The sequence below is a fragment of the Mycena indigotica genome (genome assembly GCF_014461135.1).
Source record: "Mycena indigotica strain 171206Taipei chromosome Unknown Mind.scaff0007, whole genome shotgun sequence".
In the NCBI taxonomy this organism is placed as follows: domain Eukaryota; kingdom Fungi; phylum Basidiomycota; class Agaricomycetes; order Agaricales; family Mycenaceae; genus Mycena; species Mycena indigotica.
The window spans coordinates 4,282,940-4,342,717 of record NW_023503006.1 but is presented as its reverse complement, the minus strand read 5'-3'; the positions used below and the strand labels follow the sequence as shown (position 1 = coordinate 4,342,717).

The window sequence follows — 59,778 nt, the reverse complement described above, 5'->3', positions numbered from 1 at the left end:
GAACCCACCAGTACGTCTCCCATCTTTGCTATTCTTAGTCTCCGTCTCCTTTTCCTTCTCCTTGTCGTCCATGGTTACGTCTTCTCCGCCCTCGGTCTTCACCTTTTCATCGCCCTCTACAGTTGGTTCATCGGTTTTAGGGACAGCTTTCGTCAACGGCCGGCGATCGTGATGAATACATTTCCGCTGGAGCTCCTCCAGATGATCAGTGACAACAGCGCAATAATAGCACTGCTATAGGCGCTATTAGCGCTTATCTGTCCAAGTGATGTTCGCACCACTGGACGCACAGCCATATCCCTCCTCGCAGCACCTATGACCTCCACCTGCCCCACGCGTGCGATGTCGTGATGCTTCTGCTCGCCGGCAGTGTCCCGCAGAGCTGCTCGCCCGCGCCATGGAGGAGTTTGTGGCGGGCGGCTTTCGAGACGAGCGAAGGAGACTGGCGCCAAGTGACGTGACAGCTGATGATATGTAGCTGATCGTTAGGGAAGTTGAAGACGTGAAGAGCACTGGTAAATGGCTTGGGGCAGGGGGATGAAAACGGCGCCAGATCTCGATGGTTGTGCTGGCCGTCCCGCTCGCTCAGACCTTGCCAGGGTCCGCCGTCCGCCCGGTTGCCCGGTGTCGGCCGGAGTCCCTACTTCCTTATATAATCAGTGTTCCAAGACAGTGTAACACTGTCACATACATGTTTCCGCCGCAACAGCTTGTGATAAGACAGGCCTGCAAAGCAAGTTGACACTTTGGTATGCGCGAGGTGAATTATCGCTGCAGCGGTACAGTTTCAAGCTGCTCATCTACTTACTTACTATCTGTGCAGACTTGGCCCCTGCTAGTGGTGCGTGCGGGCTGGTGATTTCGAGCAGGGTTCTCAGACTAGTCAGTCCAAAGTTAGTCCGCTAACGCTGACTGGCAAAGAACGAGACGACTCACAATACTTCCAGAATCCAGAGTCAACCTCACGGTCGTCTTCTTCGATGGGTGCCGCCCGGGCCGTGCCGGGGCCCGGAAGAGCAAGAGAGAATTGAGTTTTCAAATTTGTGCGTGTGCATTGTTCAAGGGTTTGCGGCTGACGGGACTGTCATGCCAGCCTGAGTGCGCCGTTGTAGTTTGATCCTGGCGGGGTCAACGGCTTGCATTTCCTTGGGTGCATCACTAACACGCGCTCGCATTTGACGGTGCCGCCACTCAGTGGGTGAACAAGATTGACCACATGAGACAAGACTAGTAAGCTGAAGAAGAGTGAGAGCGGAGGCAAACAGTGCGTGCCGTCACATCGCTCTCTCTTTTTCAATCAGTCTCCTAGGTCGCAACTCTTGCGACTCGCAAGTGCCGCTTTTACTCGAGTCAAAGTCGGCCGAGCAATCGACACTGCTTCTCAGAATGCCCAAACCTTGCCGGCGGCCTGAACTCGACAGCACTTGTTGGCTCAAACTCAGCCCTGCGAATCAAGAAACGGCCAACACCAAGACCCGGGCCTAACTGCTGGGCGACGCCGGCCAGGCCAGCACAAACCCTATAAGGTATGTTATTATTTTGCAGCTTTTCCAATTTTGATGAGGAAACTCACCATTCATTCAGCTTGCGAATGGTGCCTGGCTCCCTCAACAGCCAGCGAAAGCTCACAAAGCATGGGTCACACCCGGCCGGCTTGGCCTTTACTCGTGCACGCGCAACTCAAGACTACCGCCTGCCGCGCTACGAGTGTTTTCAGGGCAACTGTTAACTGGGCGGTATGTTATGCTGTCGTTTTGAAGGAAACTCATCCTTAATTGAGCAGCATTCTCTGCAGATTGTTGGACTGACCCCGAGCACTGTGTTCAAGCCGTCAAGCATTTCCCACTGCTGCGGCTCTAGTCTGAGTGGGTGGAGCTCTGTCTGGCCTCTCAAACAACCACTTTTCCTCGGCCTTTTAGCGACAAGTGCATTCCGCTCCCGAGAAAAACCACAAAGATATACCTTTTTGTGGAACTGGCTACGTTCAATGCTGCGCTGTGCATAGTTCCAGCGATGCTTGACATCTGGAATCAGCATGAGCGATGCAACCGGACGGCCCTGCTTCCCATCCACGAGGATATGGCGCTGATTTCCGTACACCTCTTATTGAATGACGCGAAATCGTTCTCGCTGCTGAGGAGAGGAACATATCTTGATTTGCATCATGCGAAGCTGTGAGGAGGGAATCAGCACTTGCGGCTGAGCCAAGCTCTGCAGACATACCTTCTCTAGTGTACTTGAATTTACGCAACCCGCTCACCTTCAAGTTTTGAAGTTTTGACAGACTTCACGCTCATCGTGTTCCAACTTCCGCGTCGTTGAAGCAAGCTTGGCATTCATCACTATCAACCCCGTTGGTCGTGCATTGCAGGAGATAGCATTGCTGAGCTCTGTCCGTATTGAGTTGGTCTTGACGGTTGCGGGCATTGTGTGTGCATGAAGGAAGCGGAGATGGGTGGCGACTACACACTCCTAACGCGACCACACACTCCTAACGCGACTCTCTTCCCCAACTGCTCGACCACCTACGCAGCGCCTGTGCAGCTCCGTCGTCCGGGCCCAGCGCGCCGGTGGGTGGCGTGGTTGCGACGCGGATCTGAAACCAGCCAATAGAAAGGTCGAACAGTGTACATGGGAGGGAGGTGGGGGCCGGATGAGTGTAGAAATATGCGAGGAGATCTATCGCGATTTGCTGTTGGTTCACCCTGTATTCGTAGTTGAGGAGGGACTTGAGGAAGGAGCGGTCATTCCGTGTGAGGTCCAGCAGGCTAGGCGGTGGTGCGGCTTTTGAGAGACAAATGGCTTTGTGGGTGAGCCAGTCGCCACGCTGGCATTCGCCGGGAGCAGTAGACAGCTGAACGGCACCCTCCACAGCTGCCCATCGACGCTCGATCAACAAATTTTCCACACTGCAGAAGCTTACCAATTAGATGGCTACAAAACTCAAACAAACATACCGCAGTGTTGCAACACATCTTCAATCGCTTTTCGTTCATCCCCTCGTACCTGTCGAGGAAGTCTTTCCTCTGGGTAGCTATCGCGCCAAACCCAGTCCACGCAACCCGCATGTCCTCCGTCCAGGTGCCCTTCTCGCCCCGCTCGCGCTCGATTATCTCCCCCGACGCCGTACGCAACACCTTTACCACAGAGCGGTACACGGTGAGTTGCGGAAGTACCTGCTGCAACTGGTTTCGCAGCATAATTGCCGGGGCCCATTGTCCGCCGCGCGCGACTGAGGATGACATGGAGATATCCTGCACGCAAGGCCTCGATGAATATTTCCCTCCCTCGCAGGCCCACGAATCTGAGAGCCAGCCGGCCAAAGTAATAGTTTGAGAGCATCAACGCGGTGTCGCGGGTGGCAGGCACCCAACACGACTCCAAAGAGCGCATAGCATATGTCAACCGGCGGCCAAACTTGAGGGCCCACATCGCATCCCCCAGTTCGACATAGGATTCGTTGTGCTTGCCCGTGGGGAAGACACCCCTTCGCGATCAGCCGCGAAAGGCCGGCAATGCCCTCGACCGTCGTCTGGGTGACGGGGGGTATCCGGCGCGGGGAACACATGCGCAAACTGGCCCACAATAAGCGCAGCCAGGTCAGAGTGGCTGCCGCCCGCACCGCGCCACCATGTCGCGCATATGCCCGAGCCGGTCATAGCGGTCGAGCCGGTTCATGATGATGACCACCTTCCAATCGAGCCAACGAGCGACTCCGAACTCGTTGTGTGGTCGCTTTTCGCGCAAAGCAAACCGAGCATGATCAATGGCCGCAAATGTTGTTCGGAAATGGTTTTGGTTGAGAGCAAAGCGGCCGAGACTGCTGTGGCAGCGAATATGGGTTCTCGCCATCTTCAAGTTGCGCGACATCAGGTCCAAATCGACAGCGATAACCGCCGACATTGTCCCCCCCGAATGGCCATGGTCCCGCCTGAACTCATGTTGAGCTCCAGTAGGGAAAACGGGGCACAAGATGCGGACAGTGTGAAGGTGCTGAGGAAAGGGACGATGAGATCGCGAACGGAGCCGTTGAAGGGCCGGACAGCATATGCGGGAGATGAATTGTCGTTGCACTTTGTACCCTCGAAATGGGTGTGGAGAGTCGGACCAAAGCGTACGCCCTCGTTGAAGGTGTATAAACCTCTTGCGCCAAACGTGCTGGTCTTGTAGTCGTGGTCATCCAAGCCAAAACGATGGAGGCCCAGGCCGCCTTTGCATGGTTGCATCACCTGCATCGGGCATTTGTGAGGCCGAAGGCGGAGGGGATATCTGCTGCTTTTTGAGTGAGTGAGTAAGCGGACAACACACTGTTACTAGTAAGGAGCACAAACAGCTCAAGATAGCGTCCCATGCGCTCCAGTGCAGCACCCTCCGACACATCCCTTCCCCCAGCCAGCCCCACCGACCCGCCTCCCGTCGTCGTCCTTCGCAGAGGTGCCACGGCTGTGGCAGCGCCCATTCATGAGCTCGTCTAAGGGCAGTGCGACGGTGAGAGGTCATCCGCATGCTGCGCGCTGCATGTCGATGACCGCGCGGTGGACATGGATGAAGAGAAGAAGAAACTGAGTTCCTTTTTCAGCCAGACGATGGTTGTTCCTGAGCGCAACCGTCCACGGCGCGCGGACACCAACCGCGGTGTATGCTATGGGGAATAAATACCTCGTCTTTGTTGTGCTTCCTTTCATTCTAACAACGAATGCCTCTCTGGATCGTATGCTGGTGAAGCTTCTTCCCGCTGCAGCTCAAATAACAATCTTTATTTGGACTCGAAAGTGCATACTCCGCAGAAATGACATGGTAATTTCTTCGGCACCAGAAGACTCCGCTGGGTACCGCAAAACATCCTTTGGGTCCGCAACAGCCCGATTATTTGGTTGAGAGCTGGCTCAGATTCGAAGGTACCAACTTGCGTGTCATATGAGGGTTTGTGTTCTATTTCACGAGTTGCGGGGAATGAGGACGGGGGAGTGGAAGACATCAGGGAGAAATTGGGCTGCGTTTGCGATTGACGAGTGTGTGGGTCGAATGTGAGGCTCAATCTCTCCGACGAATGTCAAGTTTCCTTGAGGGCTGTCACTACTATAGGTTTATGCAGGGGCAGGAGTAGGAGAACCATCACGTCCGACTACTGAGTGTACTGCTGCCAGTAGCTATTCTTGAGGCGCACTCCAGTCATTGTATCGATAACAGCTTTTGTGTAGCTCAAGTTGTTTTTGGATTTGATGGTAGAGAGCGAGGTAGACAGAACATATCGCAGAAGAGCCGCGAGCCTCTGGGTTAGTGGCTAAGAGGGAGAGTGACCTGACTGATTGCCTTGATAGCCAATTGGTATGCCGGAAAAAAATGTCATTGGCCGGATCACAGATCCGAGTGCTACATTTTCTGAAAACTTTCTGTGACAGAATATTGGAAATCTTCTGACCCGGAAGATTTCCAGAAGATTCTCAGAAGATTGATGGAAAATTCCAAATTTTCCGTGACAGAAAATCCTCGGAAAATCTTCAGAAGATCTTCAGAAAATTTCAAATTTTCTGTGCATTTTCTGGGGCGGAAAATACATTAATGCCCGTAGTGTATACCTGAGAGTAACTAGATAAAGATAAGAAGTTTTATCTATTGTGATATTGTCAACAGTCTTTGAGACACTATGCAACTCAGGACTATAAATTAGAAGTAGAACTGATAATGCTGGATACACAAAAATATATTAATAGACCAAAGAAGAATAATTTAAGTCTAGCACACAATCAAAGCTCAGCAGAAGGTAACTACCACTAGCCCAAGAAGCAGAATAATTATATTCACCATATAGATATATAGTGGTCATATTTTAATCTTATGGCTGCCAAGATAGTCTCAGAATAATTTATCTGTTTCCCACAGTATGTATAATCAAACCAATACTCACACTAATTTAATTTAATTACAGTTTTGACTGTTTTTTCTCAAATTATCAAAGCAATTTTCTCTCTGTTGATTCAAGAAAGAATTATATATATATATATATATTATAGAACATAGATATAATAGTTTGACAGCATTCCTGTTTTTAGCCAGCTAGGGCAGTGAGTTGTAGACACCTGTGGGAAACTACACAAATGCCCTATGCATTGTATTGAATGTGCCTTGAGGTTGCTCCATATTCTCCCAGGGATGTATGTCTTAACCCCCTGGGCATTTATATTATTCTCCCAAGGTAGCAATACCCTTCCACCTATGCATATTTTAACTACCCCCCATGCAAAACCCCAGTCTGCCTCCATGCAAATCTCATATTTCACCCTGTGCATACCATGGTGTGTACATGCGACATGTCCCATGTCTCATGTCCCATCACCAGATCAAGCGACGGTCTCGGACCGTCGAGAATGAGAATGATTGTCACGACCCCTGTAACACTGATGGCTCTCACGTCAAACCGGATATGTCGGGCCGGCCTCTTTTCTGGCGATAATGCTGTAGTACCAGGAGTATGTACATTAGAGATTATCAGCACTTGGTTTTCTACAATATTTGAGGGAGATTGATCTACTGATGAGGCAAATTTGAGAACAGGTTCAAATATTTTGCAGTGAAAATGAATGGCTTGCACCACCCAGTTATAGCTGTACAGCTAGAAAACTCACAATCTTTTTACAGAAAAGCCTTGGCATCCTCAAAAATGATTTCTGAAATTCAGAGGTCAGCTCAAAATTTCTGAAGGCCATTTTTTGCGGCTGCTGATAATCTCTATTCCATGATTGATTTATGCTAGGTAGATAAAATATACCTAGTCTATCTTGAAGTCAGGGTTAAAACCTGTGCTATCTACATCTGATTCAGAGTATTTAGGCAGCCCAAGCCTGGTCAACAATTCTAGAAATTTGTAATTTTTGTCTTTGGAAAATTAGTGAGCAAGTGGGCTCAAAGTGGGCTTGCAGCCTTGAGGTTGTTCTCCAAAACCTCTGAGTTTGACTTGAGTGTACAATCAGTTTGTGCTACGCCGCTTGTCGGCTTACCTCCAATCATACTAGTTGTTGTGAGCAACTTGTGAGTAAGTACGTGACTCGGGAACGAGTCACGGCCCAAAAGGCCTAAAAAGGCCCAACAGACCAGGCTCATACCCAGCCGTCGTCACAGCGCTAGTCCTAGATGTATTTACAAGCTAAATCCGAAAACTTGATATAATACCGAATACCGCCGAGCTGTGACAAGAGTGACGGGGGAATTTGGGTTGCGCGCTGTGAGACGGCTGGCGCAAGTAACCCGGACCGAGCACCGAAGCAGTGCAGTTATCCCCGGTTGCTCTCGCCGGTCGACCAAATTGACGCGCGTCGAGTACCGCGTCGTCCGCTCGTTTACATTCCCTCCCAGCCCACTCTCTACTGTAATATCTTATTAATCGCCATCTCGACACCCCCCGGCATGGATGCTGTGAGCGGCAGCACGGCATCTGTCACCACAGAAGCACCATTAACAAACCTGTCCACCCACCCATTCACTGAGTCTCCCGCGTCCGTCAATGCGTCTGAACCCACCACTCCAGTCTCTGCACCCTCCGAGCACACTGCCCCGTGCCCTAGTCTATCCCCACTGCCCCCCAAACCGACTCCGCCGCCGCCCAAACCCACCCACACATGGACCATCGAGGAAGCCCGTGCCCTGGGCCAGAAGACGTTCGAAAAGCGTCTCTGCGTCAGCCAAATCAAACCCGCGCTGTCGCTGCAGGCGGGGAAGGACGTCGTCAATATTGCGCCAACGGGATCGGGCAAGACCATCTCGTTTCTCTTGCGGCTGCTTATGGCGCTCGAGGATGGGGAGGACAAGATGATTTTTGGAGTAACACCGCTGATTATGATTGGGAAACAGATGGAGGAGGACCTGGGGAAGCGGGGCATAAAGTGCGTGAACCTGCACGCTGAGAACAATTCACCCGAGCTTTACAAAGTGTGTTGTGTGCTCCTCTTGTTTGTGCAGAGCTGACGCGTGTTTCTAGGCAATTATTCGTGGCGAATACCGTGTCGTCACTGCCAGTCCAGAGATTATGGAGTCCGACGCGTTCCGTGAGCTCTGGAAGAGCCAGAAGATCAAGGATCGGCTCTTGTACATCGTCTTTGACGAGGCGCATTGCATCGCCGCCTGGGGCAAGTCCTTTCGCCCCCAGTACCTCAATGTTGGCAATATTCGACACCTCCTCCCTCCCACCGTGCATTTCTATGTCACATCCGCGACGTTGCCATCGTACATGCTTGACGACATCAAGCAGATACTGCGCCTGCGTCCCGCGGACGGGACAGCATACCACATTCGACCCTCTGCTCGCCCAAACATCCACATCGTTGTCCGTGGCATGCGATACGGGGTCGGTAGCTTCAGGGACCTCGCGTTACTCATCCCGGATGGCACAACGGCCGACAAACCCCCGCCAAAATTTCTTGTTTTCTTCGACAGCACTGCAGATTGTGAGGAGGCCGTCGAGTTCCTGCGGACGCGTTTACCGCCAAACTTGGGTAACAAAGTGCGATACTTCCATTCGACAATGACGGTGCACTACCGCTCGGAAAAATTCGAGGGCTTCCAGACTGGTGCCATCTGGGGAATGGCTGTTACGGATGCGTTTGGGATGGTGCGTTGACCCAGCTCGATATTCAGCCGCTCTAACACAACTCATACAGGGCCTTGACATTCCGAATATTGAGATTGTCGTGCAGTATCGCGTGCCGCGCGGAGGTGATGTCTGCACGTCCCCGCTCTTTCTCGTTTCTCCGCAGTCTTGCGCGCACGGAGAGCCAACACCTCTGCAGGTGTCTCCAGCAGCATCCCAACAGCACTCCACAAGTGCGGCGCCTTGCCCTCCATCCGGCTCCCGATCGCGTCGATCTCAATCTCCTCGAGCTGCTTGATAAGCGCATGCGATGCATTGAATCGCATCTCTGGGTCACGAATGAGTGTGTCGAGCTCGGCGGAGAAGATCTGAGAGGTCGTGGCCATGACCCAGTGAAGGGTATCGCCGTGGGTGTGAGTTGCAGCGAGCAGTTGGGCCGGGACTGCATACAGACTCTCTACGAGTGGCGGGACTCGAGAGTCAATGACAAGCGCGGGGGCATTCTCCAGAATGAAGCCCGTGAATTGGGCAAGGGAGAGGTTGGCGCGGGCAAGAGCATCGTGCAGCGCGTCAAGTACACCGAGAGCAGCCCGGGCGTCAAGAGCCATGGCGGTCGTCGTCGGCGTCTGCGTCACAGGAGCATCCGGGGATAAATGCACCGCTTCGGTGCTCGGTCCGGGCTACCTGCTCCAGCCCTCTTGCAGAGCGCAACCAGGACCCCTGATTATCCCCCAAGAGGTAGGATTCTGAAATTGGTGAAATGAAAAATTTGTCCGCGTTTTTTGGACGCCAAACGCATATTGTTTTGTCCGGATTTTGATCCGACCTACCCCGAAGGTGCAAAATTTGTCCGGATTCGCATCCGACCTTGACAAAAAGCGCTAAATTAGCGAAAGTTAGCCGAGAAAAGGTGGAATTATAGCTAAAGAACAGTTTTTCAGGCTCTGATAGCCGTTATGTGCCACCTGATTTTTTCTTAAATGTGGTCTATTTCAATGTGAATTGCCCACCAAACTGACCCAACTGAGGAAAATTTGTCCGGACTTGGTTCCGACCTGTCTAAGGGTAAAATCTCTTGTCCGGACTTTGGTTCTAACTTTTTTGGCTCCAACCCGATTTTTGTCCGGATTCTGGTCAAACCTAGGTTGAAATTTTCCAAAATCTGTCCGGATTTTGGTATCCTACCTCTTGGGGGCATAATCAGGGGTCCTGCGCAACCCCCCCAAAACCGTCACATTTGTCACACATTTTGATTTTACCCTAAAACTGATACTATTTTAGATTGAAATACCGCCTCTCGGATTAGCTCTGCAACGAGGGCTGGGTATGAGCCTGCCAACAGACCAGCATGGGTAACTAGCCACAATTCCCGACTTCCGGCGTCGACATTTGTCGAGACTGAATTCCTCGCCATGGCCAACGCCCGATATTGTTGATCCAAGGTTTAAGGTGATTACGCTGCTGAGGCTCTGAACTAAACCGTCAGAGGCCGACCACATTCCCTCCATACACAATGAAGGCCCCGTGAAGCTCCACCAAAGGGTTGTCCGAAAATTTGGGTTTTTGAGGCCCCAAAATGACAATTTCCTTGTCCAAAATTTGGGTTTTTCAGGCCGAAAATCCGCCAGCCTTGTCCAAAATATGGGTATTTGAGGGCTTGGATTGCGACGGTTGCCGCCAAGACTCAAGTGAAGTGCAGGTACGGTCGCATATAGCCGCTATTGGTGTAAATATTAATACTCAACGATTCGACCAAATAGCTCAGCGTTTGAGCAAAATTTCCTTGACAGACCAGCAAAGCTGCCTGTTTTTGGCGAATGTCACGCGTGACATCTAATGAACCTTGTCCGAAAATGGGTTTTTGAGGCCAGAAATTTTGGGTTTTTGAGGCCCAAATCCGGATTTTTTTTTGGACAACCCTTTGGTGGAGCTTCACGGGGCCTCACAATGAACTGTGCAAACCTCAGCTCACAAACCAAGATGCGAATCCCACATCATCGGCATATGTATCCCGAGTATGACTATGACTGAGCACCTCAACGTCACGACGATTACCAACGACTCGACTCTGCCCCACTCATCGCTGTCGTTGGTGCAACTGGCCTTCATGAAAGGCGGCAGTGTTGTCAATGCTTTGACGGAACCCAAACTTGCCTACCATATCCGAGCGTTCACACGCAATGCTACCAAACCAGCGGCGGAAGTCCTAAAAACCAAAGGAGTTGAGGTTGTACAAGTTGATCTGACGGTCGAGAACAAGGACCAAGTTTTCAAGGCCTTTGTTGGGACAAACTACGCCTTTGTATGTGGTCCTGTCACCTCGCAGATGTGTCTAATATGCATCAGCTGGTCACTAACTTCTGGGAACATCTCAACATGGAGAGGGTATGTCAAGGTTTACAACTGTTCGCTCAACGATGTTTCAGGAAGTTGCCGAAGGCAAGCTCCTTATCGACGCTGCTAAAGCTGCCGAAGCTCGGGGCATCGTTTGGTCTGGCCTCCCCTCCTCTCCCCTCTGTTTCCAAGGCCAGCAACGGAAAGTACCGATGGCACAGCTCTTGTGACCGAGTATGGCCGCCAGTCGGGCGTGCCCTTCGTCAACTTCCCAGCTGGCTTATACGCTCAGAACTTCTTTGGTCCTTTTGGGTTGATTTCGAAGCGACCTGACGGCACATTCGAAATTGCCTGGAACATGGGTCCCGGGAGTAAAATTCCTCTCATCGACATCGTGAAGGATTATGGCCTTTTCGTTCTCAAAGCAATCAAATCAGAGCTGTTCCCAGATGGACAAGATATCAACACCGTCAGCGAAGATTCTCTCCTACCTCCATTGCTGAGCAGTTGTCCGAAGGTACTCCCTGAGTTTGATTTCTTGGACATCGAATCTGATTCTGACCAGTCACCGGCAAGACTGTTGTCTACACGACGGAAGAATGGGTGAAGAGGTTGATCGGTGCCGGTCAGCCTGAGGCTATCGCCGTTGAATTAGCGCAAAGCTTCACTTTTTTCGATAAGATAGGATGTATGCCTCTTTCGTTGCATATAGGCGCCTTCTCATTTCATAGACTATGCTGGACAGCCGAGCGCAAGTACTGAAGGTCTGGGGACACCGACACAAACGTGGAAACAATTTGCTCGAAGTGCCGATTGGAGCAAAGTTTTGATTTGACTGCTAGCTAGCGAGAAGGGAAGGGAACAACTTGAAAGAATGGATAGACCCGGTGGAATATGCTGCATAGGCTCTAAGCGCGTTCTGTACTTGGATTAATTTCATGAATGATGTCACGTGGACGTGCACCTCATGAACCCTCTTCTCCCAAACCTCCATTGACTAAATGTGGGGCCCCACCACTAGACTCTACATCCTCAGAGGTTTCGTACCTCAGCAATCGAGTCGCCAAATATATTCTTCGGCTCCGCGCCAGATCCAGTACAACTTGCCCCCCCTAACTAACAACCGTTGCTTACTTACGACAAATTTTCAGACGTCAGAATCACGCCCAAGGCATCGAGAGCAAGGTCGCAGAGTTCTACGAGCGACATCGCGGTCGAAGGATTGGAAAATGGATAGTTCCCGAGTTGATTGACCTGGTGAGTCAAGTACAGTTCTCGTCAGCGAACAAGAATGTAACAAAATTCAGGTAAAATCCACACACGAAAGCGATCAGCGTTTGGGACTCGAGGAAAAGCTCGCCATTACCAACAAAAGGCTTGATGCTCTCACCATAGCCGACACCGAAATCAGTAAAAAGCTTGAGGCTCTGGCCATGATGATTGAAGACATGCTTACTGCCGATGCGAGAAGAGACCAACACATTGCAACATTGAACACGGAGATCGCGACGTTGACCTCAAAGATTGCGACGTTGGCTGATATCGTCGTCTCAATCGCAGAGCCGCTTGTTGTCAAAGCAGCGCTCACAACATTCAATGTTGCGAGCATCATACAGGCAGCGGCAAAAGACCCAACGACATTCCATTCGAATCTTGTCTTCCTCCATTCATCGGGACTGATCACTCGTGGAATTTTGCAACAAGATCAAGTCCCCCAGACTGTCGAGGGATGCATAAAACTTGCAAGCGATTTGTTGCTCCCACCTGCGATCATAAAGGAACCAACACGAGTTTTATCCAACCAGCAGATGTGGGGCTGTCGATTCTCTTTGGCAGTGCGGAGGTGCAAGATAGGTTGGATGTGTTCAAACTGGTCACTCCTCTTCTTTTTCTATTATTCGAGTGCTCACTCATAATTAGATTGTGCGAGAGGGAAGCCTGAAGCAAATCCGGGATACTTCCGCGCACCAACAGCAGCTCAGCACTTTCTGCAACCTAGTCCGACTGCGTCATGAGAGTGGTCCCAAGGTAATCAGCAGTGTTATGAATGCTCATTGGGACCGAGCGGAATGGCTCTGGTTGGGGTTGTGGGGCAAGGCCTCTCACACATTTTCTGCACATCAGCAGCAGTATTCGGAGGAAGATTATGATCTGACACAGCTTGGGCTGCTGTCACCAATAATCCTCAATATTAGTGAGATTTCTTAACTTGCCAGAGACCCTACTAACATGTTTAGACAACTCTGAAATGGACTAAACAGAGTAAACATTGGACCATAGATATTGCATTAATCAGGGTAGAGTTGCATTAATACATCACCATTGTACTCAATATTAATTGTATGCTTGAAACATAAATAAGCAGACTTGAAGCCTGGCAGTAGACTTGATTGTTTATCGTTCATCGCGAAATAACTAAACATCAAACACTACATCACCGGGCTTGAAAGCTGTGTTCCCCGGCCAAACTCTGAGTGGGACGACACACTCGACCATCTCGGCCCTTACATCAGTCCAGCCGTCCTCCCTGCCGCCATATCGTACACCAACTCCGACGCCGCCCGCCGAGTGTGTCTTTATCCCGTCAAAGTCCTCCTCCTCCTCGTCTCCAAAGTCGTCTCCGTCGTGATAGCCGCCCTCACTGGCTCCGAGAAAGCTTGCGGCGAGGAAAGATGTCCAGCCTGCGGACTTCTCGGGCTGCGGTATTGGCGTTGACGGCAGTCGTTGTAGCACACCCAGTTTTTCTGGCGCACGCCATGCGCTGCCCCAGGCCCCCCTGCCTTCGTCAAGAGTCGTGTCACGTATGAGCCCTTTTATTCGCACCCCTTCAGTCCCTTCATCAGCCCCTTCGTCCGCTACACCCACGAGAAGACACAGTCGCACTTTCCACTCCAGCCCTCCGGGAGAATCCGAGGAAACGATCGTAAATGCGGGACTGCCATCGCTGGGAATGTCAAGCGAGAAACCAAGTCGGAGTGTCCCCAGCACAAAGCGCGCGTGATGCTCAGCGTGGACACGTCTTAAATATCGGGCTGAGCCAGCATTGCTGGGAGGAGACGCGAGACAGCTCGGCAGCGATTCGTGGGCCTCGAGTAACGCTGTTAACTGCAACACCCGTCCTCGGCCTTCCCGCCAGTTGATCTCTACAACTCCGTTCACCGTTTCACCCAGTCGGAACGCGCTTTTCGGGAATGTTAATACTGCAACGGTCACCCCGTCTTTGGTTATGTCATAGGACACTAAAGGGAAATTAAAAGGAGAGACGAGCAAAACATTCTGGCGCACCCTTCTTCAGATTGCGTGTCAATACCTCTACTGCTTCCCGACACCCAGTTAACACACCTCCTGAGATGGCACCAGGCGCCCCAACATCATCATCCAAATCCACTTCCCTCCGTAATCCATTGACATATTGTTCAAGGTCGGCCACAGTCGCAGACGATCTCAATGGCGAACGGTTCATGTTTTCAGCGACTATAGGCTTGGGCAGCTCATCCGTTATCCTCCGTGCGACAGGCCACAGAAGGTCGTATGGCCTTGGAGGGCGGTTGACTACAGTAGTCAGAATCAATGCCATAAGACAGAGCTCGTTACTCACTGGACACGTTGTTGTATATCCGTATCGGGACCTTCATTATTCGCGTCACGCTGGCATTATCGCGGCTACCAGATGCCCTGCAAACCCCCACGACAAGTTCGTATGAGAACTTGATTGTCCGGCCCCGGAATGTGGGCGGGAGATGTCCCGGCAAGGGCAGTGTGTAAGTGACTGTCGGGACCGAATGAGTGAGGGAGAAAAAGAGCATGGGAACTCACAGCTTCGTTCTTCCCCCGGCACAAGTCTAACATCAACACCAAGCATCTCAGGCGGAACCTCCAATGTCGGTAAAGGTGTATCGGAATCGTCGTTCCCATTGGCTGGTCCGGATATTTCGCTGTCAGAGCTAGTGCTCCGTAATAGGCCAATGCCCGCCCCAAGCGCACGCAATCCAGAAGAAAAAGACGACGCGCGTTGATGTCTTCGTGTGACTGTCGCAGGAGATGGAGAAACCGATGAAGAAGCTTGGATTGTCAAGCTACCGCCGCCATGCGTCCTAGGTCGTAGCAAAGCACTGCGAAGGGCAGGCAATGCTGGCTCGCTTCTTCCCAGAGGTGAAAGAACCGCACGGCCCGAGAGGGCGACGTATGCATAGAGTATTAGCTCTGAGTTGGGTTGAATGTTGAATGCTTCTGCTGACCGCGGAGAAATAGGCGACTTATGTGAACCGGGATGACCCAAGCCGATTCCGGTGCTGGGACTGTGTGGGAACGATACTGAGCGGCTGCTTGCGTGAGTTCTACGAGGAGACGAAGGCGCTACGGTTGCAGGAGTTGGAGGGTAAGCAGAGTGATGATTGGGAGATGATGACGATTCGGCTATGGATTCAAGCGCCAGTGCGAATGACGCTGTCGAAGGAGTACTTGAACTGGGGCTAAGCGGAGATGGTCCGTTGACAAGTTCAACTTGTGGTGCCGACCCATCGAGAACAGAGTGTTTGCGAGCGTGTGGATGAGACGCCGCCAATGCAAGATCAGCCCTCCGAGAAATTGCAACGGGAATTTGAGAAGATTGAGCAGGAGGAGATGTTGGCGCTTCAGGTAGCCTAAGCAGTGCATTTTGGGAGACAATAACGACGCACATTTCTCCGAATGCCGAGCAGGTAAGATATCGAGATCTAGCGGTGCGATGTTGACGGAAAGGGACTTGGCGAGCATTTTCTTGCGTCTTTGCTCGACCAGGGCAGGTAGACTGTCCGGTGGAGAGGTTTGCAGGGGAGATGATTGGGATGTCCGTCCAATAAGTCCTTTTCGAGTGGGGTGGGCATCACGAATGGTTGGAGGTGGAGGAGGCAAAGCGGTACGAGGTGTTCGTGGTGTACCTGGCGAGGTTGGAGGGCGAGCAATGGGCGCAGAGCTTATCGAATGAGCGTTGCGTTTATGTTGTTGCTTCTGTGAAGTGGGGGAGAAAGGTTGATCTAAAGAGCGGGTATTGGTGAATGTAACCGTCACCGAGAAAGGCTCTCCCGCAAAATAAGAAGACTGGTTAGGCCGAACGACCACCCGGACGCCAGTGTCGAGGTCAGTGCTTGCCATCCGCAGGGTCAGCAGGGGATTTTAGCCCTGCTTGTTTTAAGACAGGGTTGCTCGGGAGCCCAATGCGTGGAGAGCCGGTCTCGGGTCGTTCAGGGAGGCAATACCCGGCTGCTAGTCGATTTGTAGAGCCCGCCAACGTGGCGTAGTGGGAGAGTTAAGGCATGTGACGGCGCCGAAATATCTTTGATTTTGCCTCCACCATGTCAGCGTTTGGTCAGCGTCTGGCACAAATTGCACACACGATGCACACCGAAGTTCTCTCTAGTGATTCAATCGTTGCACAAGATCATTGCCGACAGAGTCGCTCACTTAACGTCGCTCACTAAACTGATCACGACCCTCCCAAGACCTCAGCGAACTTTCTGGCTTGTCTTGTGCCTCCAGCGCCGATACTATAGACATAGCTTTTGGTTGACTCTCTTATTTGCCTCCTCTCGATCGCACAAAGTCGTTGAAGAACATGATCTCTGGCACCAAATCGTTTGTGAATCATGTCATGGACATCTTGGCCAGCAAACGGAAACTTTCTGAGTCTCAGTCTCTGTTCTAGACGTTGCCGTGTATTTTGCGTCATCCTGGGTCATGAGTACTGAAAGCCTCATTTCCTTCAAGACGAAGTTTAGCGTCGGGGAGAGAAAGCTTGAATTAAATGTTGTTGGAAACGGGTAGGTTCAGCAGCCTTGTGGGAACTTTTGGGGAGGAGAGCCGGGCGATTGACCAAACGTCATATGGACGGTAAATTACCGAGTCCGACGGATTCAATTTCAGAAAGGCTATGTTTACTTCGGAACGCGGGCAATGGCCTGAGATAGTCGGGCCAAAGAACCTCTGCTTTTTGCCACGCAACTTTTTGCAAGAGAATGGCGTCAGAACGCGCCCACGTGGAGCCGACTTGTTGGCGGAATCTACACATCAGAGTGCGGGGAAGAAGCCATAATTGAGGGTACTCGTGGCCTAAAAGTGACCAACACGCGCGACCCCAGAGAATTGCAAGCAACAAGATCCGTATGCTGCCAGTCCGATGCCAGTCTGTGTGTTTCGTCTGTAAATTGTTTTGCGAGATCCGGGGTTATGCTATAAAAAAGCGGACGCCGACTGACAAGTCACACTCTCCCTCCCAGCCACCATGTCCCTTAACATACCGCCTCGACCACCCCTGACCAACGCTAGTAGCGACAACCTCGTAAAGGACTTGCCAGGATACACCACTCCGGTCTTCGCGGGCAAAGATGCACAACGCAAACAAGTAGAGGCTGAAGTTGGCAACACGGGATTCATTCCTGGGCCACTCGTTGCCGGCGAGGTTTCGTGGTTCTACACTAGCCTTGGTATCGATGACACGTACTTCGCGAACGAGTCGGCTGCCGTCATCTCCGACCACATCATTGCGCTCTATGCTGCCAAGATTCAGGCTTATACGAAGCACAACGCGGACAGCCTCGTCATCGACTTGGAGAAAATCACAGAGGGAAAGGGCGCGACATTCATCCATACGAGCCCACCAGGAGTAACGACGACCGATGGCCCAGGCTCCATCTGCGAGACTCGTATCGATGATCTCTTCCTTGATACCGACACCCCATATCGACTGGAAACATATCGTTCCCTTGGTTCTGTCAGTGCCACTGCCTCCCAACAGCTTCGCTGCTACTTTGTTTCCAAATGCAACTTCCCCCCATTGCCCAAGGAAGAGACGGACGACATTCGTGCTTATTCCGACCCCATCTTCCTTGAAAAGGCGTCAGAAAACACGCTCCAGATTTACCAGAACGCCATGAAGACCGTGAAAGCGCGTCGTTACGGCCCAGTACTCAATCACTTCCAAGTTGAAGGCACTCGCCAACATCGTCTGGTCATCGCCTACGACTCTCACAAGGGGAAAACACGCCACTTCTTCTCCGCCCTGTCCAATCTCTACCACTACTACGCGCTCTATTCCGTCCGGAAATACGTTGAGCAGTTCAGCAACGGGATTACCATCATATCGCTATATCTCAACCCTCTTCCTGGCGCTCATGGTGCCCCTCCCATCGAGCATTCGATCTATCAAGTGATGAAGGAGGCCAGCTTACTCTTTTGCCTTCCAGATAACCCTTTCTTCCTTCCGAAGGCGCCGGGCAGTCACGCAGTTCAGGAGGCAACATATGCATGTGCGTTATTCTTTTACCACAGTTTCGTTCCATTATGTTGACACGTAATGTTATAGATTGTGGTTGGATCTTCGCACAACACTTCTGCAATCGCCTCGGCCCTGCTTATCTTGCGCTTCTTAATGTCCTCAATGCTGACGACCCCGCTCACGCTGAGGTGCTCGCCGCCGTCCAACGTCGATTCCGTGAAGAGACTTTCACGCGTGAAAGTATTGCCAACGTCATCACGGCTTACCCAGACCTTATTCGTCTGCTCTATGTTAACTTTGCGATGGCTCACTACCCCGAGAGTGTTGGCCAGGGACTGGGTGGTCCGACACTGAGCTATCAACGCCTACAAACGGTTCAGCCGCTGACCGACGAAGAGCTACACGACAAGTTAAGGAGATCTGTACCCAACAAGCATGAACTGCAAGTCTTGGAGAGCTTCCTTATCTTCAACAAGTGCGTCGCTTGTTATTTTTCTCGACATTTGACCTAATATCCATTAGACATGTTCTCAAGACGAACTTTTATCAGCCAACCAAGGTCGCACTGTCCTTCCGTCTTGCGCCAGACTTCCTACCAGAGGTTGAATACCCCAGGAAGCCATTTGGGATGTTTTTCGTAATCGGTAGGTGCAGTTTCCAGGATCGAACGTTCTTGTTGACACGTGTCTAGGCAATGAATTCCGTGGTTTCCACATTCGTTTCCGAGACGTTGCTCGCGGTGGCATCCGGATTGTCATGTCCAGGAACAAGGAGAATTACTCCATCAACCAGCGGCAACTGTACGTCTTTAAATCCATGTTGCTTTCGTACCATTGAGTTATCGGGGGCAGCTTCGACGAAAACTACGGTCTGGCTTCAACACAATCGCTGAAGAATAAGGATATTCCTGAAGGAGGCGCAAAGGGAACCATTCTTCCCTCCCTCGGTGCCAACCCACGTGCCTGCTTCGAAAAATATGTTGATGTCAGTCGCGTCTTTATCCTCTGCAACCCATTTTCTTATGACCGCAGTCTATCATCGATCTCCTGATTCCTGGTCAATCCCCTGGCATTAAAGAGCCTATTGTCGATCTCTATGGGAAGCCTGAGTTGCTGTTCTTTGGACCTGACGAAGGGACGGCAGACATGATGGACTGGGCAGCGAGTACGTTGATTTTTTGCGTTGCTTGAGCCTGTGGCCTGACTCACGTAGTCCATGCCCGCGATCGGGGAGCGGAAACATGGTGGAAGTCATTCACAACTGGCAAGTCTGCCGAAACATTAGGTGGTGTGCCGCACGACCGATACGGCATGACGAGTTTGTCCATTCGACAATACGTTCTCGGAATTTACAAACAACTTGGGTTGCGGGAGAAGGATATCACTAAAGTTCAGACTGGTGGTCCAGATGGCGACTTGGGCTCCAGTAAGTCCGTGTCATTGGATGCTTCTCAGCTTCTGACTCTTCCACAGACGAAATCCTCCTCTCCTCGGATAAGACTGTGGCTGTCATTGACGGCTCTGGTGTGCTTGCTGACCCGGCGGGTATCAATCGCGAAGAGCTTATCCGTCTGGCGAAGCTGCGCATCCCGGTTGGCAACTTCGACAAGAGCAAGCTCGGGAAGGATGGCTACCTTGTCAAGGTCGAGGAGCACGATGTCAAGTTGCCATGTAAGTTTCAGGCTTTCTTCTCTCGTCCTGTCAACTAATCTTCCCTCCAGCTGGCGAGGTTGTTTTGGACGGTACTGATTTCCGGAATGCCGCCCACCTTCGGTTCAAGGCGGATCTTCTTGTTCCTTGCGGTGGTCGACCGGAAGCGGTCAATATCTCGAATATGGCTGCTCTTGTGGACAGCGAGGGCAAACCACACTTCAAGTATATTGTTGAGGGTGCCAACCTGTTCGTGACACAACAAGCACGTCTGTACTTGGAGAAGCGCAAGGTTGTGCTATTCAAGGATTCCAGTGCCAACAAGGGTACGTTCCTCACCTCTGCTCGGACTGTAGTTAAAGCAGATCAGGTGGTGTCACTAGCTCCTCGTTGGAAGTCCTCGCGGGACTTGCACTGTCAACAGAGGAGTATGTTGACCTTATGATCTTTAAGGATGGCAAGCCCACCGAGTTCTACGAAAACTACGTGAAAGATGTCCAGACGAAGATCACGGAAAATGCTGCTGCCGAATTCACCTGTATCTGGCGAGAACATGCAAGACTGGGAGGCTCCAAGCCACGCACAGTCATCTCGGACGAGTTGAGCTCAACGTTGAACAACCTCCAGGCCGAATTGGAAAGCTCAGATTTGTTCGACGATGTTCCGAGTCGGGAGGGCGTTATCCGCCGAGCCGTGCCGAAAACATTGGTCGACAAGATTGGGCTGGAAACGTTGTTGAAGCGCTTACCGGAGCCATATCAAAGAGCGTTGTTTTCCAGCTGGGTGGCCTCCCATTTCGTGAGTATTTTGTCTTGCTTGCTCGTTTGTTGTCTGAAACGGACTAGATCTACAAATATGGTGTGAACGCCTCGAGTGTCGATTTCTTCCATTTCGCGCGGAACTTGGCCCAGAAAAATTAGACGAGAGGGATAATTGGGTTTAGAAGTACATCAGTAACCAAGTGTAATATCTATAATATCACGAACTTAGAGTGCTCGGATTGGCACCTTTGCTCCTGGTGCTGGCACGTGATACGGCCTACGGCCTAACATTGCAACACGGCCGGATTTGTCCGTCATATAGGCCAAATTTGGTGAACAGCATTTCGGGAGGGACATGGCTTGATTTAGTTGGATTTGGCCCCAAAAAGACACTTCATGGAGCAGGAAATGATCATTTTTGTCAGTGGGCCTCAAGAAGCCACTTTTCCAGAGGACCCTTGAGCTTCCCAGTGGCTCTGTTGGCTTGGCTCATAGAACACTTTGAGTCTTTCAATGAGAGTGTCATCACGCGCAATCAGTTTAACTTGTGTTTTCACCACCATCATGGACTCGCCGCAACTACCAGAACTTCCCATATTACACAATCAACACCATTTGATCGTACGCTTTCCTTATATGTCCAATGACTATAACTTAAATCATTTGTTGACGTCAGAATGACTTACATATACCAGCGTTTACATCCCGATTCAATCTAATTGAACTATCTATAATTGATCTCGTGCTTGCCAATACTGCCATCAACTTGAAATGAAATGTATCCCTATGATAACAAACTTAAAACTAAACATTTTGTTCTTTCTAGGGTAAGCCACAATGTTTTTAGGTAACAAAAAGATAGAAAAAACATCCACACCTGAACCTGAATTTCATGTTCATTTCATGTTTATTTCATGTTCATTTCATGTTCATGAAATTACAACAGGAAAGAAATCGAAAGCTTTCAGGTTTGATTTTAGAGAGAATATAAGAATCCTAGATGATTTCGTTCTAGAAAGAAGAGACCTAAACTTGGACTTAAACACACACATAATAATGATACATGAAGCTGATTCAAAGCATAAACATAATAACATAGCCATTCTCTTCCTTCTACATAATTCACGGCCACGACCTTAATCTTCTTCTGCCCTTCACGTCGGTGATGCTCACAAGCGAATCGTTCCACTCAACGCGACCTTTGCTCGCTACTATTCTTAATAACGGCAGTAGGGACTACCAAATGGGCGTGCTTGTTGCCCGTTTTTTTTTGAAGAGCAAAAGATGTGTTGTGACTCACTCCCGCCGCCAACATCTTTCTCATTCTCAATTTAGGCACGTTCAAGGTGTCAACTTTCATTCCAGTCCTTGCTGGCTAGCGGTGGTGACGATGACAATGAAAGTCTGGGGTGTGTCCGGTCCTGTCCTCAGAACCGACGTTGCCAGGCTCTTCGCTCTTCACGGCCACCTCGACTTCGTACGTTCCGACTCTCCGATTCTACCACGAACTGCCATGGATCATAAGCTTTCTCTCAATAAATTAATGTGTCTTTGATTGTTCTTTCAGATCTCTGCTTCTGGAGACCAGACGCGTCTAAAACAAGACGTCCCGAAGCTGCAGTACATTTTTCGCCGGTCGTTCTCACTATATCATGTCTGCCTATTTCCATCCGCCTGGTCGTTTTTGCCTCTGTTGACCGTGTATGGGACATTTTAGTGCCTTCGTAAAATACTGTACTTAGAATTTAAGATTATAGTTATGTTTTCATATTATAGATAGTTTTATATTTCATGTTTATAACCTTAAATCACTTCTAAACTATCTCACTATTTATCATAAACCTAAACCTAAACATAAGCCTAATCCTAATATAAATTCCAGAAAACAACTGTAATCTACTTTTTTTACTCAAATCATCTCAATTATTGCTATTTTCAATAATGATGGCATTTCAATAACAAGATCCTAATATGATAACCAAAACATACACATAAAAATATTTTGGCTTATTCTCATACAAACAAAATGCTACCCTATTGACTTCTTCTTAACGTCAAATCAGTCTACATCAGCACCAACAAACGCTACTGATCCCAAAATATTGTATGATCTCGCAACTACCAACACCTCAACCTGGGCTTCTTGTCGCCAAGGCTCGCACGGACAGTACATTCGAGCAAATTCCAATCATGTCTGTCTCCCTGACACACTTCCCAACCCTGGTGGGTCTGAGGACCAAAATTGACAGTGACTTCACGGATGCCACCAGCGCCGACTTCGCCAAGCGCCGTGCTCTAGCAGATCGAATACGCGATGCTAGTATCAATGGTGTGTTCATTTCACTGTTCCCCCCATACCTATTCAATCCGTTAGTCGGCTTTTTCTATCTCAAGAACCACACCATCCAAGAGGCCGTCATTGCTGATACGATAACTGCCGCCGGCGACTTTTTCGCTCTGCCTATCAATGCCAAGCTTGCTGTCCGTGTACTACGTTGCTCTGCATTGCGTTGTCCCCGATGCTTCATTTCACTAGCTTGATATTCACAAGAGCACCAACTTCAAAGGCTACACAGCGCTTCTAGGTGTGGATGTTGGTAATATCTGGCGGTTAACTGTTGCCCATCATCTGGCTTAGGGGAGAACACGAATCCCGAGGGAAGGGGTGATTTACACGAAGGATTTGACCTTGGCTGGGAGGAACCAGGTAACAACGCCATGTCTGGCGTGAATGTGTGGCCAGCGGAGACGCTGCTCCCCGGTTTCCGCGAGTGTGTTTTAGCATATTAGTTGGTGGTCTTCTCTTCGAAAGCGTTATGGAATCCAACAAAAGGCGATATAGCCGTGCAGCAGTCTCGTTAGGACAACTTCTCTTCCCGCTATTTGCGCTTGCGCTAGATCTCCCCGAGGCCTTCTTCAACGACAAGGTCTCTGTTTCTTTTCTTCAGTGAACATTGGTGCTGAAATTTGCATAGACAACCAAGCCCGCCGCGATAATGCGACTCTTACATTACCCGCCGCAGAAACCTGCCATTGACGACGATGGTAGGGTGATTGGAATCGGGGCACACACGGAGTAAGAACGCTTCTGTCTTAGTCGCTACTCAATCCTTGAGTTCAGTTATGAGGTAGGCAGACTCTGGCCTTCCTCCGAGTTCGCGTTTGCTCATGGCTAGATGACTAGTGCTTTACAATTCTCTGGCAGGACGCTGTCGGCGGTCTGCAGGTGCAAAACGCTGACGGTAAATGGATCGACGCGGTACCCGTTCCGGGAACCTTCGTCATCAAGTAAAGTCTAGCCCTTGCGCGACGCTAATCCCTCACATCTTGCCAGTCTCGGAGACCAGTTTGCCCGTTGGACAAGTATGTTCTTTATTATTCGCATCTTCTTCCTCCTTCTTGCGCCTCATCGAAAGCTAGACGACGTCTTCAAGTCGACCGTGCACCGTGTCACCAATCGGTCGGGACTGGAGCGATACTCGATCCCGCTCTTCTTTGGAACGGATTATGATGTGCTTCTAGAGGTAACCATACTCTTTCAATGACGGTAGAAAGCTAACTGATATATAAGCCGCTTCCAAGCTGCATTTCGGAAGATTACCCCCCTCAATATGAGGTTGTCACCGCAGGGGACTACGTGAAACGTCGCTTGGAGGAGACCTATGCGCATTCAAAGAGCAACGGCGACTGAGCGAATTACATATAGGCTTGGAAGTTACAACACGACTCCCGTGAGTGTTATCTAGCCATCCAAGAGCCAATTTGTGGCGTCGAGTGACTTGAAATGTCACCTAGGCTACTAGCCGGGTTTCATTGCACCCCACACATGCGGAGATTCTTGCTTGTGGTCGTTGAGCTATCACTTCAACTTGGGTGATGTGTTTCCGAGTCTCGTCGGCTCAAGAAACGAAGAGAGCACACGACTGACTTGCGACTGACAATGGGGCTTTTTCAGGCATGGTCTTTACTTACTTTCTCGGAACGTGAAATTTGATGGCATATCTTCGCCGATCTGATCGCTTCTCTCGATCCGTGCTTTCTCTTGAGTAAAAACGCTGCTCTCTCGATACCCTGCAGTGCTTCGCGCTAAGCCAAGTCCATTGACCTTCTAAGGAGCCTACAACAAAAATTGAGTCATTTCGCTTCATGTTTCCAACTCTCCAACGGGTTTAGAGTCCAACGCGGTCCGGTGATTGTCAGAGGGATCAGCATGATTACTTATCCCCATCTGCGTCTGCTACTTTCCTATAAGAGATGACGGAAGGAAGGCGTCTGAGACATACACCACCGCCCGTCTTCGGTTTATAACCTAGCTTGGGTCAGACTTTGCGCCAACAACTGCACGCATGACCCCATTTTCTCCGTCCCTTGCCAATAGCTTTCAAGTCCCGCCACAAATAGCGGAAAGTCAACCCCTCCATCGCTCGGACTCGGGCTCTGAACTATCTCCACATCGTCTTTTCGATGTACAAGGTCTGGTTGCAGTGATAACGGGTGGCGGGAGTGGTGCGTCGTCGATTTTCCCGGGTGCTTGTGTGTCAACAAACCTTGGTGTAGGCATCGGGAGAATGATGGCCGCCGCACTTGAAAACAATGGTGCAACGGTTTACATTATTGGGAGGAGACTTGATGTCCTTCAAAGCACTGTTGAAGAAATAAGTGTATGGCCTACCCTCCACCTCTTCCCCAGTCTTGCTCACGCAATCAAAGAAACATGGTAATATCATTGCCGTAGAGGGAGATGTCACCGACCGCGAGTCACTGCTCGCGATCGCGGAGACCGTGAAAGAGAGACACGGTTATATAGACCTGTTGGTGAACAACGCTGGTCCGTGCGCGTGAATTTCCATTTTTACACACCCCCAACTGTTGACAGGTATAGCGCGAGATCTCTATAGCCACCCCTTGCCCAGGCCAGAGAGCTCTTTGTCCGGATCGGAACCTCTAATTCCGTCGATAAAGGCATTCCAAGCCTCGCTATGGGAAAGCAGCTCCCCAGAGGTTGTCTCTTCTCAGAAATAATCCTCAGGCTGCTTACTTTGAAGATTGCAGGGGTTTACGGAAACATTTCTGACGAATGTTACTTCCGTGTATTACACCACCATCGCATTCTTGGACCTCCTTCACCAGGGAAATCTGCGGAAGCGACGGCCAGATGACGGCCACTCGCACCAGCCGCCTTTATTTTCGTCGCAGGTCCTGTCCATATCGTCTTCAGGCGGTTTTCGTCTTGACGCGAACATCCTTTCGCTTTCGTATACCCTGTCCAAAGCGGCCTGCACGCACCTTGGCAAGCTGCTAGCTAATCTTCTAGCTCCCTGGGGCATTCGCAGTAACGTGCTTGCCCCGGGGGTCTTCCCCAGTGGTGAGTTATCGTTTCGCAGTAGAGTTGGATTAACGGTGGCTCAGAGATGACAGCGGGCGTCATTCCTGGGGTCTCCATCAATGGACACGGCCCTCTCCCGATAGTCGAGAGCGTACCGCTCAAGCGGGCGGGCACGGAAGAGGTTCGACAGACCACAATAATGCTTATTTCTGACACAATGGTTTCCAGGAAATCGCCGGCGTCATTCTGTTCCTCGCCAGCCCCGCTGGGGCATACGTCAATGGTGCTGTTTGGCTTGTGGATGGTGGACGGATTGGAAGTGTTCCAAGCAGTCACTAACCTTTTCAAATCAGCCTACCCCGATAGTCTTCACTGCATTCGATCAAGCAACCTGTATTATGTGTATTCTATCCAGCATTATATTCGCTTTTCCTGGAAGGAGCAGTTGTCACGGACGATTCTTCTTGAGAGTCAACGCTCGTGGCTTCGACTGACCCGAACGGAGATCTAACTGAGCAACTTGTTGTTGGATGTTTTGCTCTATGAAGCATCAGTTTGAGAAACCTCTTCCACTTAGGATCAGAACACACTCTCTAAGTAGGTGGTAGGCTTTCTGACAATGGTCACCATGTCATATTTGCGATAGTGTGAAATCAAGTCTGTGGCGAAGATGAATCTCGCAACATGAAAATGGGCAGCACGCACGACAGGCAATCCTTTTCTCCACGACACCATTGCGACCAGGAACAAGTGCGATCCACTCTCCGACATTGACTTCTCGCTCGGATTCGAGTAGCGGCAACAAGTTTTGATTCCAATAGGCGAATAAAGCGCGAGCAATCACATCCTCGACCGTGGAATTCACAGGGACATGCAGTTCCATTAGCCATGCGGCTGATGACTGTGCATGAGGAAAGCGAACCCGAACTGTGTACGGGCCCTCAGCATCACCGCCGGCTGCAACCGCTTCGTTGAACGGGTTTGGACGAGAGGCGGCATTTTCAAGAGCTGCAGTGAGGGTGGACTGGCGGGGCTCAATACTGCTGACTCGACGACGGGAAAAATCGAGCAATGAATAGACAGGTTCGTCGTCGTCGATGCGGACGGGGGCTTCGAGCATTGCGTCAGGACTGGCTGCGGCATGTAGAGGGTCTTCAGGAATATCGCAACCGAAAGTTGGTGCAGAAAAAGTATTTCTTCGATATGCTCTATGGGAAGCTAAGTAAGAAGCTCTCACAAGGGCAACTTCAAGCGGCGCTGAGAAGTCGGTGGACTTATCGCTGAGCCAGCCGGCTCAGAGCCCCACTCACCTGGTCTTGCCCAGAGCCAACGTGTGAGGCCTTGAAGCTGAGTAGTTTGTCATTGTGAAAATAATCACGAGAGTCAGGCATTCCTCGCCCGTTTGACTTTAGTATATAGTCGAGTAGCGCTGGTGCCATGAACCAGCACAGCATGAGTAGAGGTTGCGCATTCAACTCGTCCGGAATAGGCTAAACGCGTGGAGGTAACCACCTTCAGGAGAATCGGCTATAACCATTTACTGCCGTGATCCATGAGGTTTCGGGACTGGTAACAGGTCATGACGCCGTTTGAAAGGAATGTTTCAAGCCGGACAGGACAGGATTAGAGAGCATGAATAACGATAGTCAACTAGGCGCACTCGGGAGTCGAGGTGGGACAGAAAGTTGATCACATGTCAGCGTGATGCAATTTTCGATCTTCACGACCAAGCGCAACGTACAAACAAACAAACAAAACGTTTGAACTAAGGCGCAGTGTAAGTAAGCAACGGTTGTTGGTCAGGGGGCAAGTTGTACTAGATCTGGCGCGGAGTCGAAGAATATATTTGGCGACTCGATCGCTGAGGTACGAAACCTCTGAGGATGTAGAGTCTAGTGGTGGGCCCCGCATTCAGTCAATGGAGGTTTGGGAGAAGAGGGTTCATGAGGTGCACGTCCACGTGATATCATTCATGAAATTAATCCAAGTGCTTAGAGCCTATGCAGCATATTCCACCGTGTCTATCCATTCTTTCAAGTTGTTCCCTTCCCTTCTCGCTAGCTAGCAGTCAAATCAAAACTTTACTCCAATCGGCACTTCGAGCAAATTGTTTCCACGTTTGTGTCGGTGTCCCCAGACCTTCAGTACTTGCGCTCGGCTGTCCAGCATAGTCTATGAAAATGAGAAGGCGTCGAGATGCAACGAAAGAGACATACATCCTATCTCATCGAAAAAAGTGAAGCTTTGCACTAATTCAATGGCGATAGCCTCAGGCTGACCGGCACCGATCAACCTCTTCACCCATTCTTCCGTCGTGAGATGAGTGTAGACAACAGTCTTGCCGGTGACTGGTCGGAATCAGACTCGATGTTCAAGAGATCAAGCTCGGAAAGTACCTTCGGACAACTGCTCAGCAATGAGGGTAGGAGCGATATCTTCGCTGACGGTGTTGATATCTTGTCCATCTGGGAACAGCTCTGATTCGATTGCTTTGCGAACGAAAAGGCCATAATCCTTCACGATGTCGATGAGAGGAATTTTACTCCCGGGACGCATGTTCCAAGCAATCTCGAATGTGCCGTCAGGTCTCTTCAAAATCAACCCAAAGGGACCAAAGAAGTTCTGAGCGTACAACCCAGCTGGGACGTTGACGAAGGGCACGCCCGACTGGCGGCCATACTCGGTCACAATAGCCTTGCCATCGAAGTGCACAACGTGGGTGTACTTCCCGTTGCTGGCCTTGGAAACGGAGGGGAGGCCAGACCAAACGATGCCCCGAGCTCCGACAGCTTTAGCAGCGTCAATAAGGAGCTTGCCTTCGGCAACTTCCTGGATCATCGTTGAGCGAACAGTTGTAAACCAAATCTTGACACACCCTCTCCATGTTGAGATGTTCCCAGAAGTTAGTGACCAGCTTGTGCATATGTATCAGACAGTCCGAGTCGTCTGCGAGGTGACAGGACCACATACAAAGGCGTAGTTTGTCCCAACAAAGGCCTTGAAGACTTGGTCCTTGTTCTCGACCGTCAGATCGACTTGCACAACCTCAACTCCTTTGGCTTTTAGGACTTCCGCCGCTGGTTTGGTAGCATTGCGTGTGAACGCTCGGATACGGTAGGCAAGTTTGGATTCCGCCAAAGCATTGACAACACTGCCGCCTTGAAGGCCAGTTGCACCAACGACAGCGATGAGTGGGGCAGAGTCGTCCTTGGTAATCGTCATGGTGTTTGAGTGTTAGCGGAGATGTTCAGTTATTAATACTATATATATGCCGATGATTCGGGATTCGCGTGGCTTCTGAACTTAGGAGTCGTCACGTTTACTGTTGAGTCTTTGTGAAAGCGGCCATGTCGACGTGGTTCGGGATCATGAAAAACATTGGCGCTGGAATCGACAGACACGACACCATGGCCGCCCTTGAAGCATTGATTGCCTTTGGTCTCCCTAGTGCACTGGCTGAATCCAAGTATTCGATGTTTCACTCGTAACTTGGATGTAGTCGGTTGAGCACTTGATTTTTCAGTTATTCTGCGTGGCATTCTTGTTGACCTGCTGACATGTTTCTGGAAGCGCGAGCAGAAGAGGAAGATTGGACGTGTTGGGTGGGATATTATAAGCACCTGCGATAGGTCAATGACAGGAATGTGAGAAGAGAGTGTCACAAATGCAATGCAACCGACACGACGCTTATGTAAACCTGCTTGTTTACAGACATCCCGACACTCTTATCGTCCTATTCTCATGCGGCTTGCCTTTCTGTCTGCTGCACTTGCACTTCCTGCTCTTTCTCGCCAACTGGCAGACTCGGGCAAATGCGTGGCTGAACATTATACGGGGGACTTCAATTCCGAACCCCAAACCACTCTTCGGCTACCCTCCGCCTCAGAATCTGTGCCGAGTCCACCGCTCGAACTTTTACCTCTCGTCGTCTCCGGGCCCCCGTCAAATAGAGTTGATCTTGTATTTTTCTCGGACGGATGTCCGTAACCCGAATGAAAATCCATCTAGCTGAAACCACACAGATCTTGTGGAGGAACGCGACAAGTTCATTCGAGACGCTACGCGTCTCGCAAATGACATCTCCGGGAACCAAACTTTCAACACTGTTAAGCCTCTGATGAACTTCTGGGGCGCATTTACTCCCAGCAGAGAAGTAAAGTTATTCTACATACCTGAACGTCCCTAATATGTATATTTGCCCAGAGCGGAGTTGGAGTTGGAGGAACACCAAAGGAGTGTGTGAACACGAACATAGAATTGCCGTTTAATTTGCCTCAGTACAGTCTTTGGGTTATATCGGGACGGCACAGAGCTGAGAGGTGTTTACTACGCAGCGCCAGAGGTTGCAGAGGCAGCCTGCACATCATTGGGCACACAATGTGACTACCCCATTCTTATGGGTAAGGTTGTCGCCACTTTGGTTGATCAGACTGATCAAAACCCAGGCAATGATCCACTGTATGGCGGTATGTCATCTAAGTACTTGGGCACACCGACAACAAACTGAGCTTTGAAGGACTGGGCGGACGCTTCACGTTCGTGGTCCTTTCTGATTGGCGTGTACCAATCAACCTTTTTCAGAGTAATTACTCCCTCTCTGGCCAATGGCGCTTTGGTTCTCCGACACGAGCTAGGCCACTCTATCATCCAAGTGGGGGAAGAATACGATGGAGGGTTTGCCTACTTTGGTCCCAACGCCTACACCGATCTCTCCGAGCCCATTCCATGGCAGCACTGGCTTACGGACCCTTCCAGTCCGCGGGTGGAGCGGTCTGTCATGCCAATGCAGGAATACTCCTGGACGTTGTTAAACGCGAGTAAGCCGTGGTCAGTTACTTGGGAGTCATCCGGGGCGTACTCAAACCACCTGGTCCGCTTCTCCCTCTCCGGCGTGCCGGAGAGAACCGATCTTCTCGTCGAATTGGATGGCGCCGACCTTGGTTGGGTACCACGCCAGAATATTGGCATAGATAGATGGCACTATGATGTTCATCGCCCAGGAGGGCTGAGTGCGGGGCAACACACACTGTCTTTCACGTTGCTTAACGATAAACGCCAACCCGTGGCGCAGATATGCAGCGCAGAGATACTCGAATTCGGCGATGAAAGTGAATTTGAATCCACTTCCGGCCACTATTCGCTCTATCCGACGTAAGCACAATCGATGCTAACACTCCAAATGGATGACCAGTCGCAGATTTTCGCTTGATAACACGACCAGCTATCGTCCCACCAACGAAGACTGTCTCATGCGCCAAGTCACGACACCGAACTTTTGCAAAGCCTGTTTGGAGGGTCTCTGGTTGTCCCTTCTGCGGGATGTCAGTTTAATAGATGGGATTGATGAATCCAACTCGTCGGATCCACACGAAACAACCCTTACACTTCGCCTTGTTCCATTGGCGCAGTTCCGCGCCGATGTCGTTGTAGGCCTTGCGGAGAGCTACACCGTCATCTGGTCGCAAGACGGGAGAACGCTAGAAAATCTGACTAACAAGACACAAGTGTCAGTGCCAGCTGGGACCTACACCGTTGATGTGAAGTATTCCACAAGCGAGGTCCGCTCGGATCCAAATAATCTTCTTGCTTCGCAGGCCAACTACACAGTTGCTACTTAGGACTGGGAGATAAGGGCTTCAATTTCATACCAACATGATGCTGGTGTAAAATGCCTAGTTTAACATGTATGTTCCTTCTGAACTTCCTCTCCAACCGCCTATCTACTAATAAGTGTCGACGAACGGTCGGGTTGCGCAATGCATTAAGTAAAACCGTAAAAGCCTTCAAAGTACTTATTTGCAGTCACGCTACAGACAATCACTGTGCCAATGCATGTAAGAACCTCTTCGGTTCCGCCACCAAACTTGGGGATCCAGATCCTTTCTTATATGATGCTGCCACGCGATGCTGAGTGCTCATTCCATGACTCTTGGCATAAACTCTCGCACTCCTACACATTGCGACCTTGATTCCTGCCCGCATTCCGAGCTTGGCATCTACTCGTCTCCCATGGAAGTATTCGGCACGACATCACCCAACAGATCTTTGAAAACCTTCAACCCCCGCGCTCCTTTGGCTTAGGCTATCTTGCCGCGACGGCAGCACATACAAATTGACCGATGACGATAAACCTGCTCGCTTCGTTTCACGGGATCCCGTCCAATTATTCTTGGATCGTTCCCACTGACTCCATCGTCATCGACATCATCGTGAATGTCTAGTCAACAGCCACAGCTTTGCTTGCGTGCCGTTCTCTGCCGTCTGGACGTATTAGCCGCTCGTTGTATATCAAAACTGGTGGAGGAAGAACAACGGATAGCTTGTCCATAACCTACCATGACCACAGCGCTGAAGAACGTCCTGGAGCCTGTAGGTGGGTGCTCTCCGGTTTCAAGATGAACCATATGAACAAAGAGGAACAGTGATCATTCTCATTTTCGCTGTTGGAGTCGTCGTGAATCGTCGACGACCGTTCAGCAGTCTGTGGTCATACCTTTCTGCCTCTGATGCCGAGACACCTCTCCTCCACGCAAACACCAACCACCCAGCGCGTCATGCCATACCAATTCCTGACAACACGTGTTTCAGACAACGGCACACGAGCAGGCTGCTGGCCTTGTTCCCGTTTACGATCGAGATTTTTTACTGGCTGCTCACCTACTGGCCCTACCAACTTCTGCGGGCCGCCTCTGCCGTGTTCATAAATGCCGATCCTCAGCGAAAAGCAGCCACGATTATCCTCGCCCAGGCACACGCCTCGGAAATCATGGCAATTGAGAGCAGATTAGGTGTTGCCATCGAGCTCCAATTCCAGCGGTTCGTTCTCCGGTGCCACCCGATGCTGATGGGGTTCTTAAAGCAGCTTTATCTGGCCCACATAGCCATTGGAATCGCCTTTCTGGCCTATGGGTTCACGTACTTTCCTCGGCGCCGCTTCACGGCTGTCCGGCGCACTATTGCCCTCGACAATCTCCTCGCATTTCCCATATTGTCATTCTGGCGGTGTGCCCCGCCGCGACTTATGCCGCGGACCGTCGGCTTCGTTGATGTTATCCACGCAGGCAGCGAGACCAGTGCATGGGCCAATAATCGCTTCCAGTTGACACTCGCTGCGATGCCCAGCCTCCATTTCGGCACATCGGTCCTTCTGGCGACCAGTATTGTTCTGTATGGACGACACCAGTGGCTGCGAATCCTTGCCCCCTTATATCCCATGCTGATGGGCTTGAGCGTTGTCGCAACCGCCAACCACTGGGTGCTAGACTGCGTCGTTGGGGTATGTGTGGTAGCCGCAGGGAGCTACTTCAATCGCGTGCTTCTCGGAATGCGGCCAGTGGAGGAGTGGATTTTCTGGTTATGCCAAACGGAGCGCCCACAATACCGGGAAGACGGGAAAGGCTGGTCAGTATGAAAGGAACGAAATGTATATTGTTGGCTACAAATGGTGCTGCTACCGGTCTACCTCGCTGCAGCAAGTTAGAGAGAACACATAGGTTCACAAAGGGGAACATACCCGAACACAAGATCCTGTTGAATTGATTATTGGATGAGCTTGGGTCATAAGTCAGGACGTACCATAGTGCCAATGATAGCGACAGCATCCGCGAGGAAATGCTAGGAAGGTTGAGAAAGTTGCGAAAAGCGGGGGGAAATCGTCATACGTCTGGACAAATCAGCAAATCATCGAGAAAAATAGAACTAAAGACTCACGTCTCATCATGAAGTCCGAGCCAGCCAGATGAGCAAAGCCAGGTGCTCGGATGGCGCAGCGGTACGGTCGGTTGGATCCGTCGCTAAGAGCAGATGAATTTCACAGCGCGCACGACAGATAGACCACATACGACACAAGGTAGACTGCCATCTCGCCTTTCGGTGCCTCGATGGCGCTGTAGGTTTCGCCGGGAGGGACGCTATATCCTTCACTGAAGATCTTGAAATGGTGAATCAAGCTTTCCATGCTCTCCTTCATCGAAGCACGTGGCGGGGGCACCAACTTATGGTCGTCAACCTTGATGGCGCCAGCCGGCATTTTGTTGAGACACTGGCTAATAATGTTGAGCGATTCTCGCATCTCTTGGACGCGGCAGAGGTAGCGGTCATAGCAGTCGCCGTTCTGACCGACGGGAATATCGAATTCCACCTCGTCATAGGCGTCGTATCCCAGAACCTTTCGCAAATCCCACTTGATACCGCTCCCACGAACCATAACACCGCTGAAGCCGTAACCGCGAGCGTCCTCAGCGGTCACAACACCAACACCGACAGTTCGCTCTTTCCAGATTCGGTTGGCAGTGACGACTTCCTCAATCTCGTCGATGCGGGAGCCAAATTGCGTTGCCCACATGAAGATGTCGTTTAGTAGGCCATGGGGAAGATCGAATGCGACACCACCCGGCCGAACGTAGGCGCTATGCAGTCGGGCGCCAGAAACACGCTCATAAAATTCCATCAGCTTTTCGCGCTCTTCGAAGCCCCAGAGGAACGGTGTCAGCGCGCCAACGTCCATAGCGTGGGTGAGAACAGCCATGAGATCTAGCAGGAGGTGAGACGAGATATAAGGCTTCTCTGTATCGACACACGGTTCAGGATTCGGGTTATCTCGCCAAACAACGTTCGTATCCATTTCGCACGGGCGGGGACTTCGATGTTGAGCAGCTTTTCAACCGCAAGAGAGTAGCAGAGCTCATTTGTCACTAACGACCGTCAGAAAGAGAGCCAAATGACGGGAGGAGAACGACGCACTCATCGAGACGTAGTCGAGACGGTCGAAATACGGCAATGCTTGAATATAGGTCTTGTATTCGATGAGTTTTTCTGTTCCACGATGAAGAAGGCCAATATGCGGGTCCGCTCTAAGAATTTCTTCGCCATTGAGCTCTAAAATCATCCGAAGCACGCCATGGGCAGCGGGATGTTGGGGGCTGGGAAGGTCAAGCTCTGTCTGGAACCCTACACATCATCACATACCCAAAGTTGACTGGAATAGAGTATCAGAGCGGAAACACGGAAACAGGGCCTGCTCACCAGTAAAATGACGCAGTTTGTTGTCCGTGCTGGTATGGCCGGTTTCTTTCAGAATGTCCTGCGCGGTCATTCCACGATAGTCCTCCACGGGAACATGAGAGTCGGGGTCAGGGATGACATGGTAGTTCCCTGTTGTCGCCAGCGAGCGACTGGCTAGACGCCGTAGGGGGCGCGTCGCCAGCGAGCGGCGGAGTAAAAACATCAGTCAACCGCTTGTCACACGTCTTGCTGACTCTTTCCTTTCTCCAAAACTTGGTCAGTATATCTTCCATTCTATTCTTTCCGGGATGTGTACTGTAATTTGCGTTCGATTGGTGGTTGCTTCATACCAAAGGGACCGCCCGCCAGCGGTCCTGGGGCAACTACTATGAGACAACTATCATTTCTATCTGAACTTCAACTCTTCTGCTAATATTCGGTTTTGCTGACTCTGTCCCCAGTATTTTCTTTGTAATAGATGTACGTCTGAATTGTTTATAGTAGCGTTTCTGAAACGTTGTAGTCCATTATACCATGTCCGAGCCCGTCTCTGCGTCTGCTGAGGTCGTCAACCCAACCCCACCCGCTTCAGAGCCCAACATATTCAAGGTCTACAAGCCTTCTGCGTCAGCCTCTCGTCCCCTTCGTAAGCTTGGATCCATTCCATGAAACTTCATGCGATTTCCTCAGCTCCGTTATCCGATGAGGACCTGACTCCTACTGCCGCCGACCTTAAAGCCGCGCAGAATTCTCTGTCAGCTCGAACCCAAGCATTGGTCGATGCGCCCCTCCAGCTTCGCGCAGTCCGCGAGGCAGAACAGAAAGCCAAGAGGGACAGATGGCCAAATGTGTGCAATCCACTCTCTCTTTGTGATTCACCAGCTCAACGCTGCCAAGACCACAATACGGATCCGTTTCGCAGATGGAACCCAGCTAGAGAAGGTCTTCCCGTCGAACAGCAAGATTCGAGCCATCTATGCATTCGTGCGGGGTTCGTTGAGGGAGGATGGACAGCAAACCAAGTTCGTGCTATGTATGCTGCTTTTGCTCTCGTTCCATCCAAAAGCTCACTCCTACGCAAAGACCAGCCGCCCAAACGAGACCTCAAGGTCTCTGACACAGCCGTCCGCGACTTGTCGTTGGCGGAGCTCAATCTTGCGCCAGCGTCGGTCCTTCTCCTTCGTTTCGAAGATGCCACACGTCCAGATGAAGTCAGGAAGCTCAATGGTCTGCATTCCTTTGATTTCGCGATAGAAAAGAATAACCTTTTTCAGCTTCTGGTGCTTCGGCCCCTCTTTCCTCTGAGGTCCTTGCACAAGCTATCGATCTACCCACTCCTCCTTCTGCGCTGACTCCAGTTACTCCCGCAACTTCAACTCTGGCTGAAGAGGCAAAGAATGTTTTACAAAACATGGAAAAGAAGATGCCGAAATGGTTGAAGATTGGGGGCAGTGCGTGTTTTCCCCTTTTCCTTGTGGCGAAGGTAAACAATTTCTTGCAGAAAAGTAAAAGGGACCCGACAATGCATTGTTCTGGATTACCGTTACCTACGCTACTTGTGTTACAGATATGGTAATGAAATGAGTGGATGCGTGGGGGAAACGAATGGCAAATGAGGCTACGACTCATAAAAGCGACAAACAGAGAGAAAGAAAGAAAGATAAATCCCGCCGATAGGTTATGTATGTCAACAAAGAAGAAAAAGGAATCACATCACCACACACTTGCAACACCCCGCTCCCTCGTCTTCTTCTGGTGGCGGAAGCCTACCGCCGTTCTGCTCCAGTTTGGCCGCTTCTGCTGAAAGATCGATCTGCGATGGGCCACGGTAATCAGAGAAAGGTGCGGGGCTGGCGGTGCGAGGAGGGTCGACGAGATGCGGCTTTAACCGAGCCTGGGGTCCAACTGGCGTCTTCTCATGCTCTGACAGTGGCGAAAGCGGGTTCCCGAAAGCACCTTGTGGTGATTGGGATTCATCGTCCTTCGCCTCGACTGGCATCGGTCGGCCAAACTCATCCATCGCAATCGCCCCATCCTCACGTGGCGGCCTGTACTTGGTGTGATCCCAACCAAACGTGCCGGCAGCCTGCAAAACATATGTTAGCTTGGCAAAAGAGGCATCTCAAAACACGCACTGGCGCTATGGGTTGTTCTTCTCGCCTTGGCTTTGGACTTCCATCCGCGCTATAGTACCCATCTAACCCTTTCTTCCTCGCAACCACAGGTAAGACAACGTCATCCCATCTTCCAGTTGACGGGGCAAGAGGTTGTGTCCATGTTGGAATCGCATTCGACATATCTTCGTCGCCATCACCAGGGGAAGGGTAATTAGCGACGCTTCGTCGATTATCATCTGGTTTCGTGCGCTGAGGTTTGGTCGCTTTGGGTTTACTAGTTCTTGGTGTTGAGTTTGGCGTCCCACCACGAGGTTTCTTGGAGCTTGAAGCAGATGACGGAGACGCAGTAGCTGCACGTTTCGAGGGGTTTTGAAGTTGCCTCGAGCTTTGAGAGAGCGAAGAGTTTGGAAATGTGGGTGGCTCGCTCGCTCCGCGCACTAGGGCAGGGGGTGGTGATGTCGCCTGCCTAGAAGGTTGGGTCGGCGTCGTGCTTCGTTCACGGTCATGACCATACACGTCGCCATCCGACATCTCTACATCAGTTAGAGGCCCTTCGTCAAGCACCCGACCAACCCCGTTGACATGCTCTTCATCAAGATATAAGCTTTCCCGCTTATCCAATACCGCCGCGCTCTCCGACCTCTTCCGCCTTCGAGGATACGAGTCGTTGGCAGTCGCAGCGGCTAATGCTTGCTTCTGCTTCAGAGTATGACCATAGTTGGCGATTTCAAGCATCTCTTGCCGCTTCCCCATCTTGAGCTCGCCAACGCCACCATTTCGAGAGACTTCCCCTCGATACCAGTGCTCAAATGGTCGTTCTTCTGATTCGTTAGACGGACGAGGCGGAGCTTCGTCGTGTGAATTCGCAGAACCGGGTCCAGGCATGAAGGGTGGTTGTTCATTAAGTAGTCCGGAAGTCTGGCGCTGTATCGCGGGAATGTGAATAGTATCTTGCGAAGGCTCCCTCGTGAGTGTCGGCGGAGAGAGTAAGCGACCGTTTAGCATCGGGGAGTCGGGGGTGGGAGACTGCAGTCCGGTCGTGCCATTGCGTGTTGTGGCCTTCGGGATACGGGTTGGCCTGGATTTGGAGGGAAGGTCGGATAATTTGGGTTGTGAATAGGTTCTGGCACGTTTGGAGGACGCGCTGGCCTGACTCTTTGCGGTTTCAGTTGAAGTGCGCTGGGTGTAAGAAGGTCTCGGTGGCTGGTCGACGTCTTCAAGGGAGGAGATAGAAACTGCGGCGGATATGCGCTTAGACAAAACCCGACTCTCGCCTTGTAGCCCTACATACGCGTTAGAATATACACTAAAATGTGAAAATTCAAGTGGGCACTTTTCCGCAGGGCTGGTACGACTTCTTCATCCCAGGATGGACCAGGTGCTGGGCGAGCAGACTGGGTGAGAGCCATGCTGGGAGCGAAAATGGACCCAGCCTTGGCTAAGAGAGGAAGGAAAGAGAAGCCCAAATGGCGTTGATGGTGGCAAAAGACGACGACCTGTCACACAAGTTTCGACTTATCACAAACGACGACGGTCAGCAAGCAAGCAACAGATTTATCGTGTTTGTTGCATCCATAAACTACCTGCAGTATACTCCCCTCGTCCCATCATAATATTGGGGAAGCCATGACCCTCGGACGCCGAAGCAGACCAGAACTCAGGAACGAAAATCTTTTCGAGTTCGAATTAGCCGCGGTCTGCATATAATCTTTATTATTTGCATCCTCCGACGTGGTTCGCGTCTGGCTTGGAAATCATGACCCGCCAACACGTGAACCTTCGTCATATGGGTGTTACCATCGACAGAGACACACGAACATCCCGACAAATCAACACTCATCTTAGATCCTCTCGAGGCTGCTGTGCCGCCATTGCATCTCGCGAAAAGTGTCCTACAACGTGCTAATTTAGCCCTTTCACCTCCCGCAACCAGCAATGCCGACAGCGAAGCCTAGGTTACACTTGAAACAAGTCATCCTTCGCGTCGGGCCAAACCCCGCGCAATTCTGATACCACGAGATACTTCCCCCACGGGGTCACAGGACTCGTGTCGCAATTTCTTCTTCTTCGATGTTACTTCGATGCGGCAATCTTTAGGTATAAAAGCCTGGATAAAATCTTAGAGACGCGTCAACCAACAATGCGTCTCACCCAGCTTGTTGCGACTATCTTGTCGGCAGCCACTCTCGCCGCCTCGGTCGATTGGAAAGCGACACCTTTCAATCCCTCTGCGATCCCTCTTGCTGTACGCTCGCCGTATCTCAACACATGGTAAAATATATTCTGTCGACCGTAATACTGACACGCACTCATCTTCATCAGGCTGGCTCAAGGAGGAAACGGCCGCGCTCTTAGTTCCACTTGGCCATCCTTTTGGACCGGACAGGCATGTCCCCGTGAATGAATAAGTTTTGTTGGCTCAATGCGCTTGTAGACGATGGCTTGGACAGGTCTCGCCAAAATTGATGGTATCAACTACAGTTGGTTGGGCACACCTGCGGTCGATGGGGTGACCTACACCAGAGCCACTCAGAAGTCGGTGACTGTGAGTTGAGGTTCTTTTCCCCTCCGACATCGTAACCTGATTTCGTTCAGATCACGGCCACCCAAAGTATCTTCGTACTCTCTGCTGGTCCCGTCGATCTTACCGTGACTTTCTTGAGCCCCGTCGAGGTTTGTAATCTACAGCTCGCATTAGGACCTATCTCATTTCCCACATAGCCTAATGACCTGGTCAAACAATCTTTCCCCTTCTCTTACGTCTCCGTTGTCGCTGCCTCAACAGATGGCGCATCCCACAAGGTTTCTATCTATTGCGACATCAGTGGTGAATGGAACTCTGGCGCGAACACTTGGACAATCAACTGGGAGACCACCAAGGGTGATATCCTTACACACCGAGTGCAAACAGCAGCCCAAGCTCAATACGAAGAGATCAACGATGTCACCCAGTGTAATTGTTCCCACCCGCAATCGCATGCAACTAACCATTTTAACAGACGGTTCCATCTACTGGTCCACAGTGAACGTAATTCATTCATCTCGAGTTCCAGCAATATATCTCATGTGTCTAGTCTGCGGGCACGACAACACAAACCGGCCCTGATCGTCAAGTTCGCGAAGAATTCCTCAAGAACGGAAAGCTTACCAATGCCCTCGATAAGACTTTCCGCCAAATTTAGTATGTTGTGTTGTCCACCCATAATTCAGCGTATTTACACCCATGCTGACGCATTGTCTGAAGCAATTCCTGGCCTGTGTTTGCGCATGCTCATGACCTCGGTTCCGTCTCTTCCACCGCGACAAAGCCTAAACTGTTCACAATTGGACATGTCCGTAATCCTTCTATCCAGTACATCGTCGCCGGTGGATCTTATCAAGACCGTTCTCCGTACTTCTTCACGAAGTTCCCGACCGTTGCCGCCGCCGTGAGTGCTATTTTGATTCCTTTGAGCATTCCTCACCGATCATCTCAGTTGACCTCATTCGTCAACGATTTCTCCGCCGCGCTCACCCGTGCCAATGCCTTCGATGCCAAAGTTCAGGCCGACGCATCTAAGATCTCTGCCGACTATGCTGGTGTCGTCGCCCTTTCTATCCGTCAAGCTCTTGCTACCATCGAGATCACAACCTCCAAGACTGCCTTCGGAACTTACGACCCGAACGATGTCATTGTATTCATGAAAGAAATTTCCAGCAACGGGGTACTCATACATTGACAATTCAGCCCTTGTATGCTGCTGACTTAAATCCAGAACATGAACACCGTCGACGTTATCTTCCCTGCCTGGCCAGTTTTGCTCTACGTCAATCCCGCGCTTGGAAAATATTTGCTTGAAGGTGTTTTGCGTTATCAGGCGACCGGCCAGTACCCGTACGACTGATTGCTTGTTCCGGTCTACGTACTCACAGCTATCATAGGAACAAATGGAGCATCCACGACATTGGCGGAAACTTCCCCAAAGCTATCGGCCATAACGACGGTGGAGATGAAGCAATGCCAGTAGAAGGTTTTTCGATTCCATTTCGCCCTCCCTTTGTCGAGACTGAATTTGTCTCCAGAAAGTGGCAACATGATCATTATGGCGCTGAGCTATGCCCAAAAAACCGGAGATCTCTCTCATATCAAAAAATACGTACGTCTATTCCTCTTCCTATGGGGGATATGGTCTGAGCGCCATCAAACTTGCAGATTGGTGAGAACAGCCGCAACAGTTGAACGTTAACAAACGTTGGATCTAGCCTTATTCGACCAATTTGCTCAGTTCTTGGTCAGCGACAGTCTTATTCCTGCCAACCAAATCAGCACCGATGACTTCGCTGGCCCGCTTGCCAATCAGACTAACTTGGCCATCAAAGGTAGTCGCTTCCCAAAATATCTACGCGACGGACTCAAATCTGGGTTTACTCAGGAATCATTGGGATTGGTGCCATGGGAGAGATCCATAAACTGCTCAAGAACAACGCCCAAAGCGCCAACTACTCGTCCATTGCTGCCTCTTACGTTCCCCAGTGGCAGAAACTTGCCACCGCAGCTAGTGGAGACCATCTGACGCTTGCTTACGGACAAGACAATACGTATGTCACTTCGAGGTTGGAGTTGCTATTTCTTACTCGATGCAGTTGGGGCCTCACATACAACCTCTTCGCTGACAAACTCCTCAAGTTGAACCTCTTCCCTCAATCCGTCTACGACATGCGTACGGTTACATTCAGTCCTCTTGTTTCCGTCTTACTTATACCATAAACAGAAACTGCGTGGTACACTTCTCATACCAGTAAATCGCAAACTTATCGTGCTCGATAACTCTGACTGGTCTTTGCAGATGCTTTTGGTGTCCAGCTCGATACGCGCCACACCTATACGAAGACTGATTGGGAAATCTGGACGGCGACTTGGGTCACTAGCACTGCACTGCGCGACACCCTCATTGGTGCGGTCAAAAGCTTCGTCTCGGACGGCAAATTTGATGGTGGGCAAGCCCTTGATGCTGAACTTGGACGATGAGACTGACGCCATCTGTAGGGCCGTTCTCCGACTGGTATGACACTGTCAGTGGGAACCAGGTTGGCTTCCGTGCCCGTCCAGTTGTCGGCGGGCATTTGGCTTTCCTTATTATGTAGTGTCGCTTGTAAGTAGCTAGGGTATAGAATTGAAAAGTCGAAGTCAAGGTGAAATTGGGATAAGGATGGGTTATCTTCCTGTGCGCTTAGTTACGAATACACAACTAGGCCATGCATGGTAACAAGACAAACAAAGTCGCGCTCAGTTTGGCCGTGTTCCCAAAGCCGATAACATATATATATGGAGGTACAGTAGTGATAGATAGTATGGTAATCTAAGTACGTACGCATAAAGTAGATTATCTGTGTTGGTTGATAATACGAGGACAAGAATGCGACTAATCTCGTTTCTTCGAAGGATCAAGGTTTTGCTTCTTGAGCTATATTCCGTCTATGTAAGCCATGCATTGAAGGAGGAGGCACAACATACTATCACCTCCGCGACCTAACCATGTGTATAAATAATGGGCAGCAGAAGACAAGCAAGTACCACACCGTAGCAAGGTCAGTCCTGTACAATTTACATTCCATTTCGACTTTGGTGACTTTGATGGACGTATTAGGAAAGACTTGCACGTGCCTGCATCCTTCTTGTTCATAACCATCATGTCATTCCCAACCGAAAACGAAACATCAGCACAAGAGGCACAACCCGCTAGTAGGAGGTATAAACTTCGACGCGACGTTCGTCTCTTCGCTGTTGGATTTGTCATGGAGCGGGATGAAATGGTCGAGCTCGGCAAACGCGCGCTATCTCCCGAGTATATCAAAGGCTATCTCTCCCACGTCGAACGGGCATTCCAATTTGACCTCGACGAACACTCCTTCGAGGCCCTCCCCATCACCATCGACGGTTCTCGCCCCGGGTATGTGATGGCACTCCATTTCTATCCCTGGGTCCTCCCCAGCACCGGCATACCCGCCCCAAAGCCAATTGGCCGACATTCCACAAAAGCAGTTGGACGCGTGGCAAGAACATTATGGCAAATATGCACCCGACGGCCGCACGTATCCGCTCAAAACGATTCCATATCCGCCTAACATGGGCATGATACACTTCTTGGGCGCCTACGTTAATGACCTTGTGCACAAGTATCAGCTTTTGGAGTTCTTCGTGCCTAGTGATCAGCATTGTATGTCTTACTCTGTTCTAAGGCTCAAACTGATGTTTTATATCAGCTTGACGGGTGGAGGTGAGGAGGTGAACCGTGTTAGCCAGGAAGTTTGGGATAAATCGCAGGCTGTCGGTGTACAATTGGTGGATGACAACAAGGCGTCGTCGCGTCGCCGTATTTTTGAGCATTAGTTGTGAGCTGGTCTAGGTCCATCGTGTAAAGCTGTGTGTGTGGTGAATTCTTGAATTATTTTTCTTCTCTCTTCTCCTTCGATGTCACTTTTTGTCATCAGTAGCCAATGGAAACGCGTCAATCAAAAGTCAATTCGCCTGACTCACGCGACTTTGTGCTTGACCATGGCTTTCGCACCATTGCGTCCCCCAGACCAGTCGCCAGTCAAAGTAGATCCAAATTTCACTCTACCGCAAGCAGATGGCTTTACCGTGCGTGGCACAATATCCTCCCAGTCCCTCGCTTCATTTGAAACTTGCCCAGTCCCCCACCTTCCGCCTTCTCAATAAACAGTCTCGTGTCACTCTTTCTCCCGAGCCCTTGGCTCCCTCGAGAGGACCTTTGCAACTACCCACGCGAATGGAGGCTGGTTCGCAGCCTCAACCTCCAATGGTCTGTGGACAAAATCTCGTCGTTTTAATTCCAATTCCAATTCTTCTTTCCAGGTCTTATCGTCTCTCCATTGAAAAAGCTGAAGGAAGCATTCAAGACAGGTGGCGATGGAATTTTCCAACCCGATATCATTTTGCCCTGTAATCCCGTCGCAACCGCTTTTGCTTGTAATGCTACGCGCTTTCTGGCCCGACTAAAAGACGGCCAGGTTGTCATCTATGACACTGGGGCTTTGTTCTTGTCCTCTACACCATCAAGCCCACTTCAAGTGTATCAGGCTTCCTCGGGTCTACCTTTACAGATATTACCCAATCCCTGCAATGACGGAGATCTTGCTCAACTCGTGGCTATTGTAAGGATGGACGGCACAGTCGAAATGTTGGATGCCCAAATGCAAACTAAGGGAGCATGGCGCGCAACAGATGCTGATAACTTACCTGTCGCTGGTATGTTCTATGTGCTTTTTTGTTACCTTCGTCAAATTCTCATGACCATCAGCATCTTGGTCTCCAAAGGGGAAACAACTCGCAGTTGGCTTGCGATCCGGCGATATTCTTACATTTGGATTCAATAACGCGGCGCCCCTCCAACACATCCCCCCCTACAGCCAGCCCGCCTCTTGTTTCTCTCGATTGGCTTGGTCCCGCATTCACATTTCGCACTAGCTATTTTTCCAACCAGCCTGCCCATCACATCGTATCCTTAAACCACCAGTCAAACATCACAACTGTCGTGCAACTCGCTCACCCATTCCCCTCGCCTGAACGAACTCCCAACTCCCGAGTCTTAATTTTATACCCCGTTGGGATTTTGAGGCTTCTGGTGGTCCCGAGACTACACTGATGGTAGTTGGCGATAATTCGTCGACCGATCTTGAAGTTCACGGCTCTGCGGGGTCTGCGTGGTTCCAACAGTCGCAGGAAAATCCGCTCACAGTGCCCCTGGACAAGAACGACGAAGATACTTACCTTCTATGCCTCGAGTCGGACTCGACCGATGAAATGCCCATCATGTTGGCATATCTCAATGATGGCACAGTCCAGGCATGGTATATCACCCATCCCGACTCTAAGCCATACAATGGACTGATTCAACCTCCTCAACCCGCGGCGCCGAGTCCCTTCTCACAAACAACATCTGTCTTGGGGCAGTCATCTTTCGGGCAAAGTTCCGCTCATGCCTCGCCATTTGGACAGAATTCCGCACCGGTTTTCCCCAGCAATCCGTCGCCTTTCGGAGGAAGCTCCTCCTCAAGCACCGTTGCTTCGCAACCTGTAGCGCCACCCATGTCCGCCACCCCCTCAATTTCGATGGGAGATAATACGGGCCCTTCTTTTGGTGGTTTGTCCCTGGGCGCATCGAGCTCAGACAGCAAACCAAAATCCACCACGGGAGGTTTATTCGGAGGTTTTAATTCTTCGCCCAGTCCCCTTCCACTGCTCTCAAATCATCCAGCCAACCAACCAGCAAATCCAGCCCCTTCAAAATTCTCAGATCCGAGTTTGGTCAAGCCTGCCGCCGGGTTTGGTGCATTCGGTGGCGCATCCACCGGTGCCTTCAGCAATCCACAACTTCCGTCCTCGAATGCATGCACTGGGGGTGCTTTTGGCGGGAATACGACCACAAAAGATTCAATGCCAGCATCATCCTCATTTGGCAAATCTGGCTTTGGACAACCTGCTTTTGGACAACCTGCTTTTGGACAACCCGCCTTTGGGCAACCCGCCTTTGGACAGCCCGCCTTCGAACAAACGAGTTTTGGCTCTAAACCGGCCTCAACTCTTGGGGCACCTGCCTCTGGTGGGTTTGGTGCTTTTGCTGTGACGGGCACATCTGGTTTCACGTCTACTCCGACACCATCTTCGCCGTCTCCAAATGTCGCGCCATTCCCCTCTCCAGCCCAATCTGGCTTTGGTGCTCCTGCGTCAGTAAACAGTGCCTTTGGCGCCAACCACAAGCGTATTTGTCCCACTTGTCTCCCTCTCCAGCTCAATTTGCCTTTGGTGGGACGCCAACCACAAGTGTGTTTGGTAAAGCCTCCACCCCTTCGACCCTAGCCTCCGCATTTTCTACATGGACGACCAGTACTAGTTCAGTCTCCGGACCATCTTCGCCGTCACCAACCCCAGCTTCAACTAATGATAGTCCTTCGCCGTTGAAATTTACCAATAGCACCCCTTCGCCGCCAACTACTGGGGCATTCAGTAACTTGAAAACCGCAACCACGGGATTCAAACCTGCCGAAGGCTTCGGCGCTTTTGGTAATAGCATGCCAGCGTCGTCGCCTTTCTATCAACCGGCTTCTCCTGTGGTATCTGCGTTCGACGTCTAATCCTTTGACGCCAGTCTCTGAAAAGCTGGCTTTCGGAGCCACATCTGCGTTGGGTACTCCGAAATCCGCTTTTGGACCAATATCAGCGTCGTCATCCTCTTCTGTCAGTGCATTCAGCGCATTTGCGCCATCGGGTGGTAATTTTACTCCGGCCGGAACACGTTTTCAATCTGCTAAAAGCCGCCGACGAACAGAGCATTGACTCGCCCTGTAAGATCTCAGTAGCTGACTTGTCCTCTGTACTCATCCAGATTACAGCTCCAGCCACGACTGTCCAACCACGATCGTCATTTGGTTCATTGTCACTGGGCTCAGAAGGGGGCTTCTTTGTTGGAAGCAGAAGCGGACGGCGTGGATGGTGCAGAAGATAGTCAAGACGAGCCACCGGATGATGATGGCTTTTTGTCGGAGAGCTTTGGCTTCGGAAGATGATGATGATGCTTATTCGCGATCGCCTTCACCAACTACTGTGCCATTACCGCCTTCCCGCTCCCCTTCGTCGACTCCCAACGCTGACGCGCTCAAGCCACATCCTTCATCATCGACGCAGTCGGACGGTGATGAATCAGATTCTTCAGAAGAATCTCGTCTCTCTACTATCCGAGAAGAAAGCGAAACGCCGCCAGAAACGCCGCCAGGAAGTCCCGAAAAGAAACCAACACCACCATCTGCCCCACTTGCTGCACCAGTTCCTATCACACCGTCTCTTGGAATTGGTTTGGGTAGGTCACAAGACCTACCAAGAGTTCACCTCTCGCCGCTGCACCTATGTCCAGGGATGAAGCCGAAAAACTGACTCCTAAGACGCGGCCCGCTTCTCCTAAACTACCGTTCGGTGTTCTTCCTCCACAGCCAAGACACCGGATACAACGCCCAAGCCTTCACGCCCAAAGACACCTCCACCTCCACCTTCAGCCTTATCCTTTGCCTCAACCCCAGCTCCAACATTGCGGGAAACCACAAAATCCCCTTCAGAAGGTCTGCCGCTTCCTACCTTCCCCGAACTCAGTAGCCCAATACTATCTACTCCAAGTCCATCACCAACCGGCCCCAGTAGTTTCTTCGTAGGCCGATTGCAAAAACTCCCGAACCATCGGCAATATCAACACCAATTAAGGGAACTCCGTCTATGCCCTTCATTTCAGTACCACCGCCACCAACAGTCGTTCCATCTCGAGCTGAGCTTTCGACAATGGAGGAAGGAATGCAGAAGGAATGTGCATTGCTGTTCGCGGCAATGGCTAGAGGACTCGAGGATGTAAGTGGTCTTAACTGTGCTGGTTAATCTGCTCATTTTTTACAGTTCAAAATACTTGCGCAGACCGCAAGTCAGAAGCGAGTTGAGTTGGTCAGCACGACCTTCTGATACAGGTGAACAGTCTAAATGGTCACTTCGTCTCCAGACGAAGGCTCAATGGGAGAAACGCATTCGAGATTTGGAAAACAACCTGTTGAAAGGTATGTGACCTATGAAAAATGTATCTAGTCTTCTGATCTATATCGCAGCGGGGACATGACGAGAGGAGGTTGGGAGGTTCCTGAAAGCCCAGCATGACAAGGACTTTGCCAAAATGTTAAAAGCACGCTCTTTGGGACCCGAACATCTCGAAACCCAGACTCATTTGCGGAGAACTGTGCGGGTTAGTTGCTTCTTTAGGTCCGTAAAAGCCTTAGTGATGCATTGTCAGGCTGTCCAAGATCGGGTTCAAAAGCTCGAATCACATTTGCACGAGCACAAGAAACGACTGAGCAGGGCTGATAGCGGAAAGCCTGGGCTACGGTGTGTACTATAATTTTCTGACTTGTTTGTACATTGAACTTCTAAAGTGCTCCGACCTTGGACACTTTGAATCGCACATTCCGAAACATGGATATGGCTCTCGACAAGCAATCACATGACGTAGAGAAACTACATACCCGAATTAACAAGCTCAACCTGGCCAATCCACACACCAATGGTTCCAGTGGCCGCGACAAGAGATTACCGGATCCTGTTGGTCGGCAACGACCGCTGAATGTCATGCCCGATGTCGCAATACCGACTGCTGCTGCCCTCAATGCGGAACGCTCGGCTCACAAATTGAAACGAGCATTGTTGGGCATCAGGAAACAACCACTCCTCAACACGCAAGCTGCATCCGCAACCCCACCGCCACTCAGTTTCCAAACACCACAACGAGGTTTCCCGATCCAATTTGGACTTGACCCAGTCACGCCTATGATGGGCTTTGATTTCCCGGAGCCCTGGCCATTCGCCTGCGACACCATCGCCGCCACGTTTGACTGGGGACCGTTACCGACATCAGCCCATGAACGGCGCGGCGCTCATTGGACATTTGATGCCGCTGGATATGTCGATTCGTCAAGGCCTGCGACAGCTTTTCACCTCAGAAGTTGTCATAAAAGCCCCGACTTTCTCAGGTTCGATGCCATTCTCGTGTCGAAGCACATCATCGACTTGTCATTATCGAGGGCCTCCACACCTACCTCTCCATTGACCCATGGGTTGAGGCTCCCGATGTGTTGGACGAACGCTGGTTTCTCCGTGTTGATGAGGCAGAAGCGTGTCGGGGACTTGTGAAGCGCCATGTCGAAACTGGGGTGTGTCGGGATGCAACAGAAGCAAAACAAAGGGCAGAAGGAAACGATTTGCCCAGTGAGTATTGTGTTTGCTAACCGCTGCAGAATTAGATGGTCGCTTCATCGTCAAGAATATGCTCAAGCCGACAAAATATATCGACAGCATTCAAGACTCTGTCATGGCGCGAGAGCTAGAATCGCAATGAAGACTGCATCGCTTATCGTGTACTCCTTGAAGTCTCCTTCCTATTCGGTATGGTACATAGGATAATGTGACACGGCCCCTCGAATTTTTTTCTGCTTGAATCAAGGTTGCATCAAACGCGACATTTGCGGCACAAAAAATGTGTGACAGTGTAAATTTAAATTTCTCTGGAAAACCCTGGACCCACCCTGCCAAGAGCAGCCGCTCGACGCGAGACCCGCTGCGTGGACTAGCCTTCCCCCCTTTTTTTTTTTCAATTTTTTCATGTGCATCTTCTTTTGCACTTAGTTGCAGCACCAGCCGCGTCGTCCAGGGTTTTCCAGCCCCCGCTGCCATGGGCTGCCGCTCGCCGCGGGTCATATTCCAGAGATTGATCTCTAACGACCACAAGTACCGCTTATCCCTGTCTTTTTTCTCGGCAGGCATGTTAACATTGAGATAAAAGTATTCATGCATTATACACATATCCGTGCTATTTTCAAGATTCTGCCTCGTAAGCCCAACACAAACCATAGTCCTGCCACGTCAACTGGACTTCTCGGACAAAGCTGCACATTTCTTCATGGACTGCTTTGTGATATACTGGGCACCAAGTCCTATTGTTCAGCAAAATTGGGTCCAGCATCTTGCTTTCCGATTTGTAGCGGAAAAGGGCAATTTCCAAGCCCCTATCACGAAGCACGAAAAGCACAAAAACCGCATTTTAGGCGAGTCTTGTTTACCAAACGTCTGCGCATAACGTGTCAGTTGTTCAATGGCCAAATCTTGGTTTCGTAGTTTGCTTTCCCCCATAACAACCGGCACCTCAACGGCAATGTTTGCTACATCGAATGCTGAGAGTCCAGGATACCTCTCAGGAATGCGTGGGTTAGTTTCCTCGAAGAGTCCTTGGAAAATGACGGAGATATCTGGTCTTTGCAGACCCGAAGGGGTTGAATCAACCAAACGATAGGTCTTGTCCAGACGAGCATCTTTGATTTGACTTGATGGCAGACCGAAACCGCGTGGTGGGCTCGACTGAGCTGGACTGTCAGGCAAAATAGGAAAGTCCTGTATACAGTATGTTCAATTGAGTCTCTGTAGGACTGGAGGAGACAAGACTGACCAATTCTTCTTGATAAATATATTGACTTCCATGCTCTCCCAACATCGACCACTCGGCCTGAATATTCATTGCATCCTCGGACACTTCAGCCCGATAGGTGTGTTGAGGCTGAATTAGGAACTGATGTGACATTGGGAAATAATGGCTCAGAAAGGCCGCGGCAAGCCGGTCAACCATTGACTCGTATGTGATACTAGGCTCAGTCGGAGGCCTGGACGTGTAACATACGCGTAAGAAATACGCGGGGAGAAGAGTCGGGATGTGGAGTGGATTGGGGTGCAACTCATATCTGAGCGATGGCGTGAACGTTAAAGTGGTTGCATGCAGCCGCCGCCGCTCCTTGTCTTGTTTTTCGAGGTCTTGAGCCAACTGTTTTGACGCTGTCAGTGGCTAGCAAATTACATGATCGAGGTCAATATTTCACCTTCGTTGCAAGTCCGGCAATTTCAGCGGCCGAACTAGCGGCCGAACTCGTCAGCGTTTCAACGTTCATAGCAAGTTTCTAAAGTGTGACGATCCCTGTGACACTACACACACGGACTTGAACCACCATCTCCCCTATTTTACATGATTTAAGGTGGGCCGACAAGCGGCGTAGCACAAACTGACTAGAAATACTGTAACATCAGTTGAATATTGAGCCTTAAATACATGGTGACCAGTGACTATTGAAGCTCAATCAGTAAGAGTGACTTGAAATACTTATAATTATAATTATAATACTTACACTGATTGCAAACAAGTAGCAATTGGACCTCAATGTGCTCAGATCTGAAACTACCCTAAAATGGGGCTCATGGAGATCTTATTTTATTCAAGAGGGATATTATTTTATTTTAAAGCATTAAATCATGGAGTTTATCATTAATAAGATATCATCTCAGAGTAAATGTAGCTTTAGGTCTATGAGCAAGTCTGCAGCAACAGTGCTATTATTACTGCTTAATTTATTCTCAGAAACAATATTTTTTGCAGGATTCAGACTTAAAATTTCAGGGCCTGGACAAGCTGGAGAGTCGGTCCGAATGCACCTGTTGACATGGGAAAATGTGACACGGCATGCACTGATGCGGTGGTGGTGACAATCACCGCCATTCTCAGAGGTGTATTAGCACAAACTAAAGTCAGTTTGTGAACCAACAATGCGATGCTGCCAGTTGGGTCCGAGTCGTGGCAAGGACATCGGAGCCCAGCTCCGACAAGTGTCAAGAATGAGGAGTCAGGCCTTCAAGACATACGTACCTACGTAGCGTCATACTCTTCGTCTGGGTCCGGTTGGCCACTGACTGCTGCTAGAGCACAAAGGTGGCATGGACTCGGAGGAGTCGGAGTTCGGCGCTCAGGTGTTGCCCCAGAGCCCACAGAGCCCAAGAGCAATTATCCTGTCTCGTTGTTGTCGACTGTGTGGTCCGACATGTAGACAGACGGAAGGATTTACGTTCGAAAGTGGTACAGCTAACTCAGAGAGTCAGAGACTCTCCGAGACTGCGCCAAAGTGTAAGGGTCAAGGGTACCGTAGATCATCAACTGGTGACATCGGGTCACACATGTCACATAGGGTAGGGTGGGTCACCAGGCAGACACCCCAACTCTAAGCATCAACGCCCGTTTCATCACAATCATCACGCATAACGTCAAATTTTCTAACAACAGTCGCGTAACGTTGCGTAATTAACGTTGCGTAATTACAAGGAACAAACTAGATCCAGATTCCAGATCTTGTCAATGGCGCCTCATCTAAGTTATCGTTTTTCCGCTCCCTTCCGACTCCCTTCTCCCAGACTTAAGGCCGAACACCCATGCAAGCCTTAGACTATTTATCACGACACACTGTACTTAGCTTAAATATCAATACCAAAAAGAAGCGGACCTTATTGTTCCAAGTCGTTGCCTCGAAGATACCTTTGGATTGCTCCTGAAAAGATCTAAAAGATTTCAGGATATCCTTCACATGCTAACAATTGGGAAATCTTCAAAGATTCTGTCAAAGAGAACTGGCGCCCTGAAAATATCTCAGGATATTTCTGGCGCCAGAGAATCTTCAAAGATCTCACGGATTGCTGACAGTGTGAAGGATATCTTGTAGTCATGTAAGCACGTCATCACTTCGTCTTCTTCTCCTCCCATGTTGCGTGACATGCCACAAATGGCCCTGGCAAATGGCTGACTCTAGTGCAGTATCATCTCTGCTGTGCGGGTCTCTCAGAGGCACCGAGCCCAAATTGGTTCTGCTATGCACAATGCTGCATGAATGTCAATGGGCACAGTTGCAAAAAGCAAAATACTGAGTGTTAATTTGTAAAATGTGTCTCAATTCAACTGAATTTTATGATGATAAATAATTTCCTTTTTAGAAAGTCATATGGCTTAGTTATGCTTATGTAAATAGGGTAGGGAGGGTCTGCCGATGCTTAGTTCACTTTTTCGACCTGATGTCTCAAATTTTTTTTGTGCGGTACCCTTGGTAAGGGTAACCCCGGAGGCCTGAGATCAAGGTCCTAGCAGGGGAGGATCCAAAGCGTGAACATTGGTAAGCAAATACAAATGAAGCTGACCTAGCAGGGGAGGATCCAAAGAGAAGAAACTCTAAGGGTCTGCCTGCTAGGGAGCTGACTATATACTGCTTGTCCGTAGCTGCTGCTGTCGGGCACAGAAGGCCTGGGCAGTGTCGCAGGCAAGGTCCCAGGGCGACCGTTGGGAGGGCATTGACGGATCGGGCGATTGTGCGCGCGCACGAGATGGAGGGCCAGACCGGAGTCGGAACCGGAATCAGAATCGTCTCCGAGGGGCCGAAAGGGAGGTTCCCCTGACATCACCCCCTTTGAATGCGGCGTCCCGACGCATAGACCGGAATGGAATCGAGTCGAAGGTTGCAGAGGCGATGTACCGTGGCTTGCCAGGGTACTTACGATAGAACTCCGCAATTTTCTCCAGGGTGAAGACGCGGTCGAAGCGGACCTACTGGTCAGGCGACGCATCGTAGCCTTTCCATCTGACGAAGGAATTCAGCTGTTTATACCTCACCCTTGCGTCCAAGATTTCCTCTACTTCCCACTCCGGGACTCCGTCCTCAAGGTCTGGATGGGGCTGGTCGTAGCCGGAGCATCCGTTGAAGGGGTCGTCCTGAGCGAGCTCAAGCTTGACGACGGGGAAGACCGGGTGGAGCTTTGAGTAGCACGGAGGGAGGTCGAGCTTGTAGGCGCCTTTGCTGATCTCCGCAACTATCTTGAACGGTCCGAGGCGGCGGTGGGAGAAGTTCTCCGAGGGGCGGGTCGTCCTGATGTCAGAGGCATCCAGCTAAACACGGTCGCCAACCTTAAACTCCGGAGACGGAGTGCGTCTCCGGTCGTAGTAGCACTTGTACCCCTCTTTGGCCTTAGTGAGCGCGGCCTTCGCTTTGGCAACACCAGTGGCAATCCGGTCGCGGAACTCGTTCACTGACTCCATGGCGGAATGGACTCCGGGTTCGAAGCCCATGCGTGGGAGTCATCCCGTGTCCGTCATGAAGGGGACTTGTTGCGTGGAGGAGTGAACATGGTTGTTGTAGGCGAACTCCGCGGCCGGAATCAGCTCGTCCCAGTCGTCCTGCTGATAGTTGGTGAAGATCCGCAGGTACTGCTCTAACTCCTGGTTGACGCGCTCCATCTGGCCATCCGTCAGTGGGTGATACGCGGTAGACGTGGCAGGTTTGATGCCGATTAGACGCCAAAGTTCTCAGGTAAAGTCCGCGATGAACTGCAAGCCGCGGTCGGAGACGTACTTTTCCGGAGTCCCGTGGTGCCGCCAGACATTCCGGTAGTAGAGGCGGGCGGCTCCTACTGTGTCGACCGTGGTGTGGCACTCCGAGAAGTGAGCACACTTCCCAAGGGTGTCGACGACGACCATAATCGCGTTGTACCCATGGGCCTACGGAAGCTTGACGATGAAGTTGACGGAGACGGTATGCCAGTGCTCCGGGGGCGTTTCCGTCAGGTGTAGCTCTCCGTGGGGCAGTCTCCAGAGTGCCTTGATGCGACAGCACAGGTTGCAAGTCGCAACGTACCGGCCAATATGGCGAGACATCTGAGGCCACCAGTAGTTCCGGGAGACCAACTCCAAGGTCTTGAAGCGACCGGCGTGTCCGGCGACTCAAATGTTGTGGCAGAGCTCGATGATACGTCTCCGCAGGTCCTTGTCCTTTGGGTACAACAATCTTCCCACAAAAGTGGAGAAGACCACCAGAGACGGCCCACTCGTCGGGAACGCGAGGAGCGGGGGCCTCGAGCTTGACCTTGGACCTTAAGGAGTTGCCGGGCCGCTAATGCAACAGGCTCCTCCAGGTCAGGCTCACCGGACAGGGCGTCGCGAATGTTGTGGAGGAGTTCAGAACCAGGGCCGGAAACGGAAATGCCTTTGAGTGCGCGGACATGGAAGAGTTCGGGCCGTAGAAGGACGACGTCAGAGTTGTCGGAGTCGACTCCGTGGTCGGGTCTCCGGGAGAGGGCGTCAGGTCGGCCTATGTCGCGACCAGGCTTGTGGTGCAGTGTGAAGTCAAACCGGGAGAGGTAGAGCGACCACCGGGCCTGTCTCTGGTTGAGGTGCTGCGTCTTCCTGAAGTACTCCAAATTCTTATGGTCAGTCCAAATCTCGACGGGATGCGCGGCGCCCTCGAGGAAGTGTCTATACTCCTCGAGTGCGCGGATCATCGCGAGCATCTCCTTGTCGTAGATTTCATAGTTGCGCTGGACATCATTTAAGCTTTTGGAATAGAATGCTACAGGGTGCCACTTCCCGTCCGGGGCGGATTGTGAAAGAACCGCCCCCGTCGCATAATCAGAGCTGTCCGCCTCGAGTCAGAAAGGCCGCACGTCGTCCGGAATCGCCAGGACCGGTTCCGAGGTGACTGTGTCCTTGATCGCTTGGAACACGGAGGCTTCCGCGTCACCCCAAGTCCATTGCTGGTCCTTCTTGGTGAGCGTAAAGAGAGGACGCGTGAGGGCAGAGAAGTCCCAAAGGAACCTGCGTGTAAGGGCAACCCTGGAGACTCCGACGAAAGCCTAGCAGGGGAGGATCCAAAGCGTGAATAAATGCTACGGGAAATACACGGAGGGACCGACCTAGCAGGGGAGGATCCAAAGAGAAGAAACTCTAAGGGTCCGCCTGCTAGGGCGCCAACTATATACTGGTCGTCCGTAACTGCCGACGTAGAGCGCAGAAGGCCTGAGGCGGCGTCGCAGGCTCTGTCCCAAGGTGATCGTTGGGAGGGTCTTGACGGATCGGTGATTGTGCGGGCGAAGGAGGCCGTGGACGATGGTCAGGGTGGGTCGGAGCGTCCGAAGGGGCGCCGGTCGGATGCGCCTCGGATGCGTTCGGAGGGTCCGAAGGAGGCCGAAGCAGGGGTTCCCCTGACACTGCGGTAGAAATTAGCGAACCCAAGGAACTGCTGAACATCCTTCTTGTTTTCCAGAGTCGACCAAGCGGAGACGCCTGCAACCTTGACAGGGTCCATTTCGACGATGATGACTCTGATGTATTCGATTTGCAATTTTTCTAACTCGCACTTCTCCGCTCGAAGGTACAACTTGTGCTCTCGGAGTTGTGTGATGGAATCTATTTATATTGGAGCCTCAATGTACTTAAATATTTCCTTTTTGGGAAAAAGTGCTTATTTATTGTTTGTATCACTTTGATCACATCATTGATCATATCAATTTTCCGAAATGCATTGAACATGCTATGATCAAAGTGTTATTGACTCTGCAATCCAGAACAATAAGTCTTTTTGTGATTCATTCTAACATCTGACTTAGAATGACTCACCATAATTGTTTCTGACTGTGCATCAACTGTGCATGACTGTGCATACTGTGCATTAACTGTGCATAACTGTGCATTGACTGTGCATACTGTGCATCAACTGTGCTTGACTGTGCATCAACTGTGCATACTGTGCATCAACTGTGCATGACTTTGCATCAACTGTGCTTGACTGTGCAAACTGTGCATTAACTGTGCATTGACTGTGCAAACTGTGCATTTGACTGTGCATGCAGGAACAATAGAGTTTAGTAATAAACTCTTGACTTGGAATGACTCATTTCAATTGTTCTTGACTGTGCATTGACTGTGCAATTTAGAACAATTGAACAAACAATTCAAACTTTGGAGAGTCATACTGACTCATGATGACTCAGCATGACTCTGCCCAAAGGTATAAATACAGCTCACTTCCCTAGTAGTTACACATCCTCTTTTGTATCAGATACTACCTGAATTGACACTGTCATTCACTACACCTTACTCTGTGGTTATTACAGAAGCCTTAATCCGAGGTTATACGGAGATCCCCTTACTCTGTGGGTATACAGAAGCCTTTATCCGAGGTTATACGGAGAACCCTTTACTCTGTAGGTTAACAGAAGCCTTGCTCTGAGGTTATACGGAGAAGCCTGGACTCTGGGGTTAAACAGAGGCCTTACTCTGAGGTTATACGGAGAAAGCCTTGAATCTGAGGTTATACCAAGATTACCATTTCTATTTTCTTTTCACAGTAGCTTTACTGTTTTTATTATCTCATCTTCTCTTATTCTAAGAGAAGACTCAATCAACTGACTTGGAGTATTGTTTGATATTTGGGTGTCGTCCGCACGAACTGAACTGAACCCTAAACACATTATCAATTGATAACGCCAAATCGTACACTCTACGCTACGTCTATCAATTATCAATTATCTCTGACTACGTGTTTCGCTAACATTGGTGATTCGGCCCAGGCACCCTTTGCAAAAACGGTTCTTCAAGTATCACCATTTACACTAACCTGAGATGTCCACTACTCAGCTCGAACAACCTTTTGATGATCGCTCCTGCGGACCATCAAGATCACGACCATCATCTGTACATGCTGATGATCCACCGGCATCTGTCAATGATCATGCCGATGACCCACGACCATCTAATCCTGAGCCCAGACAACCTAGCTTTATGAATTACATGGTTGCTCCTGTTATACAATCCAGCTTCTTGACTACTGGTCTTGCTCCTGGCTCTACTCCTCTTCCTGTTCTGCAAACTACATTTGGACCTAGTGCTCACAAGAATGTCACTGGAGAGGAAGATACTGATGCTCTTCTAGCCAAGTATCCTAACTTTCATCATGTTATGACATTGTCTCCTACAATTGGTCCATTACCTGTAAGTGGTATACAATGGACTATCCCTGAAAGACGAGTTGAGATTACTGTCCCAACACGTTTGCCTCACTTTGCCTTGGATCCACTGCTTCGACCCCATCGCCGAGAGATTCTTCAAATAGCAAGTGATGCAGACAACAATGAAATGCTTACAAGACCCAAACGCTTATCTGAGCATATGGCACTTAGAGTATTTGACAGGGAATTGAAGGCACTTATGGAATTTGTTAGTGTTGCTGAAGCACAACAACGTACTGATTTTTGGGACTATGGTTTCAATTTCATTATTGAGAATTATCAATTTTTGCAACAGATTCTTGATAATTTATATAAGCGTGCTTCCAATGCTTTCAAAGTAGTAGGGCAAAAACTTCCAGAACTTTCATCATTAATAGTTGGCCTAAAGTCCAATGTATACTATGATCCTAAAGTTATGGAAGTTTTGATTGTTGCTTATGTAGCTGAAGTTGAACACTTCTTAGCCGAAATTGCAGCATGTTTTGATCCTATCACTGGAGCAACTCTAGGAATAGATGACTCTGCCAGAGAAGCTGCAGAAATCTATGACAATCAATCTGCTCATATACGGCTATCAACAATCAGAGAGGAGGAAAGTATTTCTCAAGCTGGCAGTGCCTATAGACCTGAACGTCCTTATATGCGGACCTCGATGCCAAGCTCCTATCTTCGCAATTTTCAATCTTTCAGTAGAGATACTCCTGTACTCTCAGAAATTGCAGAGAATGTGAGAATGAGAGGTTCACAAACAAGGAAGTCAAGGTTAACTATGGACCCAACTGAAGCTGAACAGATGAGAAAGATGGCAGGTATACCTACTACTTCTTCCAGAAGTCATAGAGATCCTCCACCTCATTTCTCTCAATCACCATCCCATCACTCTCACCACTCTTCCAGACATGGAGCACCATCAGACCCTGATGATCCACCTTCTGATCCTGATAATGGTGGTAATGGCAATCATCGCCGGCAACCTGATCCTCCTAATAGGAGAAATACCCCATTACCACAACAACCACGTCAGTCAAGAGGAGGTGCTCCAGACCCAGGAGATGATCCAAGTGATGATGATGATGATGACCATAGTAATCGACAACCAAATCGTCCTAGACAACGTCCGAATATACCTCACAATCAAAATCAGAATATAAATACACAAGTTCAAGTTGCTACTAGTACTCCTAGTCAAATTTGTGATTTTTATTTTGATAACAAACTCAAAGAGGAAAATGTACCAAAATGGGATGGCAACACAGATACTGTTTCATGATGGATTCTGAAAATTAATCACATTGCAAAACAGTCACCATATTTGCCTCGCCAATTAGGTGCAATTATTCCTTGTCGATTAGAAGGTTCAGCCGAAATTTGGTACTGGTCTCTTCCTGAAGAGTATCGTTCAGAAATCGAGGAAGACTGGAACAAAATGAAGACCACTATTTCAGACTACTTCATGAATCGCAAATGGCTTGACAAGCAACGCGCTAGGGCACATCGGGCACGCTATCGGGAATCAGGTTATCCAAATGAAACTCCGACGGAATACTTCATTCGTAAAACTGATCTTCTCAATACTGTGTATAAACTGGATGCCTCGGCCTTGATCATGGAAGTAATGGATGGTGCACCTTCACTTTGGAATACAATTCTCACTACTCAAATGTATGCGACTATTGTGGAATTCCAGTCTGCTATTCGATATCACGAAGATGCTCTTATGAAGTTAGATAATAGGGTCAACACTTATTATAAACCGGAATCAAACTTCAAATCGGAATGTCCGGAGTAATTTAGTTGGGACATCTAAACAAATAGAACCACCTAAATTCCCAAAGGATGATCGAAATGTCTCAAAGCGTGCTACTCCTGAATCCAAAGGTGCTAGACCATGCAGACATTGTGGCAGTGGTAAACACTGGGACAATGAATGTAAACATGCATTTAAAGGAAACAGAATGGCACATACAAATTTGGCAAATACCACATCAGAAGATGATGACGCTCAACAAGAGTATGATGATCTGTACTATAGTCTGGATACAGATAATGAACATTCAAATGTTTCAGATCAGGGTTTTGAGTTACCCCTCCAGTCTACTGAAACCTCTGACTCAGAGACTATTTCAGCCCTGGAGGGGGTAGCATCCTTCAATGTTAATTCAAACCTTGTACCGGAAATCGAATTGGACTCATCTTCTCTGGCTGATGTGCTTTCTGAACCTATACCCAATGGTACTTCTGAAATTCCTGTTTCAAATGCTAGAGCATGTACTGCTTTTCATGAGAAGCCACCATTGAATAGAAAAACTCGGAGGCACTTAGCTAGAGATATTCAAGCTATAAATCATCATATTTCTCACTCATCAGGGAAATCTGTAGTTGAGCTTCACAAATTCATGGCTAGACCACCTGGATGTTCATTCCTAGGATCTAGAGCCACTGAAACAACTGCAACTATTGGAGGTCTTGATACTGAATTAATTCAAATTATTATTGATTCAGGTTCTGATATCACTCTAATTTCAGAAAAGACTCTA

The 59,778-nt window shown here is 50.1% G+C and overlaps 17 protein-coding genes across 17 annotated transcripts; 13 read left to right on the top strand and 4 right to left on the bottom strand.

Moving 5' to 3' along the window:
* Positions 1–7,404: 7,404 nt before the first annotated feature.
* Positions 7,405–8,614, top strand: MIND_00894100 (ATP-dependent DNA helicase RecQ; the record flags this gene model as incomplete). The annotated part of the gene is made up of 2 exons (XM_037365589.1): positions 7,405–7,926; positions 7,976–8,614. 2 exons carry the CDS (start codon positions 7,405–7,407, stop codon positions 8,612–8,614), a joined length of 1,161 nt encoding a protein of 386 aa, XP_037218831.1.
* A 3,305-nt stretch (positions 8,615–11,919) lies between these two features.
* MIND_00894000 (uncharacterized protein) lies at positions 11,920–13,126 on the top strand (the record flags this gene model as incomplete). Its single annotated transcript, XM_037365588.1, has 5 exons — positions 11,920–12,014; positions 12,070–12,175; positions 12,226–12,728; positions 12,773–12,791; positions 12,839–13,126. 5 exons carry the CDS (start codon positions 11,920–11,922, stop codon positions 13,124–13,126), a joined length of 1,011 nt encoding a protein of 336 aa, XP_037218830.1.
* A 207-nt stretch (positions 13,127–13,333) lies between these two features.
* On the bottom strand, positions 13,334–16,051 carry MIND_00893900 (uncharacterized protein; the record flags this gene model as incomplete). Its single annotated transcript, XM_037365587.1, has 5 exons — positions 13,334–14,157; positions 14,204–14,470; positions 14,517–14,687; positions 14,735–15,550; positions 15,598–16,051. 5 exons carry the CDS (start codon positions 16,049–16,051, stop codon positions 13,334–13,336), a joined length of 2,532 nt encoding a protein of 843 aa, XP_037218829.1.
* Positions 16,052–17,177: 1,126 nt separating this feature from the next.
* MIND_00893800 (NAD-specific glutamate dehydrogenase) lies at positions 17,178–20,739 on the top strand (the record flags this gene model as incomplete). The annotated part of the gene is made up of 11 exons (XM_037365586.1): positions 17,178–18,201; positions 18,258–18,645; positions 18,693–18,814; positions 18,862–18,970; positions 19,022–19,154; positions 19,202–19,334; positions 19,383–19,595; positions 19,643–19,840; positions 19,891–20,145; positions 20,190–20,617; positions 20,665–20,739. The coding sequence occupies 11 exons, from the start codon at positions 17,178–17,180 to the stop codon at positions 20,737–20,739; spliced, it is 3,078 nt and encodes a 1,025-aa protein (XP_037218828.1).
* Positions 20,740–22,686: 1,947 nt separating this feature from the next.
* Positions 22,687–24,271, top strand: MIND_00893700 (2OG-Fe oxygenase; the record flags this gene model as incomplete). The annotated part of the gene is made up of 11 exons (XM_037365585.1): positions 22,687–22,909; positions 22,955–23,061; positions 23,117–23,165; positions 23,219–23,351; positions 23,393–23,507; positions 23,556–23,656; positions 23,702–23,708; positions 23,765–23,868; positions 23,915–23,943; positions 24,001–24,104; positions 24,152–24,271. The coding sequence occupies 11 exons, from the start codon at positions 22,687–22,689 to the stop codon at positions 24,269–24,271; spliced, it is 1,092 nt and encodes a 363-aa protein (XP_037218827.1).
* A 655-nt stretch (positions 24,272–24,926) lies between these two features.
* Positions 24,927–26,245, top strand: MIND_00893600 (2OG-Fe oxygenase; the record flags this gene model as incomplete). The annotated part of the gene is made up of 7 exons (XM_037365584.1): positions 24,927–25,086; positions 25,138–25,241; positions 25,291–25,408; positions 25,457–25,581; positions 25,633–25,945; positions 25,990–26,087; positions 26,135–26,245. 7 exons carry the CDS (start codon positions 24,927–24,929, stop codon positions 26,243–26,245), a joined length of 1,029 nt encoding a protein of 342 aa, XP_037218826.1.
* Positions 26,246–27,974: 1,729 nt separating this feature from the next.
* MIND_00893500 (NmrA domain-containing protein) lies at positions 27,975–29,128 on the bottom strand (the record flags this gene model as incomplete). Its single annotated transcript, XM_037365583.1, has 5 exons — positions 27,975–28,078; positions 28,123–28,254; positions 28,303–28,735; positions 28,782–28,820; positions 28,877–29,128. 5 exons carry the CDS (start codon positions 29,126–29,128, stop codon positions 27,975–27,977), a joined length of 960 nt encoding a protein of 319 aa, XP_037218825.1.
* A 438-nt stretch (positions 29,129–29,566) lies between these two features.
* On the top strand, positions 29,567–31,524 carry MIND_00893400 (uncharacterized protein; the record flags this gene model as incomplete). The annotated part of the gene is made up of 8 exons (XM_037365582.1): positions 29,567–29,885; positions 29,929–30,059; positions 30,110–30,141; positions 30,185–30,306; positions 30,352–30,372; positions 30,423–30,441; positions 30,488–31,057; positions 31,104–31,524. The coding sequence occupies exons 1-8, from the start codon at positions 29,576–29,578 to the stop codon at positions 31,522–31,524; spliced, it is 1,626 nt and encodes a 541-aa protein (XP_037218824.1). The 5' UTR covers positions 29,567–29,575.
* A 718-nt stretch (positions 31,525–32,242) lies between these two features.
* Positions 32,243–33,317, top strand: MIND_00893300 (Integral membrane protein; the record flags this gene model as incomplete). Its single annotated transcript, XM_037365581.1, has 2 exons — positions 32,243–32,279; positions 32,329–33,317. The coding sequence occupies 2 exons, from the start codon at positions 32,243–32,245 to the stop codon at positions 33,315–33,317; spliced, it is 1,026 nt and encodes a 341-aa protein (XP_037218823.1).
* A 244-nt stretch (positions 33,318–33,561) lies between these two features.
* On the bottom strand, positions 33,562–35,132 carry MIND_00893200 (NADH dehydrogenase I D subunit; the record flags this gene model as incomplete). Its single annotated transcript, XM_037365580.1, has 7 exons — positions 33,562–33,569; positions 33,617–33,699; positions 33,748–34,438; positions 34,486–34,599; positions 34,649–34,827; positions 34,874–34,883; positions 34,931–35,132. The coding sequence occupies 7 exons, from the start codon at positions 35,130–35,132 to the stop codon at positions 33,562–33,564; spliced, it is 1,287 nt and encodes a 428-aa protein (XP_037218822.1).
* Positions 35,025–36,418, top strand: MIND_00893100 (UBX domain-containing protein; the record flags this gene model as incomplete). Its single annotated transcript, XM_037365579.1, has 9 exons — positions 35,025–35,061; positions 35,097–35,185; positions 35,371–35,389; positions 35,433–35,555; positions 35,600–35,757; positions 35,807–35,942; positions 35,993–36,136; positions 36,184–36,360; positions 36,411–36,418. The coding sequence occupies 9 exons, from the start codon at positions 35,025–35,027 to the stop codon at positions 36,416–36,418; spliced, it is 891 nt and encodes a 296-aa protein (XP_037218821.1).
* A 199-nt stretch (positions 36,419–36,617) lies between these two features.
* MIND_00893000 (uncharacterized protein) lies at positions 36,618–38,435 on the bottom strand (the record flags this gene model as incomplete). The annotated part of the gene is made up of 3 exons (XM_037365578.1): positions 36,618–36,995; positions 37,045–38,309; positions 38,360–38,435. 3 exons carry the CDS (start codon positions 38,433–38,435, stop codon positions 36,618–36,620), a joined length of 1,719 nt encoding a protein of 572 aa, XP_037218820.1.
* A 731-nt stretch (positions 38,436–39,166) lies between these two features.
* MIND_00892900 (uncharacterized protein) lies at positions 39,167–42,150 on the top strand (the record flags this gene model as incomplete). Its single annotated transcript, XM_037365577.1, has 18 exons — positions 39,167–39,297; positions 39,349–39,422; positions 39,477–39,571; positions 39,622–39,699; positions 39,748–39,979; positions 40,026–40,054; positions 40,101–40,207; positions 40,271–40,454; positions 40,503–40,730; positions 40,782–40,900; positions 40,948–41,036; positions 41,089–41,166; positions 41,269–41,385; positions 41,439–41,604; positions 41,650–41,726; positions 41,778–41,804; positions 41,853–41,999; positions 42,053–42,150. 18 exons carry the CDS (start codon positions 39,167–39,169, stop codon positions 42,148–42,150), a joined length of 2,076 nt encoding a protein of 691 aa, XP_037218819.1.
* Positions 42,151–43,561: 1,411 nt separating this feature from the next.
* MIND_00892800 (uncharacterized protein) lies at positions 43,562–44,494 on the top strand (the record flags this gene model as incomplete). The annotated part of the gene is made up of 4 exons (XM_037365576.1): positions 43,562–43,648; positions 43,701–43,806; positions 43,883–44,275; positions 44,328–44,494. The coding sequence occupies 4 exons, from the start codon at positions 43,562–43,564 to the stop codon at positions 44,492–44,494; spliced, it is 753 nt and encodes a 250-aa protein (XP_037218818.1).
* Positions 44,495–44,671: 177 nt separating this feature from the next.
* Positions 44,672–45,886, top strand: MIND_00892700 (uncharacterized protein; the record flags this gene model as incomplete). Its single annotated transcript, XM_037365575.1, has 1 exon — positions 44,672–45,886. One exon carries the CDS (start codon positions 44,672–44,674, stop codon positions 45,884–45,886), a length of 1,215 nt encoding a protein of 404 aa, XP_037218817.1.
* A 663-nt stretch (positions 45,887–46,549) lies between these two features.
* Positions 46,550–47,678, top strand: MIND_00892600 (uncharacterized protein; the record flags this gene model as incomplete). The annotated part of the gene is made up of 6 exons (XM_037365574.1): positions 46,550–46,883; positions 47,014–47,225; positions 47,279–47,419; positions 47,465–47,489; positions 47,533–47,619; positions 47,668–47,678. 6 exons carry the CDS (start codon positions 46,550–46,552, stop codon positions 47,676–47,678), a joined length of 810 nt encoding a protein of 269 aa, XP_037218816.1.
* A 54-nt stretch (positions 47,679–47,732) lies between these two features.
* On the top strand, positions 47,733–48,947 carry MIND_00892500 (uncharacterized protein; the record flags this gene model as incomplete). Its single annotated transcript, XM_037365573.1, has 5 exons — positions 47,733–47,801; positions 47,850–47,941; positions 47,989–48,514; positions 48,583–48,817; positions 48,853–48,947. The coding sequence occupies 5 exons, from the start codon at positions 47,733–47,735 to the stop codon at positions 48,945–48,947; spliced, it is 1,017 nt and encodes a 338-aa protein (XP_037218815.1).
* Between the last annotated feature and the right edge of the window lie 10,831 nt (positions 48,948–59,778).